This window comes from Pinus tabuliformis, chromosome 7, assembly GCF_031772625.1.
Source record: "Pinus tabuliformis cultivar Carrire ecotype Pingquan chromosome 7, CPIR1, whole genome shotgun sequence".
Taxonomy (NCBI): Eukaryota; Viridiplantae; Streptophyta; class Pinopsida; order Pinales; family Pinaceae; genus Pinus; species Pinus tabuliformis.
The window spans coordinates 1,051,064,899-1,051,136,987 of record NC_142293.1 but is presented as its reverse complement, the minus strand read 5'-3'; the positions used below and the strand labels follow the sequence as shown (position 1 = coordinate 1,051,136,987).

The 72,089-nt window shown below is 39.2% G+C and overlaps 1 pseudogene; it reads right to left on the bottom strand.

Moving 5' to 3' along the window:
- Positions 1–12,224: 12,224 nt before the first annotated feature.
- On the bottom strand, positions 12,225–47,997 carry LOC149251275 (uncharacterized; annotated as a pseudogene).
- Between the last annotated feature and the right edge of the window lie 24,092 nt (positions 47,998–72,089).

The window sequence follows — 72,089 nt, the reverse complement described above, 5'->3', positions numbered from 1 at the left end:
TCTCCATCTGTCTCTATCTTCGTGCTTGAAGATATTTTCAGTTTCCTAGAATAATTCTCATATTGTTATGAGATATTTTGTAACAATTTTTGTATAAATACTTCACAAATTGAAGTAATTAGTGTGGATTAAAATACATTTCTGTAGACATTTTATATTGAGCCAAGGAGCTATTATAGTCAAGAAATGACTGGTTTTGCTGGATATGAAATAAAGCTAAGGACATTTCACTGGATTCTTGTCCACAGTTGGAACAAATAAGTATTATCTCTTCATGTTTAAATATTGTTTTCTATTCATGTTATAAATTCATATGTCTCTCTTATAAAATCTGTAAAGTAAACAAGGAATGATATCTCATAATTAGCTTAAATGCTCTTTGTTTTAACTGTTTACTTGTTATATGTTTTCTACTAAACCATCTTGGCCTGGGAATTCTTAATTGCTCCCTTACTTCCGTAGTTTACCCCCCCCCCCCCCTTGGTCCATAGTAAAGGATTCTTCATTGCCCTTTGCCCTGGTTAGGACTACCCCATCCATTTGAACCTACAAATTTTCTTTTTGTTGTGCTAGCTTGCACTGAACTCTTACCTTAATGATTGATCAGATCCAGTTAAGCCACTCTTGTTTGAATCCACAACCCAATGGCCTGAATACTTACTATTCCCATCTGTTTTCTTAATTCCACCACCCAATCAAAACAAAACATCATGAGCACTAATAACTAGCATTAAATCTACCCAAAACAAAGTTAAATTATAAAGAGAGAGCCCTCTCTGGACTTAGGTTGGCTAGAACCTAAGTCTAAAAGATTAGGTTTGTGGTTACCTCGGACTATTCCTTCTTTGATAACTTATAGGGAAAACATATGAGTGATAACAAGGTCAGGGATATCTTAACCATTACTCTATATATGGCCTTGTGCATATATTCAGACTAACAATATATCAACATGATGATCAATCTAACTTAAGAATAGACTTGCAACACATTTAAATTTTTGTGGGTCCATGAATCATAACCAAGTACAAACATTATACAAAGTAACCAGTCTGAATTCTCATTTATATTAATCCAACAGAAATTTCATTACGTTATACATTCGACCTCAGCCACAGACAATTGCATGAAATACGCAGTTTATATAACATTGCAAATCACGACATACTTCAACTCTAGATCCTAGGCTACTGCTCTGGCCTTTAGGTCGGGTGCTCTAGTAGCTCGCATCCTCCTCACTGCTCGTCTTGTGACCAGAACTATTCAACCCCTCTCTCCTTTCTGCTTCCTCCTTTTGTATTCTCCTCTACTGTTTTCACTGTCAGTTCTACTCGACTATCTCTTTCCTCAGTTGCCTCTTGTCTGCCTTGTCTTCTCGGCTCCCCGTGATTTCTGCTGACACCTTGTCATGACTAGGGAAAATTTTAAGAACCCCCCTAAATTTATATGTATAATAAATGGGAAAATCCCCATGATACATAGGAAAAATGGAAGGTGATTTGATCAATAATACAATATGTATATATAAAAAAATTGGCGAATCTCTCACCAAATTATATTATCTTGTAAAATCATAGAAAATCTTTCACCGAACTATAAAATCTTGTAAGAACTTAGCGAGTCCTTCACTGAATAATAAAAATTTGTAAGTCTTAGTGATTCTTTTACTAAGTTATAAAAAATTGTGAAGTCTTGGCGAATTTTTGATAAAGTATAAAACCATATATTTTTGTTTGTTGTGGTTCCTTTTTCTATTTATATTTCCTGAAAATAAGTATATCTTTAACAAAAATTGCAAGTGGCCTCAACCTGCCTGCAGGAAACCATGTCTGTTGTCCACCTGTCTGCATCGAATGTTATCCAAAATTTAAAAAGAGTTTTCATTACCATCCAAGCTACATTAGCAACTTTATCTACTAAAAAATTCATATTAAAACAGTAAATGCTAACCATCATATTAACCAAATTCTACTTAAAGACCTGTTTCATTCATCTGATGAGTCCAGCGGGGCTGGGGCTTTCGCACTGGAGCCTGGGATTTCGCTTCTCTTCATATCCTGAATTCTCTGTTCAATCCTGTTTACCGTGAGGTTGTTTCGGTACAGTTGCATTTGGACATATTGGATCTCCCTTTGCAGATCCTTCATGCTTGGCTCAGCTGGTCTAGCATCCTCTAGTTCCTCTCTTTCCTTATAGCTTTTCATTGCTTGGTCCACAATCTTATAGGCCCTACAATCTCTACCTTAGGTTTTCAATCATGCTGCTATGATCCTCAAGTCTGACCACTGGTCGATACCTTACTGAACTATCATGTCTCTTGGAGGGTTGACTTGATCTCAAGGTAGGATGACCTATGCATCAATTTTGGTGTTTATTAAATTTGTTTTTAGGGTATGCCATATGAAAAAAAATCAATATCTAGTGAAGAAAACATCCTCATTGTATAAATAGGTCCATTAACCAATGAAACATATTAATTTTAGTCATAAATGTTTACTAATGAATAACATAACTCTTTGTTGGTAGTGGATATAAGTGACTAGCCCACAAATGTTGCCTCACTTCTTGTGTGAAAAATCAAATCTTCTTGTATTTTAGCTGTTGTTGCTTTCCACTTTCTTTTTCACCAAAAATCCAAACATGTTGGCCTCTCACTTGCAAGGTTTTGATCATGGCTAGCCCTTGCTTTTCCATAAATGACAACACCTCAACAATCTCCCCCCTTTGTCATTGATGGCAACATGCCTGTCATAATGCTCCCCATATATTTGTGCTTCTCTTCTCTCTTTCTCTCCCTTTAACATCAATGACACAAGGGGTGCTCCCCTGTCATCTACTCCCCCTGAGGTTGAACCTCCAATCCTTATTCATTTAAGTATTAGCATGCATAGTGGAATGTTTTTGTAAAAAATTATTGCTTCACTTTGGAAAAAGTATTTTGGTTTTATATGAGTTTCTTAATAGTTGTGGAGTATTATCAAGATCACTTTCTCTACAACCCGTGCTAGAATGTATTTTAAACTTTGCTAAAGAAGAGCACCTGAGAAATTTGTAGATGATGCCTTTTGTTGTTCTTTAATATTGTCGGTTGATCCTTTAGATAGAATGGATGAAACCTCTTTAGTTCTTCAAGGAAAAAACTCTCTGCAATATTTAAAAGCTCCTCATAACTCAGATTCTCACATTTTCTTTTCATAAATGCTTTGCAATAAGTAGAACTATTTCTCAAGCGTTATATTATCTTCCATGCCATGTTGTGACGTTTCTTCTCTGTGTTGCATCCATCCCTATGGTTGTCATTCATAAGATAAAGTGTCAAAAATAGAGACCAGCTGTAAATTGACCTATGACATTTTGTTTTGCCATTCATTTAGGGTGAAGCTTGAGTGGTGAGAAAATTATAGCATTGATTTTGTTTTATGAATTTATTTAGTCTTTTTTATCCCTCAATAATGTCTCATCCAAAACAAGGCTTGTGAAATTATCATTAAGAATAAGGTTTTCCTGGATTTCCATTTCCTAAGAATCTTTTGTGTCATTTTTTATGAGCTAATTATTTGTCTAGTCCACAAGAATGTACAAGTTCACATATTTTATCACATTTTGAGGTTCATGAGAGTGTAAGAATCAAATGCATATAGGTGATTGTTTATTACATAATCCACTGGTGATTCTAGTAGAAGACTTTGAATCTCATCAATTGCATACTGAACTAATTTAGAGAGCTGGTTGTATGTAATGAATTTGTGCCTTATTAAAGTCTAAAACAGACCATAGATTTTCTCTAGAAGCTTTCCTCATTCATTGTCATCTGAAAAAGATCAACCCTATATTAAATCATCTTCCAATGTGCATTGAATATTACTAACTTCATTTTGGATATTACAAGACAATTCAAAGTGTCTAGCCTCTGTTCCAACCTCTACATTAGGAGCCTCCAAAAGTTTTGAATCTTCTTCATCCATTCTCCATATGGGATTAGAAGAATTATATACACATTCTACAAAGTTTTCCAAGCAACCGTCTTGAGCATTTACATTAATGGTACAGTCAGAGACTCTACTAAAAGAAACTTGTTGTCCAAGCATATGTTCTTCCACTTTTCACCGTGCAAAGAACTTAGCAACAATTTGATAGCAGTTGGAGCATAAATAGTACTAATATTTTCAATCATGATCTTATGAGCTTCTTCCATGTTTTTTCTTTCCATACTACCCATCATTGAGCATATTCTAATTTACTGCAATGGGCACAAGACTTCCAGCGAACATGTCATTGCACAACTTCAGAGCCTTGATCATATTTCCATCCTTGCAGTATCCATAAATCATTATATTGCATGAAATAACATCTGGGATTAGACCCCTATTCCACATTTCATCAAACTGATCCTATGATTTCTTCGCCTTGCCCATTTTTCACAACCCATGAATTAACATATTATATGTTGAGATAGTAGGAAAATTACCCTTTTCTGCAATCTCATTCTTGAAGTGAAAAGCTTCAATAATGTTTCCTTTCTTACTATGTCCATTCATCAAAGGATTGTAAGTGAAATCTAAAACACTCAAGCTTTTATTCTTCATTTCTTGCATCAACTGCTTGACTTTATCCAATTTCCCACTTATAAGCATGTTGTATGTCACGTCATTATAAGTCAATCCACTTGCAGTCTGCTCCAACTAAGTAGTTTTTTCCTACAGCCTACCTTTTTGAAGCCACAAATAAATTTATTTCCCTTGTGGTCAGACTTGAGGATCATAGCAACATGATTGAAAAACTGAGGCAGAGATTGTAGAGCCTATATGATTGTGCGTAAAACCATGCACAAAACCATGCCCACCTTCAGTTTCCCATCTGTTGTCTCCATCTCAGTTTCTACATCACCCAATTGTGAAGCAATCAGACCATAGTGTGTCCAAGAAATAGGAGTTGCCCAGTAGTACCATCTCCACCATACAGGTATTTTCTATTTTCAAAAATCAACCAGAGAATTTACCTTGTTAGGATCACTCAATAGGGGGATTTCCAACTGCAGTCAACATTGCAATTCAAGTCATTACCGGAAGAAAAAATTGATGAAGGGATCAAGAGTTGAGAATATGGTCTTACAGGTCGAGGTATAATGAAACCACATAAGAGATTCCATGCAGATTAAAAGGTTGATGAAATGATTGCAGCAATATGGTAACTTGGAGTAAAGGCTACTGTCATCATTCCATAATATGTATAGTATAGAAAAGTGAAGAACATAATGAATAGGAACCATAAGAACTTGGGAGTTGTCCACTCGAATGAAATCATAGAATAGACCAAGATGGCATAGACTACGGACTGTATCAAAACATAGGGCACCTCAATTGCCACCGGTACAGATAACAAGGATGGTCATTCGATGAAATTGATCTTCATAACAAAACTATAATTGACTAGCTATTCACATTTAGATTACCTGTCCAAGGGCATAAGGAAGTGTTGAATACATTCCAACAGCTTTTTCTCTATAAAAGACAGTTCGCTCAACCTCGATAATTGGCTGGACACTCAATGAATTGCTAACACCCAGAAAAAGTACAACACAGTACATCGATCCCATAATATTCATTAGATCTTGTTGTTTTCCTCTGTAAAAGGACACTGAAGAATACTTAGACAACATTGAGCAGTTGAAGCAAAAGACGTTAAGAGAAACACAATTTACTCTACTTACAGAGAACAACAAAATAGTTTTCAAGGGAAGAAATAAAGACTACAAGTTCACTTGGAAGACATACGTCAGACTGATTTCTAAATATGCTAAGTGACTCTGTTGACTCAAATATGTAATAGACAATAAACTAATCAATGATAGAGAAAACAAAATGTCAAATTGAGGTCGGACCAGTTTTGCAAATAAGTCTATTATGCCTGTCAAGAGAGTGTCCAACCTCTTTGTTCCAAGGTCCCAAAATATGGTTCCAAATAGTAGGACAACCACTATAGTGAAGAAAAATTGCAAAACATTATAGTCTGGATTCCTCCAATATGACCAATGTTGCTTCCAAAGGCATGCTAGGCACTGAACTTTGAAGGATTGCTCATAATGTGTTGGAAAATTCAAATCCTGCAAGCCGGGAGTAGGGGTGCTTAGGTCTTTAATAAGAGCTTGATTCCATCTGAAAGCAAAACAACACATCAGTCAAAAAAGGTTTAAAAAAATTGCAGTCTATTCTTCGGGGCTACAAGTGAAAAAAAAATAGCAAAATCAGATATGCGCAATGAAAAAGATATTTCTCAAACAAGTTCCTACAATTACGTCTAGACATACTCATAAAGTGCTCATTTTATGTAGATTTCAACAAAGTCCACACCAAGCCTTTCCTCAACAACTATGGAACTCACTTATAGTGCCCATGTCACTGGATTGTATCCTTCTATAATTTGCGGTACTTCTGGAACGGCCTAACCAACCAAACAAGAATCAGACAAGATCACTATTTTCTACCATGGATTGATAATGGTAAGCACAACCATTTACTAAATAGCTTATAAAATACAATAAAAAAATCACCCTTACCTCAAAATACTCAATGAGTTTATGAGAATGACGACCCAAAGGACCTGTGTAGATGATTTGGCCACCCCTTTTCAGGAGCAAGAGTTGCAGTTCAAGAAACCAATAAAACTGAAGATTTAGCAATTATTGGTTCTGTGGAACACTGCTTTATTCTAGCCCTTTTCACCCCTTTCCTTTTGTTAAGCCAAGCAAAGAAACATAAAAAAATGTCGTTGGTTTCACATTGCATAGATTGATCATGAAAGTTTTTGAATTGATCTCATCAAAAGCTTCAAAGATATCAATGCTAGGTTGGTGGATGGTACAAACAACTGTTCGACCTGTATTGACTGTGTTGCGAACAGTACGCATAACTATTGCTGCAGCACGGGCATCTAGTCCGGAAGTTGGCTCATCCATGAAGATTATAGAAGGATTGGCAACTAGTTCTATTTTTATGGCTTCTCTTACTTTGCTCTGTAGAAATACCTGTCACTCCAGGCAGCCCTACAAGAGCATCTCTCAAAGGAGTGAGCTCCACAAGCTCCATGACTTCTTCAACAAAAATCTGCAGTTTATTGTAACAGCAAAAATCTGTGAGCACAAGCTGTTTGCATGATCTCATTAACAAGGGAATATTTCACTCGAGTACTGCGTGCAAAGGGGAAATCTAGACCAACCATTCTAGTTTTCTCATCATCCTCACAATTGAGCCATGCATAATATGCGAGTGATTCAAAGACTATGAAATTTGGAGAGTGGATGTCATTTTGTTCACAGTATCCTGAAATGCAAACAAGTGCTTCTTGCTTCTTCGGAATCCAGATATGCTTGTGGCTTTTAGGTCAACCTTGAAAAATAAAATATTTAGGCTTTCAACATGTCTGAGAAGGAGGCATCTAATACTACTATCACCTATAAAGAAGAGGAGGTAAAAATGGTGACATCCTACACTTACACTGGACTAGTATCCTCTAACCCATCCTTCAATGTAATCCCAACAACAAAATCAAGGTGGAGTAGAGGATACGAAGGATCAAAAACAATACAGAAAAAATGTTTCTAGGCCAACTTCCAAGATAGGTCATGTATCCAAGACCCACCTCTTGATGTTTAGGCTCTCAAACCACCAAAAAGCCTCCTCCCTAAAATTTTGTTCCAAGCCCTAGTTTTTTTCTCTAGCCTCAAAAGGACCAAATTTAAGGAGATAAATTTATCTTGGAAGTTGACCTGGAAACATTAGATGGGTAGTTGATAGCGAATGGGCGGAGATTTGTGAGTCTAGTCCCATTGCCCTTCCCAGATCACACACTGTTGAGTAACCTGAGGCCTTGGGTCGCTTACAAAACTTCAGGATTGCATGCTTAGGCATGGTTAAAGGAGTGGCTTCAAGAATGACAACACATAGTTTCCTTGGATATTAGCCTGAGGTACGGGAGTCTCAAGGTATGTATAGTGTCTGGACATATAAGATTAGCTATGTGCCCTGATTCCTACATTGGTTTAACTATCAGGTATTTTAGTGGCTAGTCTGTGCATCATTTTGTAATCCCCGGGAGTCATAACAAGGGATTTACTCTCCTGTTGTGAGTTGCTTAACACTCTGCCACATTAAACAGTATCTGGTAATCTTCTCAACCGTTTGGTTGTATGCCACCCCATTGTATGGATAAGTATTGATAGGACAGAACCTTTGTAGGCAACCTTAGTATGCACCCTACTGTCTAAAATGGGACCTATCATCCAACAATACAATACCCTTAGATGACATATCATCACAGTAAATAAATTGATTGCTTTCAGCGTGGATGGTACATGTGAGGTCATTGGTTCACTGCCCTGTTTTACCATAGAAGCATAAGGTAGCATTACAATATGCAGTCAGCAATGTCATAGTCTATTATTAGACTCATCGGAAGCTAATTCATGTGATGCTACTGGTGATTCTCACTAGGCATCATTGGTTACCCCATGAATTGCAAGTACAGGTTACATGGATAGTGGTACTCTTAGAGGTATTGAAATAAGGCTAAGCACCAGTATGCCACTTAACATCAATGTATTATATCCAACATTATTGGTAAAAGGCATTTGAGTCCTTAATTCAAGCCTAATGAAACAATAATGTGGCTTACGATTGACCTCACTATCTCATGCACAAAGATCACAAACCTACTATTTTTGTTGCACTTATCCCTAATTGTTTCATAATAGTTGGTATGAATAGACTAAATCTAGCATGGATACTACTAGTCAAACAACCATATTTGGTGCATGTACTAGATAATTTACTGTGAGGTAAATATAGCCATAAGACCTCTGATATAATAAAGGATTTTTCTATCAATATGCTCACAAAATATTTTCTGTGTTGGTAATTTTTTTTTAAAAGGGACTCATTATGTATATCTAGAATATAATACAATAGGATCTTCATGTCAATTGAGATCAGATCTTTAGATGAAGTAACCATTGAATGTGAGGAAGTCAATCCAATTATTATGATGAAAACTAGCTGACAAGATTTGCAAGATAATTATTAGTGTTTTGTTTCTTCAGATTGCATTGACTCACTTAGATGGCAGACTTATTGTAATGAAATCAAATCAACCACATTTGCAAAATCAGAAAAATAAATCAGTTCCTTCTCTCTTAAATGGCAAATTGTAAACCAAATTAGGTGGTATTCATTGTTATTGAATGGATGGGAAATAATTACATCTAGGCCTTAATCTCAATCCATTTAAAATTTCTTCCCTTGATAGTGTATTGTCTATAATCTCTTATTCTGGTTGATGAGTTGTAACAAGCTCAACGTTGAAAATTATTACCTCGTTACATCAGCCATATGCTTCTGTGTGCTCAAAACTTTGCCAGCGATGTCTATTTTTTTACCCATTTAACGTTAGTGTATATTTTCTATAATATACACATCAAGATGGTGTTAAGATAGTATTGTGTGTTAAATGCATTACTCATCATAGCATGGTGTCAAGATATATAATTAAGTGTTGTGTGTTGAATGTATTATTCATTTAAAAATAAAAATAAAAAAATTAGGGGTTGTTACAGATTCCATGGAAAGCACATTATAGTGATGAGTTGTTCTAAGATGAGTATGAGGTCTGGAAATACAACCCTATAAAGAGACCAGCAAAAGTTTTCCAAAGTCGGAATTTTGATGCTTGGATGTAAGATATATTCTACCAATTTTCTTACAATCTCGTTTGGGATCAATGGTTTTCTTTGGCAACATTCTTATAGACCTCAGCTAGAAGAAATGACTACTTAAATGCTTGGTTGAAAATCCTTGTATCAAAGTTGTGATCCACTCCTTAATCAGATCACAGGAATGTATCAAAGGATAATTATGATGGCTATTGAAGGAGCCATGTCACCTACAATTTCAGTGATGAAACTCACAATATGATATTCAATCATACAGAAATATTGATACGCCTTCTGATCTAGGAAATTCATCTTGATATTTCAAATGACAACATCATAATTTGGGTTATGGCTCAAAGAAATATAAGGTCAATGCTGAAAGTTGAAGTGTGAGATAACAAACTTGTGTTTTTCCTTGAAAATATTGCATTGTGTTCAGAAGCAGGATGTTGAAAAGCTCATGAAAGTATCATGCCATTTGTTGTCATGAATATTACATTGTTAAGTAAAGGACCTAGAAGATGCAGTGCATTTGGTTATTGCTGGTGTCAAGGGCATTTGAAGGATGGAACCTATTTTTGTTCAATCTTGAAAGTTAAGAATTTGAAATAAGGACAAAGATCATTGTCAAAGCACATTGTGATGGAGCAAGTTCACTGTTTGACATAACAAGCTTATAATGAAGAAAAAGGCTGAGTCCTCTTTCAAGTTTGGAGACAAAAGTACTCTCAAGAAAGATGAGTCATTTGCAAAACTAAATTATTACTAACTAATATGATAAAGGATGAGCTACTTGGATTGAAAAGGTCAAAATCAATGTTCAGCTAAAAATACAAAGTTGCAGGAATATCCTTACTAGTACTGTTGAAGCAGTAACCAAGTATGCTATGGGTCTATAATGTTTATCTCTTGATGAAGACATCTCATTGGAAGATCCATGATCTTGACTCATTCACTTAGTCTGATATCAAGATGAGATATCCTTTGATTGTTTTCTGAGGCATTAGGACTCTATGATTTTTTGGGCATTTAGTTATGAAAAGGAAAATTAACACATTACAAAGTTTGATTGGACTTGCAAGGGGTGTAAAATGTAACTAGGATTTGTCCTAGAAGGCTAGAAGTCTTGAATGTAAAAATCCTAGGGTTTGTAGATAAAACCCTAGATCTATATTAACGTTTTCATTGAAAGAAGAAACCCTAGCCTATGCAAGGAAGGAATGGCAGCATGTTGATGATGAGGACAAGGATGATAAAATTGCAAGATGGATGCAAGAAGGCTAAGATCAAGAGGGAGCTAACATTTCCTATGATCCTCAAAAGATAAGTAACTTATATCTCTCTTCCTTGATTATTGTTGTTAGCTAGCCTCTTGTCTTTGCTTCTCTTTGTTGGGTTATAATCATTCTTTCGTGACCTCTTGGTGAGGATTGCAGGTACATAGTGAAGGTTTCCAAGGCTCTCGCAACATATGGAAGAAGTGGAAGAACAAAGTAAAGCTTGTGACAAGAGGATATTCCTATAATTGGTGATGTGTTCATAGATATTATACTAGATGTGTTCTTGAGCTTAGAGGGAGGAGGAAAATCCACAAATATGAAGTATACCTTAATCGTGTCGAAGGGAAGTCAGTGGAGATTTCCAAATAGATCTACAAGATCTAGCATGTAGTAGATGGAAATGTTACTTCAAAATCTAGTAGGCTTTGGAGAGAGACATCCTACAAGACTAAAAGCTAGACTACATGCTAACAATGGGGTGGAGGCCTAATGTCACCTCAGCCAAAACCCCTGCTCTTTACGAACTTTCACTAATGGGAGGAGTCCCGGTACGAGGGAGATCACTTAAAATGGATATGCTAGGTATAAGGTACAAGGTGATCAAGCTACAACTCATTCAAGAGAGAGACTCAATAATGTTTCAGAGCTTCAAGGAAGCAAAACACTCTCTAAGAAAAGCCTTAGAAATCAAGGTTCAAGACCTAGGGTTTTGATGTTTTTCAATGGTGATAGGTGTTCACAAGGTCAAGAACAAAGAGAAAGGGTTCCTTGCAAAGATAATAAGTTATTCCAAGGCTCATGAAACCCTTAACAAAGTACTCAAGTTGAGGGAGAAGAAACTAGTGTTTCCTTCCTAGGGAAAATTTGAGTGGATACCCACCAAAATGATAGGTCATGTATCCAAGACCCACCTCTTGATGTTTAGGCTCCCAAACTACCAAAAATCCTCCTCCCTAAAATTTTGTTCCAAGCCCTATTTTTTCTCTAGCCTCAAAAGGACCAAATTTAGGGATATAAATTTATATTGGAAGTTGACTTGGAAACATTAGATGGGCTAAGATATTTGGGCTTAGATGGCATAAACATTAAACTCTCTAACCTCATAAAACACAGGAAGGGAAAAGCAGATTCAGAATATGTAATAGATACTGCCATCTCATATCAATAGTAGCCTAGAAGAGAGGAAAATTTCAGAGTTAAATGTGAAGAATATCAATAGATCAAATTGTTTTAGACAAATTTCAAAGCCTAAGCTAATTGAGAAATTGAAGTTCCAGTCTTCATTATCTAAGGAACTTGGGTCTGGGTTTTGTGGTAAAGTCCTCCGAACAAGTGGACTAGAGAAAATTGGGATAACAAATCGAATTTTAACTACCTGTGCAGTTTGGAGTGGAAAAGGCACCAAATTGGTGTCATTTCTTAGGAAATCCGAATGAGGCCTTCAACAGGGAGGGGCTAAGAAAACTAGTATTGATGTCCTTATTGTCACAGGTCCAACCATTGATGAAGTAGACCCACAGTATCCAGGTGCTAAAAAGGATGACCCAGGTTGAGGAATAGTTTGTGGCATCCATTATTGTTGCCTCTGCTGCTACTGCTGCCTATGCAAACCCCAAGATTTCATTGAATTAGACTAGGGTAACAAATTGTTAGAAGAAAATGTTGCAACCCACTCTGATACATTGGAAATTCCTAATGTAGGAATGTTGTTATCCCTTGGGATATCACCTTTAATCCATTCCTCTACACCTCTCTCAATTTCTTTAAAGGGGGTGGGCACTTGCTGAGATGTTATTCTATGTACAGTTCTATCATTTGCATCAGCTTTGTTTGCTACAATAACTTCCCTAGACAGTGCTAATGGAAATGGAAATGGCTCTTGCAGAGAGCTCCCAACACAATCACCAACAAGAAATCTATTAGTTACAATAACGTCCCTTGAGAGAGAGGAGGATGAAGGTGAATCATAAAGAGAGACCAATATATTCCTCTACAGAAAAATAGACACAATTAGGGGGAAAATCCTAGAACCAGATGATGGCAGAGTAGGATGATGCAACTGTTGCTGACAACGATGATTGTGACTAGAACTGAAGCTGGAACAACCTTGTGCGGGAAAATCATAAGAAATCCATTATGATGCTCCTCCAGCCCAGGGTTCATAATGTTGGTGTTCAACATAATGGATTCTACTCTCTCTCTCTTGGTGAGCATCTTTCTCTTGGATGTTGAGTGTTGTTGTTTCAGTTGTTGGACCAATTGTATCTTCTTAGACCTATGATGTGCAAATGCTTTGGAAATAGTGATTTTCTTTCTCATCATTACATTCTCCCTCTGTTGGTGTCTGTGAGAAAAACCCAAGTTGGTGTGCCACTACCATCCCACAAAACTAATAAAATTAGCATTTATAGATTAGACATACTAAACTATTTAGTAGCAAGGAAGAAAAACGTTTCTCAAACTTCACAGGATAAAACAAGCCCAAAACTATAATACCTATTATAAGAAAAATACACCTTAAACTATATGTAAAATAGTAAAATTTTAAGAAGCACTTACATTGTTTTAAACTTTACCAGGAAATCCTGGCAGTATTCTTCAACTATTCCTTTTGGTTATGTTCCTCTGATGCACCTGAATACCCAGCCAGGACTCGGCTAAGAGAACTAAGCAACTTGGCATACAATAATTTGGCTTTATCAATCTCATTTAAGAATTTGAATCTGTGATCAAGAGAAGGAAGTTGGTAACATCACTTTATCAACCACATCTCATCTGCTCCCAAAGTTTTCAATCGAAATACCTACTATGGTATTGCTTGGTAGTTAGGTATTGACGCAAAACTGGGTAGTAGGTAGTTTTCCATATCGATTGGTAGATGATTATTTTCATATCATCTTTCTTAGATCTCCCAAATGAGATCTCATGAAGATATTTCTTCTTTACTGCATGTCAGAGATTCTATCAATCCCTTTTATTCCATGCAAGATAACTTGTCTATCCTATAGATCTCCTTGCATTCATGAAGTCATTTCAAAGAAAAAATGATTAAAAATATCCAACTCACATTTTCTTTAAGTGACACAGAACTCACATTCTATGTCATTCAAATGTATACAAATATTCAACTAAATGTAACAGCCCTCCAAGACCAAGAATGATCCTCCAAATGAAAGAACACTTCTCCAAATGCAAGAACACCGAAGTCTGCAAGTAGAATAATGAAGATCTTCATGTCGGCTCGAAAATGAATTAAATTAAATAAATGAAAGTAACGTCGACTCAATAAAATAGTCACGATGGTTCATGAGTTTATGTCGGCTTTCATATATGGACATAACCACTATAAATACCCATCTAGGGTTAGCGAAAATAGATGAAGAAAAAATCTCGCATGCCTCTGAAATTTTGCATATAGGAGTAGAGTCACAGTAGGGTTTGACTACACCTCATTTGGGTTTTAGGTGCAGTCATGATCTCGAGTATATGGAGCAGGAAGGAGGAATCTTGGACAAGTCTGCAGCTCTGGGTGAGGACAAGATCTCGGCATATCTCTGAGACCCTTCACATGATTGTAAGGTGCAGTTCTTGGATCACTGTAATCTCGGATGGGACAACAATGACTTCGGGTGACACAGTAAGCTGTTATAGTGATTGTAAAGCCCTCACATATATCCCTGTAGTTTTTATCTAGGCATATATATGTGTTGTTAATCTAGGTTGTCATTGATGTCAATATAGCAGTGTTTGTGATGGCAAATTATTTGATACATGATTTCCCATTGATGCCCATTGATCATAATGCTCATAGTGATGAAAGTTTGATATATGATGATATGATGAGATGGAGGAACCAAGTGGATTGAACAGTACGAGTTCAATTGAACATCAAATGACGCAAGAGGTCAATTGAACAACAAATGATGTAGGAGGTCGATTGAACAACAATTGAACAACAAATGACGCGGAGGTCAATTGAACAAAAAATGACACAGGAGGTCAATTGAACAGCAAATGATGCAGGAGGTCGATTGAACAACAATTTAACATCAATTGAACAACAATTGACACAGGAGGTCAATTGATCAGCAATTGAATAGAAAATGACGTAGTAGATCCAGTAAAGCAACAGGAGCAAGAAGCCAAAGAGTAAAGAAGAAAACTATTGGAAGAGTGAAGAGAAATCATAGGAGCAACAACTATCGGAAGAGCGGGGGTAGGAAAGTATGGACTTCCTTGATCGTGGCTGAAGTCCCGCACTCAATCCTAGTCGTTGATCTCATAGTCAACCCTTAGATCATGATAAAATACGGGGGTTAAGGCCGTTTTTAATCCATGTGCCAGTCAAAGTCTCACAAACTGTCAATTGCGATAAGGCTGTGGACCCGACAAATTTATTAACAACTCTTTATTGAAATATCGCATCCACCGCATCACGAGTCTTGAAGCCTTGTTGTTACACTGAAATCCTCCAATTGGGATATGTAATACAGAGGAAGTAATAAACCATGGGAACCCTTTTGATAGTATATAATATCAGCAGAAATCATATCAACAGTTCTATTTTATGCCACGACTCAAAACCTCTGATTTCAATATGTAATACTGACCTGATAGTTCCATTACATACGCCTTAAGATGATATCACATCCGCCACATCGCCAGTCTCTTTAAAGCCTTGCCACATTGAAATCTGTCGATTGCGATATGTATGCGGACCCGCTACACCATTATAATACATCCTAAAGAAATATCGCATCTGTCGCAGATCGCAAGTTTTGAAGAAATGTTACGATGGTAAACTGCGATTGCGATAAGACTTGTGGACCCGACAGATCGCCAATTGCGATGGAGGTATGGAATTGACGGATCTATTGACAACTTTTTAATATTATATCGCATCCATTTCATCGACAGTATGAATGTCGGCCATGTTACATCGGTGATGTTAAGAGTTGCGATTGCAAGACCTCCGAAAGTTGCGATTGCGATTGATGATGTGGATGTGGGACCTCATTGGGTACGTTATCTCCTATGAAATCCTCCGTAAATAATGAGTCTATTGTACGAATATTAAAAATGGGCCTCTCTGATATAATTTTAATATGCAACATCTATTGTAATTCGACCTCTCTTCCAAATGAATGTGTCTTTTGAGTATTGGTGAACTCGAAGAGATAGAGGAAGCCGAAGATTGGGAAGTCGAAGGTTGAACGAGCGAAAAAGGAAGTCGAAGATCAAGCGAGTGAAGAAGGAAACCAAAAAGTCGAGTGAGTGCAGAGGAATCCAAAGATCAAGCGAGCGAAGAAGGAAGCCGAAAGGTCGAGTGAGCGCAGAGGAAGTCGAAGATCAAGCAAGCGAAGAAGGTCGAGTGAGTCCAGAGGAAGTCGAAGATCAAATGATCGAAGAAGGAATCCAAAGGGTCCAGTGGAAGAAGAAGGAAACCAAATGTCAAACATTCTGTTGACTGGGTTATTTATTGAAAACCTCGGACCTGTGTTTCGAAGTGATTTTTAGATAACAGTTCAAAAGGATGCTCTGCGGATCTAAGAAGATTATTTGAGTATGAACAAGGCAGGGTTGTTTTTTTAATTGAACGCACAATATGAAACTGCAATAGTCACTCCTCTGAAGAAGTCATTCTTGAAGCAATTACTCCTGAAGCCTCACTCCCAAAGAAGTTACTGTGATAGTAAGAACTGAAGGTCAAAACAAAGTTTTTTTTTTAAAGACATTGAGGCCTAGCATAGATATCTCGTTGATAAGTATCAGTAGATCTTGGAGACATTATTGGAGATCATGATGACTATTTGAAATCATCATGAGGTAACTTTGTAGACTGTATGTGGGAAATATGAAGAGTTGTGAAACTCCTTCATATGAAGACAGGTTGTCATTGATGAGGTAGCATGGAGACTATAGTGAAGTTGTAGATTGACAGAATTCAGTGAAGAAGATTTTGGGAACAGAGAATTACTACCAAATGTATCCAAACAATATATAGTAGAGGGTTGGAGCCCTTGGGGTTGGTGCCTCAGAATTGGAAGTATTGGTGTCCTTGGAGTTGGTGCTCCTAAATCCAAGGTTGGTGCCTTGACAAGACAGGGTTGGTGCCCTGGAGGTTGGAGCCTCACAAAAAGTCCAAGTTGGTGCTTGGAAACATGTTGGAGCCTTATATATATTGTATCTAATTTATTGTAAAGATTATATTAATAAAAGCATTTATTCCTATTGTTCATTTTGTGTTCTAAATATAAATGATTTAACTGGTAAAAATAACAATTGAAAAGGAATACTGATTCACCCCCCCTCTCAATATTTCCAACATGTATCTCGGTGATCTCACACTATTACAGTCTCCACATGATAAGGAGCAACAGTAATCATTGCAGTCTCGGCTTAAATGGAAAGTAAGATCTCAGTGCAGGAAAGAAAGTAATCACAATTTTGGTGAACCTAATTCATGGCAATCAATGCATATATGTGATGGAAAGAATCTCGGAATCCTTACTGTTTTCATATAGCCTCGGTCTCACTGTCTCGGCTTAAGAAGCATCACATTGATCCTATCGTTGCCCTCACTGTCTTGGCACTTTTTTCATAAAGTACATTCTCTACTACTCACAGTTAGCATGATGATGTTTCCAGCTAGGGTACAGTGATGATCCAAATATGGTGTAGCAGCAATGAAGCCCTTTGTGCTTTGATCAAGGATGAAAATCAAGGCCACGATAATGATCTCAATGAAAAAGCCGAGATCACATGTGTGGCAATCTCAAGATAAAATCATGGCACAGCAATGATGTCAACAATAATGAAGATTTGCGAGAGATTTTTCGGCGAAAATCACATGAGAAACCATTTGTCGACGCGTTTCGAACCAACCAGTGTGGTTCATCATCAGGACAAGTTGAAGAAACAGATCCAGCTAAGCATGTTAAATAGTCTGTGCAGAGACTCCAACGGCTAAATCGGCCAATGGCTAATTTTGACCTACGGACCCAAGTCAAATTAATAATCATTAATTTAATATTATTATTATTTTTAATATTAATACACAATTTTTTTTTAATGGTTAATTTTAAAAATTAATTAATTAATTTATTAATATATATATATATATATATATATATATATATATATATATATATATATATATATATATATGTATATATATATATATATATATATATTAAAGTTATGATATTAGGTTGTTAATAAATAAAATACTTATAGTGGCTAGATTAAGATAATACACTTATTTATTTAAATTATTTACTAAATATTGTTAATATAAAACATAAATATATATAATAATATGTTGTTAAGGACTTTTCGATGGTTATCTTAAAAAGTAATTTATTAATAATATATATATATATTAATTAAAATCATAAAGTTAAGGTTAAAATATAAATAATTTAAATGGTTAGTTAGAAAAGGTAATTTATTTAATTTAATTAAATTATTTATTATTATATATTAATAATATAAGTAATTTTTAGTTTAATTAAATTATTTATTAAATATAATTAATATTATATTAGTAATATAGTCTTGATATTAATATATTATTAATATTAGTAGTCAAAATATTGTTATTAATTAATATTATTATTATTATTTATGGAAATAAGTTAAATTAGGTCAAATATATAGATAAATAAAATACTTTTAATGGTTAGTTATAAAAAACTTTAATTTACTTTCATTTATTTAAATTATTTATAAATATATATATATATATATATATATATATATATATATATATATATATATATATATATATATATATATATATATATATATATATATATATATATATATATATATATATATATATATATTAAAGTTATAATATTCGGTTATCAAGATAAAAGATCTTAGTGAGGCAGAGGTGCAACAAGGATGATGATCCCAATAGCGATGAAGAAGAGGATCGATGTCTTGGTCTCGGAGAGGAAAATTTCAAGGGTCATGGTTTTGGTATTCGTTAATGGAATATCTATAAGAAGAATTTTGCGTGGGTTTTCCTCTCCAAGAGGGAGAGGTTTTGGCCTTGGCAGAAAGCCAAATATTTGTGTTCTTGTCTCTTTTGTTTTTGGTAGTAGTTTGATGAAGTAAACACACCCACTAATAATGGATGGAAAATTAAGTTAAGATAAATTGTATAAATGCTTCACAAATCGTTATCATAGTAAAGAAGAATCACCTTATTATGTTTGCCCTAGATTCTTCAACATGGTATCAACTTCCTTCATAGAGAATATGATCTTCTAAACTAATAATTACTTTCCAATGATTTCTTTAACCAAGTTCACTTATGTCACATACATCATTAAGTAATTATACATAGAAAATCTCAATAACAATGCAATAATGATATTAGGATCATAAAGAGAAATCCAAGCACAAACAAGACACAATTTTACACTGTGAAAACCCAAACTTAGGAAAAACCCTACAATATTTTCTTAGGAGAAATTGTTCTATTCAAGAAAAGTACAATTTGATTTTCCAGTCAAATTGACTACAGAATCCACACAAGCAAAGTTTGGCCGTACTGCTGTTACTAAGAATTTCGGTCAACATTAGTCAACAGGGCCGAAACTCGGCCTACTATAGTTGCCCAGAAACTCAGTCAATTGCCCAGGAAAATTGGTCAAACTTCCCCGACAGAGCTCAGTCAACTGCTTTAGAAATTCGGGCAAACAGTGCCTCAGAAATTTCGTTCAAAGAGTGGTCAACACTAGTCAAACTTCTTGCTTCTTCTCTCTCTCCTTCGCATGTGTGAACTAAAAACAAATGATTTTTGTGTGATCTGAATTGATGCCAAAAAAATGGAGGCCGAGTTTGTATTTATAGTGGTCATGAGGTGCCTAAGGGGCACATCTCCTTGTGCTGGACCGAATTTAAATTTTTTGGAGGCAAATTTGAATTAAATTTCTTCTTAATTTTTCTTTTAGGGTCACGACTTGAGTAGCTGGGAATACTGACCGCAACAACCCAAAAAAAATCAACATGGGCTATAATAAAATCTGGGAGAAAAGGCATAAAAAAGAGAGAGTTGAGAGAGTGTGGGTCCATTGCATGTAAGCTAAGACTGACTGACTGAAAGAGAGGAAGGTGCAAACAAAACGGTGGGAAGATCATATCTGTAGCCCAGTTAAGCCAAATAACAGATAGTGTGAGAAGGTAATATCCAAGGCCACCAATTCAAGAATGCTATGGTTGTCTGGGAGGTCGTGAAATCACCGAAAATTCAGAAGCCTAAGGGTAATTATTATAAGCATTGGTTTGCAGATTAATAACATGCCAGGGTTTTATTCCTATGAGGGTTTCTCTAGCTTAAAAAAATTATATGCATTGTGCGATGTTGTAAGTGTTGTTGCACATTTATCTGTCCATCTTTGCTTGGGTTACATAGAATAGAGAGATCCATATAAGCATGCATGCATGGGTATTTTCTTCCCATAGTAGTTCAATGAAATCCGTAGTGAGATACATTCTGACTCGTCCACTGGAATACAGATCATAAATTCATCCTTTGGTGAACATAGTTAACCTTAATAAAAGCACAATTTGATGTTAATACAATAGTTTGGACCAAGAAGAGAATAAAATGTTGGCAAACTTTAGAAAATTTAATGTTGGAAAACTAAGCTCTGCAAGGGAAAAGTTTAAGAGTTCAACTCAAACTTGGCAAAAACTCTGTCGCAAAATAATTAAAAATGATGTCATTTCCTTCAAGTTTTGGCATTTATTTTATACCCTAGCAAGTTTTTCCATCCACTCATGAGTTTCACTCATTAGGGAGAAAATAACCCATGAGTACTCATAAAATCAACTCACTTCTAGCAAGTTTGACTCATGGACAGAGAGTTAGACTCAGGATGGAGTTAATTTGGCTTGACAGCAAGCCCAAGTATGATTTGGCTTGGGAGTAGAATCAGTGATTTTGTTCACCTATTAAGAAAATCCCAAAAAATAAATAAATAAATAAAAATAAAAATAAATATATATATAAACAAAAATAAAAATAAATATATATATATATATATATCTATATATATATATATATATATATATATATATATATATATATATATATATATATATATATATATATATATGTCAATATAAGAAGTAATCTCAAAATTATATACAATTGTTCACCAACTGTGCATGAGTGTGTATCAAAAGTTGAGGCTTATATTTCATATACAAATTGGCTAAACATGTCAAACAAAATAACTTCAAGAAGTATGAACATAAAATAGCCCCTAGATGGGAAGAGTACATTATCCTTTACTATTGGCCTTCACACATTTGACTGTGTAGGCATTGGTTGCAAATTCAATTGACACTTTTAACGTTTCCAACTACATTTCTACACTTCCATTCCACTACATTTTTTGATAGCTTTTGCCTACACTTCCATTACACTACATTTTTTGATATCTTTTTCCAAAATTTCACTGCAGTTGAACCTTCAGCTTTTGGCCAAATCCCATGTGCTCTTTGCACATAGTAGGGAAAGTGAAAATACATGCATGGTATGAACATATGGTATTAGAGTGTGTGTGAGAGAGAGAGAGATCCAGAAAACAAATCAGGCAAGACAGGAGTTAAAGTATTACTAAACAGATTTCACAATCAATAGAGGTACAACAATTAGGATATGAGAATATAAACAAGTTAGTTACATGCCTAGGTGCTTATAAATGTCCAACTGCCTCAGTAACTTCCAGTGCCCTTAATTCAATGGGAAAATCAATTGTGATTATACACCTTATCTGTTCTAAATTCACAACAATTGCTCTCTCTCGTCCCAGAATAGTGGAAGGATATACAAATAATGGATCCAAAAGAAGGAGATCCCTAGCTGGCAAGTCACAACGCTTTATTATTGTTAATTTATCTACCTCCAAAACTTGAGAACTCCCATTTTTATCTATCCTTATCCATGACCGAATCCCCTGCCCTCTCTTTTTAACTCCCAAAAGGCCTAGTCCTTGAAACAGAGGCCTGCCAGGCATGGTTGATTGACAAGGAGCTTCACGCACCACAGAAACAGAAGGTCGAGGAGGAAGAAGGGGCTCTTTCAAATCTGCCATATAATACTGCTTTTCAGCTTCTGAGAATTTGTTTTCACAGGATCAAAGTCTCCAAACCTGTGTCTATAGTTATTGATAAGTGATATGTGCCTCTGCAAGCCTCCTTGAACAGAGATAAAGACAATTGACCAATGCTATTTTACCAGATCAAAAGATCACAACCATTTCCAAAATGTGTCCTTGTTTCATGAAAGTATATGTAGATTGTGACTTTGGGAAACAAATAAAAATCTTTGGCTCTTGAACTCTAAACAAGTAAATGTTCAAAGTGAACCTCCAGTTGGTTCCCAAACATTGTGAGCTTGAAGTGTAATGCTTGAAAGACGACGTCCCTTGATATTCAAAATAGAATTCAGAGTCATCTCAAAGAAAAATTTCACAGAAGTTTATCCTAAATTCCCAGTTTCAACTTTCAACCCCCCCATATGACAATCCCAGCTTGCTCGAAAGTTGATCTTCAGAATAAATAAAAGAACCTACGAAGATTCATCTATGGAAGAATCGATGAGTAGGAAGAGAAACTAGGGCTCCAAGATTTGAGTAGCGAAGGGGATGGATGTATGAAAGCCGATAAACTATTTTTGTGGTTCGTTCCCAATGGAATCGAGTAACTCGACATATATGTATATGTTAATGGTCCCAATATCTCCCAATCTGTCTGACTTTCCCACATCGACATCTAGTTCATCTTTCTCGGCTCCTCTCACCTCTGCAAGCACTTATTGTAACCCATCATCCACAATGGAAGGCGCTAACTGCTAACCCAATCTCTTGTCTACCATTGCAACCAAATATGACTTGCAAACCAGGAAATCGGTGCCATTGCAACCAAATACGACTTGCAAACTAGGAAATCGGGGCCATTGGGGCCATTGCAACCAAATACGACTTGCAAACTAGGAAATCGGGGCCATCAGGGCCATTGCAAGCAGATCCAACCTCCGAACTGGAAATCAGGGCGATTGCAATCAAATCCAATTTCTCCAAACTGGAAATCGCGGCGATTGCAATCAAATCCAACTTCGAAATGAGGCAAATAGGTTTTTTGGACTATTTATCTGCTTTATTTTTTAGGGCTAAAATATAATAATTATTTATTTTTTAAATAAATTTTGGGCTAACTATATAAAAGAGGTGTAATATAAAAAATTCGCCCTTCCAAAATATAAAACCCCTTAAATTTTGCCTTTGGGCTAAAATTCGCCCCTAAAATTTTCTATGGTCGTGACCCTCCCGCAATTCCCTGTTCCTGTTTCCCTTCCCAACTGTCTTATCTGCAAATTGACCATTGCTGCAACCACCTATTTTCTCTTCTTCGTATCTTCAAAATATTTCAAAATTCAAAACGAAGGCCCCAAAAAACATCTTAAATAGGAAATGTGCCAAGCACCAGTCTCAACTATGCCAAACTTCACTAAAAACTTTATTGTGGGATTTGATGCCTTAGGAAATGTAATTGGCGTTGTTTTAATGCAAGAAGAAAGACCCATTGTTACACAGTATTTTGTCACACCTCCTACACTTCCCTATGACATACACTGAAGTGCCCGAAACATGACCATCGTGTAGTGTACTCATCCAGATATGCAGCTCAGATCCTCCCTGAAACACTGATGGAAAAATGCCTTGAGCTTCCCTAGAAGGAAATGGCTCTAAAACCCTAATTTTGGCATCATCGCCCCCTCTGACATTGAAAACCGCGATGGTCGCAAGTTTCACTATATTAGCCCTGTGATGCCATCGCGCTTTTGGATTGGATACCAACGATGATCCCTAAAAGGAACTTTTCCCAAAGAGGACAAGAAGCTTCGCGATCTAGGGGCTTCCAGAACGACGAGCTGGAGGTTGTTCGGCATGGATGAGGTCAAGTTCTCTCAGCTTGGCCTTTCAGTCTTATCCCTATGAGCTACCTCCTTGAGATGAGGGCCTTCTCCTATCTTTGGAGAGATCCTAACTCCCTTTCCATGCCTATATATTCATCCTCTCCCATTCCCAAATGGTTTTTCTTTGGCTGTTTGCACCCTTATACTGAGATTGTGCCTACATGCTACTCATTTGGCTTGGAGGAGTGCTTGGAGAGCTTGAGCTTGGACTTGTACATTCACTCAAGGAGAGCTTATTGACATCAAGGCTTGTTTGTATGCTTCCTCCTTTATTCTATCAATATATACAATGACTGGTTCATTTTCCATAAATGTGTATGTTGATGCATCATTTATCTTAATGCTCCTTGATCTGTTAAGTAGGTTACTTTCGATTATGTTATTTGTACTTGTATGCTTTGTTGTGTCTTGATCTTTTATGCATGCATTTAAACACTATGAATAGTAGGATCAAGCTCGTGGCACAAGCGATTCAAGTTCCTTAACAAAGGAATATATTGTAGCATCATAATGAGGTAGGCCATCTTCCTCTTCTACTATTTCAATTGTAACTTAGGAAAGTGTCTAGTAGATTGTCACGTACGTTGCTAGTCCCACTCAATGGGCTAAAGGGACCATCTATGTCCGTAGAGAGGATTACCTAGACAGCAAAATGACGACTCCGCTGGGGAAGCTATAACCCTTTTCATCCCATCCTTCACCCTGATTCTATGATGAGTTTGACCAAACATCATTTTTTTGACTCTTTTGCTTCTTTGTAGCTATTTTCACTTACTAGTTATTGCTTAAGGACACTCAATCTTTTCTGGTCTTGAAGATTTTTTATTCTCCCTCATTTTTCTCGTCCATCACGGGTTTAGTCTTAACAGACGTGATTTCATCACTTATTTTGTAATTACAGTCGCGTTGATTACCCTTGCATCTCCCTTTTGCTTGTAACAGGCACGAGGATCACAAAGGATTAGAAAAATTAGGGTTTTTCTTGTTGTTCTCAATCTTTTTGCCCTCTATCAATGATTTTCCAGTGTGTCTACAATGTATTTGTCTTCGTTGTTATGCTTGTATGACTGCAAATGTCTCTTGATTTGGTAAATGTGCATTTGAAGCTTGATTGCTTTCTAGGTTTTCTAGGGCTTCTAGGTCACCCTCCACTCATTGTTTGGTTTACTTTTGTGAGGCTAATTGCTCCCATTCAAGAGTCTTCCTGCAATCAGGACATATTTTACAAGCTACTTTTGATTCATTTGGTGTGAAGTGGTTTTCATTAGTGTCAAGTCATGTTGATGCTTTGAAGATTGCTTTAGTTCTATTGTTAAGCATAGATTGCGAATTTTTTGCTTTGGTTGAACTGAAAGGAAGTACTTGTATTCATTCTTATGTTTCAGAAAGAAAAAGTGAAAGATTTTGTCATTTAAATATTTTTGAGATAATTCTTGTATTCGAAATCATAAAGTGAAAGAGATTTTCATTTTTATTGAGTTGATTGAATTTTCCTTTGCTCATTGGACAAGTTTGCATTATTTGAATCAAAGTGAAAGAAAAATCGTTATTACATCTTAGTGAAAGGAAAGTGATTTTTGTTTCTATAGGATTGCATCTTGGCATTGCATTTGTTAAATAATGAAAGATTAGATTTCGTTTATATATTGCATTGGAAATAATTGTGTTGATGCATTTTGCTTGCTTGATGCATTATTTGGCTGTCTCTCTTCCTTTGTTAGTTTAGCCTTCATCCAATGAAATGGTTTCATTTTCATCATTTAGTTTCATTTTAGCAACAGGTGACATCGTTGAGCCATCAAAATTGAAACTTAGTTGAAGATAAACTTAAAACTTATTTCAATTAACCTAAGGATCATTTGTTACTCAAAGCAAATATCTAGAGGTCTAGGCTAGATACGTGTTCTAATGTCTTTAAACATAGAAGTTGTTGTTAACTTCCTGCAGTGTATCCGGGGGGTGAAATCCCATCCCAGTATGGAAGTATGTAGAAGTTTCTCCAGTACTTTCGGGTATATCGGAGGCACTTCAGTATGATAAGTATATAGGGACGCTCTCATCAAATGGTTTTACATTAGACAATGCTAACACAGACTTGTACTCCCCATAATGTCGTGTATATATTGAGAGACCCCATTAGGTTTCTATCCTTTAACCACAGGTAACCGAGTCAGCTAGCTTGTAAACGTGAACATTCAGGGATATTGGACATCGTACGTTAAGTCCTTGGTTTCGGTTGGGGTTTATATTGTCGTTCACGGATACTTGCTAAACCCTCTTGCCTAGTTATTACCCATTTTGATTTATCTGTTGTTTCATGTCAATAAAATTAGCTGCCAACGATAACATGTTGAACCTATGCAAGTTCTTCTTGGCCCAATGTTGAGTAATTCCATGTAAATTTTAATTTTAATCAGCCCTTAATGAATCACCTTTTCTTCTTCTTCTCTTGAGATAAAGTCATCGTGGCTAAACCATTGAGTTCACCCCAAAGTTCCCCTTCATTGTCTGACATAGAAGGGTCTTCACAAGGAGTTCATTTGGAACTTCCTCAGTCACTTGAAGCTCAAGGCTTTGAACTTGGGATTGTCCCAAGCATCCAACCCCTTGCTTCTCTTCCACCACCTTCAGATTCTTTATCACCTCAAGGGTCTGATCCTGAAACCCCTGAGATTCCATAGAGGTCTGTCTTATATCCTCTAAATCTGTTATTTGATCCTGTTGTGATATCTCCTCAGCGTCCTTATAATCCTTACAATTGACCTGGTGTTCCTTTGGAGTTATCTCCTCGTACATCTTAGATTCCTCCTCGCCGGCTATTTCCACCCATGGATTCAGAAGGTGAGATTCCAACCTCTCCTCAAGGTCCTCCAGAATTTTCCGCTACTTACACTCCTCATGTTGATGAAGAGCAAGAATATGACTTTCCTCCAGAAGGATTTCCTTTTATGAGAAGAGTTTCGTCTGAGACACTTCCTGAAACTAGTGGGCATATGCTTCCATATGGTTATACAACCTTAGCTCAATTAGTTTCATGAACTCCCAGTGCTTCATATTTGTACCCAAATCCTATTTGGTCGTCAAATGTCATGCCTACTTCTCGTCCATTTATCCCAAATGTGACCTCTCAAATTCTTGTGCAAACTCTTATCACATCAGTTCCCATTCAACTGACGATTCCATCACAATATTTACATTCATTTCAACCTTCCATTATGGAACAACTGACTGTTTCGGTTCATGCATCCGTAAGTTCCTCAGTCCCTCCATCCAGTGGACAAAATGTACCACCACCTTATTCACAACCTGGGGCACAATATACAAATATTCCTCTTGTGTCAGGTGGAACCCATGTGAGTGGATCACAACCTCACATGGTTGGAGTCAATCAACCTTATCCTGGTGGTATTCCCAACCCTGTTGGTCCATATGGGTCAGGTAATGTCTAGTATCAACAACCTTAAGCGGCCCAGATACCACTTCAACAAGCTTATGTCCCATATGGTTCAGAATCATTGAAAAATCCACCCTATATTCCACAACTGAGACCTTAGCTACATCCTAGTCAATATGCTATTCCTGGTGAATATGGTCAAATTCCATTCAGAACTTACCAATACCCACAGGGTATCCCTCAAGGAATTGTCCAACAAGAGTTACAGCAGCAAGGGCAACCTTTGCAACAACAAGGGCAACCTTTGCAGCAATATCAACAGTCTTTGCAACAGCAAGAGCAGTTTATTCAACAACCCACTCAACCCTTGTATCTGCAAGGCCAACCTTTGCAGCAGTAAGGTCAACCTCTCCAATATTAAGGTCAACCCCTGTAGCAGCGAGGTCAACCCCTGCAGCAACAAGCTCAACTTGTATACCAACAAGGTCAAACCTTGTAAACACAAGCTCAACCCTTGCAGCAGCAGGGCCAATTACTTCACATCCAGGGTCTACATATGCAGTAGCCTTACAATCCATATGCCACATATAATGCTTATCAATGGTTTGTGGTAGGTCAATATCAACCCTACCGTGGACAAAATCTACCTTATGGTCAAGGTACCCCCAGTGGGGGCAGAACCAAGTCCCCTATGGTCAAAATCCTCCACTGTGGGAGAAGAATCCCTACCAACAAGGCTAGAACCCACAAGCTGGGCCTCCTTAAAGGCCTTATATGCCCTTTAATCCACAATTTCCATTTTTAGCTACGTTGGAACTGCCTGATGTCTCGCAGCTTACTAATGATCCTATTTTTCATTCGCCTTACTGGCCCTCAGTTCCTACTAAAATTTTGAGCGATTGCCCTAAGTTCGAAGGAAAATCTAAAGAGGAACCTCAAGCCCATGTGATGACATATCACTTATGGTGTTCTTCTAATTCTTATTTTGATGATTATATTCGTCTTCGCCTCTTTCAACAAACCTTCACACGTGCTGCCACAAAATGGTATATCGAGTTACCTCGGAGTACCTATGTCGACTTTAACTCTTTCGCTATAGCCTTCCTCACCCACTTCCAATTTTTAGTTTGTTATGAAACTGGTACTCATTTGGTCACATCTCTGAAGCAAGATACTACGACCCATATTTCTGATCGTATCCATGAATGGAGACATCAACGTCGCCTCATAAAATTCGAAATTCTTGATGAGTTGTTAATGGAATGGTTCACCAAATCATTCGTAAATAAAATTACTGCAGATATAGCAATGGGTGGATGTGTTACCGAAGATCAAGCTATCACTTGTGCCTAGTATTTAGACTTAGTCGTTTCCCAATATCGCACGCTATATGAAATGTTGCCTGATGCTTCGAGACCATCTTTAGATCCAGCACCTTAAAAGTCTCCTGATGTACCACCTGTTGATGGTATAATTGGATTAGTGTCTCAGAATTCCACCAAATCTTCTTCAAAGCAAAAATCTGCTTCAGATAATGGTTCTAATCATCCTTCGAAAAATTAGTCAAATCTTGGTAAAACCTCCGAGGTCCATGCCGTCCAGCCTATCATGGCAGATAAAGCCTCGAAAGGTAAGAAAAAGGGTAAAGGTAAAGAAAAATATGATACCCCAAAATAGGATCCTCCCAAGTCATCTGTTGATGATACCTCCAAACGAAAGCCGAAATATCCTTGCCTCATTTGTGAGGAAGACCATTATACCAAGGATTGTCCCTGACATGCTGAAGTTAGTAATTTGTTGAAAGGGACTCCAACTATTATGAAAAAACCATTTCCATCTCAAAAGACTCAATCGGTAGACCAACCACAATCCTCTGCCTCCTATGGTTCTCAAGTTTTCATGATGGAGGGTTCATTGCCCATCTTTGTCGCTCCTAGATCAAAAGATTATCAAGCCCCTCAAAAGCAGACGGTGGAGAAGGAAGCCACTGATGTACCTTCTACTTCTACTCCATCCATTTTTGTTCTACTCCATATTGAGCTACCTAATAATGAATCCGTTCCTTGACCCCCTCCCAAAGGTGTGCTTCAGAAATCATCCTATAATGCAAACGCTAGAGCTAGACAACATGACAATATAGTCAAAGTTTTAGCTCAAGCGCCTTCAGTGATGTCTACTTTGGAAGTCCTCTAGACATGTCCAACACAATGGAAATCATTATTGTTTGCTATAGGAGATGTTGATCCTGGTGATTCTAGTTTGATTACTTTCGATCTTGAAAATCATGTTCCTCGTCTAACTCATCATATTGCTTTTCTGATTCAAGTTATTATAAAAGGAAAGATGATCCATCAGACTATCATTAATGAAGGTGCTTCCACCTAAATCATGTTTGTTTCATGTTGGAAATCCATTGGCTCTCCACCCCTTAACCAATCTCTGAACACCTTGGAGGCCTTTGATGGCAGAGGATCCCATCTATATGGTATTCTCACAAATTTTCCTATCACTTTGGAAGGAAATACTATTGAGCTAGAAGTGGAAGTTGTAGACGTTGTTACACAACATTTTTTCATTGTCCCTGTACTCCCCGTTCCTTGATCCTAGAGGACCTCTACAGTGAACCCCACATGCTTTTCATTCATGAAGAAACTCCCATTATGTACCTCTTCATGAGAAGATCAATTCCCTTTTGCATCGTTTCCCCTGGAACTTCTATTTTACCCAGTTTACAAGACCCGTGCTAATGACCTTTGTCTCCCCCCCACCAATGTGCAGAGATTAGCACTATCCCTAGCACCGACCAGAGCGATTGAGCTGTGTTCCATTTGCGTCAGTACTGTTATGGAATTTTTTTTCAATTAAGAGCCGAAGCTTCCATCTCTAGAAGCTTCGTAATGAAAGTCTGGTAAATGGTTTGGCTGGATGGGGTCGAGGATGTCAGTTTGGGCTCCTTTCCCCTATAATGATGGAACTACCTCAAGGGAGAAGACCTTCTCCGATGAGGGGTGGATCCATCTCCCATCCATTTTTCTTATATAAACCTCCCTTCTTCCCAAGCACGAGCTAGTGTTGATGTGGGTGTGCTAGTGTTATTTTGGTTTGGAGTAAACAACAAGCTATTCATAGTTGTAGCTATCTAGTTGTGTGAGGGAGAAGTGTGATTTGGTTTGGAGTGAAGCCTAAAGGGAAGAGCCTTAAAGCTATTATTGATTAAGGCCATCATGGAATGTTAGCAGAAGTGTGTGGGAACCTGGTCTTGACAGAGGAGAACCGCAACGTCAAGACAATGGTTGTAATCTCTTCTTGATATCAATATATATGCAACTATCAATTGATTTCGCACATGTTTTGTCATCTTACATATTCATGGCTTAATGTTTCTTAACTTTTTAAGTAGGTTGAATTATAATTTGTATATTATCACAATTGTTGTTTGTTATTTTTTACTTGTTTCAGGTGCTTGAAGAAGGAAGCGAGAGATAGCTGGAGCGAGTAAGCAAGGACATCATCAAATGCAATAAGCGTACTAAGAGGTAGGCCCTCTTAATTGGTTCTAACCTAAGGAAATCTTCCATAGAATGTATCTATTGTGGCTATACCCATTATCGGGCTAGAGGAATTTGTTTGTTTCCGCTGGGGATCCAATCCTTTTTCTTGTCTTGGATTTCATGATTTCGTGAAAACTTTTCTAGTTCCACTTTTTCCCTTTGGTTATGTTTCTTTTCTCCTGCTTACTGGCCTGAGTTTGAAATTCATAGTAATAGATCTGGTCTCTATTTCAAAAAAAGATATTTTTTTCTTAGTTTCCTCGATCAGCACGCTTAATCCACTGAAAGTCACGCCGATCAACATGATATGCTAAGTAACAGTCGCGCCGATCAACATGATATGCTGAGGAATAGTTGCGTCGATCAGTGCGATATGCTAAGGAATAGTCACGTCGACCAGCCTCTTGCGCTTGTTGTCAGTTAGGCAGTCGTGTTGTTGCTTATAAGTGAAGATTAGGGTTCAACCCCAATCTTGGCTAGTGTGTTCTGCTCTTACGATTTTGACCTCGTAAGCCTTTCAGACCATTTTCTCCCTGACTAGAAAGCTGCTTTTCATATGGTTTTGTTTGCTTGTTGGCTTATCATCTTTCTACTTGATTCCATGAGTCATTGGGTGGTCAGCGACATTAGGGCATCTAGTTAGTTGTCCATTCAGCTATTTGTGAACTCAGTGAGTCAGGTTGTAGGTGTACTTACTCGTTGCATTTCATTTTTGGTCCTTTTACAACTTTGACCTCTATTACACAAGTTTGGAAAGTTTTCGTTTGCTTGTCTAAACGTTTCTTTTCCGGCATGGATCATGTTGCTTGTCTTGTTGTTGGTAAAGTCGGTGTTTCATTAGTTTGAATGAGTTTCTCTTTTCATGTTTTCATCTACTTGAAGAGCTTATAGTCTCGAAAAAAAATTCATTAAAGAGTTGTATGCCAAAAGTTTATTTCATTGTTTTCATGAAAAAATATGAGATTCTAGTCTATTACAGCATTGTGCTACAATAACTTGCATCACTAAAAGACTAGAATTGCATTGGAATTTGGAAAAGGAAAATAACTATTTTGCTTTTGAAAGGACTATTAGATATGTGCTTGTCAAGAAATTAGGAATTGGAATGCATTTTTCATTAGTTTATTTTTCAAAAAAGTAAGGTAGTGAAAGATCATTTCACTTTCAGTTGCTTGATTGTTTGCATTTGATTGAGTAGTTTCTACCCTCTCTAGTGTAGGCATTTCATCGAATTGAAAGGGTCTTGTCTCATTTAGTTGCATTTAAGGTTTTTCAAGTCGCATCGCTAAGACCTGAAAACTGAAACATAACTCAAGATAAACTTTAAAATGAATTCAATTAACCTAAGGCACATTTGACATTTAACGATCATATCTAGAAGGTCTAGGCTAGAGACGTGTTCCGACGTCTTTAAACCTAGCAGCTATCGTTAGCTTCGGCATTAAACAGTGCTAGTACAGATTTTTGCTCCCTGTACCATCGAGTATATAACAGGAGACCCCTCTAGGCTACAATCCTTTATCCTTAGGAAGCTGATTCGGCTGCCTTGCAAACGTGATACATTGAACACAGCATTCGGGGAGATTGTCTGCTCGTACTTCTCGGTTCGCCAGGAGGCATTCTGTAGTTCACGGTTGCCTAGTAATAATGTTTACTTAGATCATCCAGAGTAGTCATTTTATCTTTTTGACTCATTAAACTTAAAATATCGTTTGAGCACTTGTCCTTTCAAGCTCGCTTCCAATCGAAAGCAATAGAGTCATCTTTGTTTCTTTCTTGACTCTTAAAAAATGAAAGAGCACCAATATTTTATGCGTATTAATAATTGATTGCCCACAATCCGAAAACACCCTATTAGTCTTTTTGAGACCAAATCATGAGTTTCCCTTAAATATCATTTTAAAGCCTTGAAGTTAATTTTTCTATCGACTAAGACAAGGTCATCATGGCTGAACCATCTGGTTCACCTAGTTCCTCTTCCTCTCCTCCTTCTGAAATATTTTCTGAGGAGTCATTTCCTGAGTTACCAGAGTCACTCAAGGACGAAGGTGTTGAACTCGGAATTGTTCTGAGTATTCCACCTTTGTTATCTCATCCTCCGCCTACTTTCGATACTGGGTCATCTGTTATTCTTGGTCCAGAATCTTCAGACAATCCTGTTCAAAATCCTGAGGACTCGCCGACCACTGACGGTCAGCTAGGATTGGTTATCTATCCTCTGAATCCTCTGTTTGACCGTGTTGTGATATCACCGCAACGTCCTTATATTCCATACAACTAGTCGGGTGTTCCTTTGGAACTATCCGCTCGTACTTCTTCAGCCATTCGTTGTCGTTTGTTTCCAGACATGGAACCCAAAGGCAATGCTCCAGCCACCTCTTCGGAAGAGTCTGAAGTTTCTACTCCACACACTGTTGAGGGGGAAGAGCTGCCTTTTCCTCCCGAGGGTTTCCCCTATTCAGGGGGTATTCCCTCTAGTTTGCCACCCAACAATGTGTCTTTAGTGCAGTTGGTTTTAAGTACACATAGTGCCTCTTCACTTTATCATAACCTTGTTTGGGCATCAGGCGCCATGCCCACATCAGGTCCGTTCGTTGTGAACACAACTTCCCACCAAGCTATTACCTCAGTCCCGGTGCAATCCCAGTTTTACGTTGGGCACAACCAACAGTTTTGAAGAATGTCTCTGTTAGTTCTTCCATCCCTTTAGTCAGTGGTCAGGTTGTACCACCGCCTGGGGGCAAAACCTGAATGTTTCTATGGTATCAGGTGCCACCAACGTGAGTGGCTCACAAGCTCACATGCTTGGTATGAACCAACCTTCTTCTCGTATTATTCACAACCTTTTTGATCCCACTGGATCAAGCAATGTCCAGTACTAACAGGTTCAAAATCTCGTTGGTCCATCTAGATCAAGAAATGTTCAGTATCAGCAGCCCTATGGGGCTCAAGTCCAATACAAAACTCCTTATATTCCATACGGTTCTCAAGGAATGGTTAATCAACCTTGCACCTTCCAATCTGGGAAGTACATTCAGCGTGGCTATGGCCAGATTCAGTTCGGAAATTTTTGGGGCACTGTTCAAGTACCCTTACAACAGTAAGGACAACCTCTACAACAACAAGGGTAGCCTTTCTTACCGCAAGGAAAACCTTTGTTGCAGAAAGGGCTCTACGCGCAACCACAAGGGAAAATAATCCCACAGCAAGGTCAACTACAACAATTGTAAGGTCAACCCCTGCAATAGTTGCAGCAAACCATGCAGTATCAGATGCAATATGCTTCGCACACCTCCCAGCCCATGTCCTCGCAGGGCCAACCTCTGCAGCCTTAGGGACAAATTTTGCAACCAAAAGGTCAACCCTTGCAAAAGCAAAACCAACGAGGGCAGTAGCAACCCTTGTATACATATCAGCAGGGTCAACCCTTGCAAGGGCAGGGTCAAGGTCAAGTCTTGCAGCAGCAGGCTTAAAATCCTTATGTCCTAGGTCAACAGGTCCAGAATCCTACTAGCCAAGGGAATCAGGTACAGAATCCCTACGTCCAAGGGCAACAAGTGTATCAACCTTATGCCCAAGGACAACAAGTCCAAAATCCTCTTGTTCAGGGGCAACAGGTTAATCACTTGTATGTTCAAGGACAACAGGTCCAATATCCATATGTCCAAGGTCAACAAGCTCAACAGCTTTTTAACCCGTACGTTGCTTATCAGCAACCTATGGCCGAACAGTTCCAAGCTATTCAAGGTCAAAATCCACCCTATGATCAAGGTAATCCGCAATAGGGGCAACCTCAGATGCCATATGGCCAAAATCCCCCACTGTGGAGCCAAAACCCTTACCAGCAAGGATGGGCTCTTCCATTCGGACCTTCTTATCAACCCCCCATGCCTTTTAACACCCAATTGTCATTCTTGGCTACACTCGAGTTTCCAGATGTATCTCACCTTATGAATGATCCAATCCTTCATTTGCCATACTGGCCTCCAGTGTCATCCAAGATACCAAGCAATTGTCCAAAGTTCAATGGGAAAGCTAAAGAATATCCTCAGGCCCATATGATGACATATCACCTCCGGTGCTTGTTGAACTCATATGTTGATGATTCCATTCATCTTCGTCTTTTACAACGAACCCTCACTGGTGCTGTAACTAAGTGGTACATCGAGCTACCTCGAAGTAATTACCATGACTTTAACTCTTTAACCATGGCTTTCCTCACACATTTTTAGTTGTCGATTCGCTATGAAACTGGCACCTATTTTCTCACATTACTTACGCAAGATACTGCGACACACATCTTTGATCACATCCATGAATGGAGATGTAGATGTCGCCTAATCAAATTTGAAATTTTTCATCAGCTGCTCACATAATGGTTCACCAAATCATTCATGGCCCCAATTTCTCGTGGTATAGCTATGGGTGGATGTGTTACTGAAGAGAAAGCCATCGTTCGTGCCCAGTACTTGGATCTAGTTTAGTCTCAGTCTAGCACTCTATATGATTTATTACCCAATGCTTCGTGGCCATCATCCAATCCCGCAGCATCAAAGTCACAAGTTGTACCTCCCGTTGATGGATTTATTGGTTCAGTATCCCAGACCCCCACTAAATCTTCTTCCAAACAGAAGTTGGTCTCAAACGTTGTTCTGAGTAGTTCATCCCAGAATCCACCTGGCCCTGGTAAAACCTCAGAGGTCCACGTTGTCCATTTCACCGCAGCGGACAAATCCTCGAAAAGAAAGAAGAAAGGCAAAGGCAAGGGTAAATCTGATGCCCCAAAACAGGGTCCTCCCAAATCCTCTACTGGCGAATATTCGCAATGGATGCCTAAGTATCCTTGCCTCATTTCTGAGGAAGATCACTACACTAAGGATTGTCCGCGATGATCCGAAGTTAGTCACTTGCTCAAAGGGACCCCCGTTGTCCGCAAAGAGCCATTTTCATCTCAGCAAACCCAAATGGTAGACCAACCCCAATCTGCTTCCTCTACATCTCAAGTGTTCATGATGAGTACGCCTATAAATGTGTCTACTAGATTGAAATATTATCAAACTCCTGCTTCAACAGCTGGGAAAAAAAAAGAAGCCTCACTTTCTTCTTCTACCCCGCATTTTGGCCCTTTGCATATTGAGCGCCCTAACCCTGATTCTGCTATACTGTCTCCCTCTCGAGGTGTGCTGCGGAAATCCTCGTATAATCCCAACGCCCTAGCTGCTCAGCATTACAATATTGTTGAGGATTTGGCTCAGGTGTCGTAAGCCATGTCGGCTCTCAAGGTGCTGCAAAGTTTCCCATCGTAGCGGAAATCTTTGTTGTCAGCTATCGAGGGCATCGATCCCACTGATTCCAATTTGATAAGTTTTGATCTAAATAACCATGTTTCACGTCTCCCTCATAAGATTTCCTTTCTCATTAAGGTAATCATCAATGAGAAGACCATCCACCAGATTGTCATTGATGAAGGTGCTTCCACCTGCATCATGTCGACCACATGCTGGAAGGTTATTGGTTCTTCTACTTTGAACTAATCTCCGAACACTTTGGAAGCTTTCGATGGGCGTGATTCGTGACCCTTCGGTGTCTTACCTAACCTTGCCATCACTCTAGAAGGCAAGACAGTGCAAGTTGAGGTAGAAATTGTTGACACCAATCTCAATTATAATATTCTACTTGACCGAAGTTGGACCCATGCCATGCATGTCGTGGCCTCCTCTTTATTTCACGTGATTCATTTTCCCCAGCAAGGGAAGATTGTCACTATCGACTAGCTATCTTTCTTTACCTCTTCCTCCTCAGATGGTTCCATACGTCAAGCACATTGGTGCTCCCTATGAGAGTGTGGGGGTAGGTCTTTTCAAAGATTCTGCCTTAATGGGAATTTTTCCACTCCAACCTCCTCATGTTGCCTCTGTCAACATGATCTCGGTCAAATCTGATACTTGGGTCATACCTTCACCAAATCTTGTTGATACCTGGGGCAAGGTTATGCCACTTAGTCCCACCGAAGTCAATTTTGTGGAAATTGTTTTAGCTTCGAGTTATGAATCCTTTGATTATTTTATGTCGAAGACCTCTCTCGATACGTACTCTCAATCCCCATGGCTTGGCACTTTGGAATCACCTAATCCCTTAGACGAGACCTTCCTAGTTGATGAAGGTATCATGGAAGTCATGTCTCTTGGGGAACCACCTTGGATCAATACTCATCATCACTCCTCATTCCTACCTCATCCGGTGGTCATGTCTATCATTTTCGAAGAGTCCTCTTCTCCGTTTCCGCCACCGATCGTCACTCATGAAGTATGGTTGGAAGAAAATTTGGGTAATATTACCCAAACGATGCCGATTGGCATTTCTATCAAACCCGGTATCATTGAACACATTCATATTGGGGTATCTTGTTCTCCAGATGAGATCAAGACATATACTCATCTATTTCAGGAATTTCATGATGTGTTTGTGTGGTCCTATAAAGAAATTCCTGGCATTGATACTATCATTGTTGTGCACAAAATACCAACTTATCTGCACGCAAAGCCCATACACCAATGGCTTCACCCGGTGCACCCTAGGAAGGTCACTGCTATTAAGGGTGAAGTTGAAAAGCTTCTCAAAGCTGGGTTCATCTATCCCATCCCCCTTACAAACTAGGTGTCCAATATTGTCCCGGTGACTAAAAAACAGGGCACGATCTGCATTTGATTTGATTATCGAGATCTCAATCGTGCCTGTCCTAAAGATAACTATCCTACTCCCTTCATTGATCAAATCATTGATGAATGTGTTGGGAGTGAGATCTTTTCCTTCATGGACTATTTTTCTGGTCACAAGCAGATCAACATCGCACCAGCAGATCAAGAAAAGACAGCTTTTAACTGTCCGTGGGGTAAGTTCGCATACAAAAAGCTCCCTTTCTACCTCAAAAATGTTGGGGCTACGTTTCAGCAGGCAATGTCCTATGCATTTCATGATATTCGTAACATTGTCCATCCTTACTTGGATGACCTTCCTGCTCATTCTCGTAGGTGCCAAGATCACCCAGACCATCTTCGGTAGATTTTTTTGCGGTGTAGACACTATAACATCCGGTTAAACCCTCACAAATGTTTTTTCTGAGTAGAATCCAGACGACTCCTCGGCTTCATCGTTTCCAAGGATAGTATTTGCTTGGATCCGCTAAAAGTCGAGGCCATTGAAATTTACCCCCTCCATCTTCACTGCACCAAATCCAGAGCCTGCAAGGAGAGGCCAACTTTCTCTGTCGTTTCATACCCAATTATGTCGGGCTAGCCACAAGATTTACCCGGTTGCTAAACAAGGAACGCCCTTTGTATGGGACGAGATGACCCAAAAATCTTTTGATGATCTCAAGGTTGTCCTTGTAAATGCTCCTCTATTGCACCCGCTGAATTATTATCGAGATTACTCCCTTTACCTAGTCGTGGCCCTTAGCACCATTGCTATGGTCCTTGTCCAAGATGACGACGAAGGCAACAAACAAGTGATCTACTACCTTAGTCAGAATCTTCTCGACACTGAAACATGTTATGCACATGTCGAGAAGTTGGCTTTGGCTATCGTCCAAGTTGTTCAACGCTTTCGGCACTATATCCTTCTGCATACGACTAAAATGATTTCTGAATTCAACCTCATGACCTATATCCTGAGTCGCCAGTTGCTGGGGGGGAAATATTCTAAATGGATCGTCATCCTGCAAGAATTTGATTTGGTATTTACTATTGCCAAATCTAAGAAGTCACTCATTTTGTTCCCTTCCCTCTAAGTCTCTTCCTGTTGGTGCAGATGAACAGCTTCCAGATGAGACCCTCTTTCTGATTAGCACCCTTGATCCATGGTACAGTGATATCATCGTGTATCTCCAAACATCCACGTTTTGGTCCACGTTGACTAAAGATGATCACTGAAGGATTTGGCATCAATTCCAAACCTACCATATTATTGGTGATACTTTATACTGCGTCAGTGTCAATTCAGTTCTTCATCGATGCCTTACGATCGAGGAAGCTAAAAGAGTTCTCAATGATTGCCACTCTGGGGCATGTGGTGGTCATATGCCCAGCTATGCTACCACTCAAAAAATCCTTCGCGCTAGTTATTTCTAGCTGTCTATCTTCAAGCACTGCATTCTTGTTGTTCGCAAGTGCCACGAATGCCAAATTTACCAATGCTAGATGCGTGCCCCAGCTGCTCACCTACACCCCTTCATTACCTTTGGTCCTTTTTCCAAATGGGGTATCGATTATATGACATGTAACCCTCATTCGGTGGAGGGGCATGCCTATATTATCGTCATTATGGATTATTTCACCAAATGGGTTGAAGCAATGCCTACATACTCTGCAGACAGTAAGACGACAACTCAATTCCTTTTCAACCATGTTATTTCTAGGTTCGGCGTACCTCAAGCCATTGTCACCGACCATGGCTCCCATTTCCGAGATTACATGATGGCTGAGCTGACATCTGCATTGGGTTTGCACCATGATGGATTGACCCCATATTACCCTTAGGCCAACGGCCAAGTTGAAGCTGTGAACAAAGTCTTGGTCACAATGCTTCAGCGTACTATTGGGATGCACAAGTCAAATTGGCATCTCATGCTCTTTTCAGCTTTTTGCACCTACCGAACCTCAACCAAAGATGCAACTGGTTTCACATCATTCCAGCTGGTCTATGGTCTAGAAGCAACATTGCCGATCAAATGTGAGATTCCTTCACTCAAGTTAGTTGTTGAACTCCTCCTCGAAACGTCACATCAAGAGAAACGCCTCTTATATTTAGAACGACTAGATGAGACTCGCCATCTCGCCACCTTGGTCATCGAAGCACAAAACAAACGGGTCAAATCCCATTTCAACTAGTCAGTCTCTCCTCACACGTTCTCTAAGGGTGATTTTGTCTTACTATATGACCATGCTAATGATAAGCTGGGGCCAGGCAAGTTCAAACCCATGTGGCATGGGCCCTACATTGTGAAACTTGTTTTGCGGAAAGGAGCCTATAAGCTTATTGATTATGAAGGAAATCCTCTCGATAAGCCCCAAAACGGGCTTTACCTCAAGAAGCACTATGCTTAGGTCATCTTGCATGGCTACTTGTGTACATTAGTGTGTCATTCATTTTTGTGCAGTGTGGTCTTGCATATTAGTTTTAAAACAACTTTCATGTTTACTATGATTTTCTTGCTTTGCAGATGTCTGTGACTCCACACATTGGTTTCGCTGATGGTGCTTTTCGTAGTACCCGAAACCTATCATCCGGAGCATGGGTGTTTTATGACCCTAATGCTAAGTTGATTGACCTTCAAGGTATTTGTCTAGGTTGCACAACTAACGACATTAGTGAATACAGTGCGGTCATCGAATTGTTGTCAGAAGCCATTGTTCTTGACATTAGAGAGTTGGTTGTCAACCTGGATTCGCAGCTTGTCGTCCTTCAAATCAATGGGAAATATTCCATCAGAAACCCTCAAATATTGAGAATGTATCTCTGTATCTGTATATTGGAAAGACATTTTGATTACATTACATATCATCATATTCCTAGATGCATGAATACATTGACAAATGCATTAGCTAATCATGTGTTGGATAGACATTTACGAAACATGTGAAAAGATAAAACAAACCATTTGTACCATAGTAGACAAGAAAATACAACATATATATCTATGTGATAACATTTGATACATCAAAACCCCAAAAAATAATATGTGTGTCCAAAATAACATCAACGACTCGCAGGCCTCATATATTCGTGGCACGCAGGCCTCAAAAAATGTAATTCCTGGACCTAGGAACTAATCAACATGGTGATCATGGTAGCATGATACAGCTTGTGCAACATGAGTTAGAAATCGGCGGATCCGATCCGAGACTCCCACAGTGTGCCTCTGGTACTGACGTGGAATGTATCCTACCTGAGCATACTCAGGGATGCCACGAGTCAACCCCTCAAGGTTCCTCATGATCTCCTCCTCATTGTCACTCCCTTCCTGATAAGGGGCGACGACATCAATAGGGCGGGGGACGTCCCTGGCTATTGGGGACATCACAGCAGACCACTCTGGTCCAACATCTGCATTAATAAGAGAAATGTTATAAGCATATAGATACCAAAAGCAATTAAAAAAATCTAAAAATTAGAAAGTTGATTTTTTACCTTCATCGTCAAAATCCTCTCCATCTGGTAAGGGCATGTTCGTATCTCCATGAAAATCGATGCTGCTATATGGCTAGTCCTCCACGATGATCTTCTATCATTGTAGCCATGGAAAGAATGCAGGTTTGTATGACATGTGCTGACCCCCAGTGAACCTGGGCATCAAACGACTCCAGTGGGCCATCCGCGGATCGCGTGGCATAGGAGGATCTACCTCAGTCAGCTGATATTGGAATAGTGGTACCTGTTCCAAGAAGAAGGTCACAAGCACAGATCTGAAGCAAAATTTCTTCTGATTCCCCGCCTTAGTTTTGGACAGTTGGTGCTTTATGTTGGTCTTCATGGCCTTGACCCAGTTGAAGATCGTAGGATTTGTACATTCGATAGCATAAAGGAACTTCAACTTGTTGGTCTCATGTTCTACCTGAGACCCTGCCACTCTATTGATGGTCAACAAAAGAACTCTCAGTGTCAGATCCCAAACACTGGAAATCTCTATCTTCCCACTCTTGGATTTCAGGGCCTCAGGACAGTGTTCAGCAAGTAATGAAGATATGCTTACCCCAATCAATCGTGACCCATACAGGTTCCCTAGTTCCCCTCTTCAGGACAGTCCAGTGATGAAGTATATATCTCAAGTTTCCAACTCCAGCTCCTAGTCACCAATGACAAATATCTCCCGATTAATATCCCAAAGACTAATCAAGTACTGAAGAAACTCGGGCTGGGCCTGCATCCCTGGAGTGAGAAATAATTTGAGGAGCCTGCAAGCCCTCAAAGCTTCTAGGCAATTTGGGTCATTCATTGCCTGGGTGTCAACATCCTCATGTTCCCGTTCTTTCCAATCCACCATTTTCAGCGATTCTTTCTTGCAAAAGCCATTAATTTGAGTCAACAATCATGCTTGGCCCATAAAATTTGAATTTTAATGGTGATTTTTTGAGGAAATATGGTTTTTCCCTATTCACAGCGCCGACGCACCTATTTTAAAAATAGTTTCACAAACGACGCAACTGGATTTCGTTTTTGCAAAACCCCCTCAAAAAACTAAAAAAATGGTTAAAAATAGAAAATAAAGGACATGAAAATGGAGCTCATGGCTTTGGTGTTTACCTGGAACTGGCGGCTCGGTGATTGACCTCCCGGATCTCCCACAATTTGCTCCGGAAAAATTAGGGAAAAAGTGAGTAAAAAGTTTTTCACAGCAAGGTAAAATGGTAAACGGTAAAAATATATTTACTTTTCTCCTTTTTATTCATTTTTTCATGAAAATATCAGGTGTTTGTAAATATTTTAACCTATTTTGCCTCAAGAACTAGATAATAAACTTTACCTTTTTGCACAGCGATACGTGATCGATGTTCGACGATGATGACGATTCACGTTTCAGCTCTTTTTTCGACTCGTTAAGCTCATATGAAAGGATTTCCAAGTGTTTTTCCCTTTTGACTCGTAAAAGAAAATAAAATGGGGGGTATGCTTTCAAGCTCTTTTCCAACCCTTTAAAAGCGAAAAGATGGCCAAGCCCATGTCGTTTCGAACTCAATAACAGATGCGAAGCGTCATGTGCCTAGTATAAGTTTACCCCTTTTTCGGGCTGGGAGGCACTATTTACAAAAAAGGTACTCCTTGACTAAAATGGTCAAGCGGCTCTCTCAAGTATCATTTTCTACCTTTTCGGGCTTGAGAGACACAAATGTATGAAAAGGGACCATGTGGAGTTTTCTTTTCCGTGTCTTTTTCAAACTCTGTAAACATGAAAAAGATACTGAGTTACACCTTTGCCAAACTCGTTAAACTATTAAACGACATCGGATTTGTCACCATGATGAACATGAGCTTCTCTTTCCTAGGGCTCGTTAAACTTACTAGGTCGGATTAGTCCAAAGGATGAACTTACAGTGTAAGCATATGCTATCCCCTTCAAGATTGTGATTAAAAAATAATTGGGGTACCTGCCAGAAATGGTGGGGGGGAATTGGAAATCTATCAGTTGTGTCGGCAGCTCACTCTTGAACATGACATTTTTTTCTTCGTGTCAGGTTGGGATATCCTCCTTTGTACCGTTGACCTTCCTGGGTTTGGGTCATTCATTTTTCCTTCCATTTGATCTATGCCATGTCATCATGACTACCGATCCCATGGATCCAAAAGCTACCAAAGTTCCATTTGTGTCACTGATATGTTCAAGAGTTTTTCTTCTGCAGTTACACTTACCTTTATTTCTCTGTATCATCCAAAATCATTTTTCATCCTTTCGTCTTGTGTCAATGATGTGGGAAACATTATGGCCCTCCTTCGACATGATCATTTCCCGTCGACTTCAGATCATTATCTTGGATTTGACTGAGAGACTCCCTTCCAGTACCTTAGAGCTTGCATGCCCTAATGGCAAGTTCTTCACACTCGATTACAAGTTCACATCATTATCTTTTGATCGAGTGATTTCACAGGTGTTCAACTTCAATTCTTCTATTCACATTCCATGGATTGTGTTGATAGTACCTTGAGGACCATTGTCATTATTGGTGGTTTCTCTCGTGCTTGTTAACAGTTTACATCATTGACTGGTAATCAAGTGACTTTCTAGCATGTTCGATGTCAACACATCTATTCACATGTTAGAATTTGTACTTTGATCGGGTCGTGTTGGAGCGCAAGACCCTAGACTTAGATCACAAAAGTCTAGGTTGTGAAGTGATGTGACATGGTTATGTTGATATGCATGTCTCTTTCAGATGGATGGTTGCGACCATACCATGAGTTATCAGATGTGATCCTTCTCATTATTGGATGGTTGCGACCATACCTTGGTTTCATTATGATCCTCTTTGATGGATGGTTGCACCCATACCTGGATCCATTTACATGATCATTCTCTGGATGGTTGTGTCCATGCCATGATTCATGTATCATTTGATAGATTTTGCAGATATGTATATGAATATGTACTTTCTTGCAGGTTTTCCAATGACGGACTAATGCCCCCCGCACTGATTCATAAAGCATTTCATCCCTCACTCTAGCTTGGCCTTCATGCTTTAGGGGGCATCTGTTACACATCATTTTGTCACTGTCCCTATACTCCCCATTCCTTGATCCTGGAGTACCTCTATAGTGAACCATACATGCTTTTCCTTCATGAAGAAACTCCCATTATGTCCCTCTTCATGAGCAGATCAATTCCCTTTTGCACCATTTCCCCTGAAACTTCTTTTTTTCCCAGTTTACAAGACCGATGCTAATGACCTTTGTCTCCCCCGCACCAATGTGCAGAGATTAGCACTATCCCTAGTGCCGACTGGAGCGACTGAGCTGTGTTCCAGTCATGTCGGTCCTGTTATGGAATTTTTTTTAATTAAGAGCTGAAGCTTCCAGCTCTAGAAGCTTCATAACGAAAGTCTGGTAAATGGTTTGACCGGATGGGGTCGAGGATGTAAATTTGGCTCCTTTCCCCTATAATTATGGAACTACCTCAAGGGATAAGACCTTATCCTATGAGGGGTGGATCCATCTCCGATTCATTTTTCCTATATAAACCTCCCTTCTTCCCAAGCACGAGCTAGTGTTGATGTGGGTGTGCTAGTGTTATTTTGGTTTGGAGTAAACAAAAAGCTATTCATAGTTGTAGCTATCTAGTTGTGTGAGGGAGAAGTGTGATTTGGTTTGGAGTGAAGCCTATAGGGAAGAGCCTTAAAACTATTATTGATTGAGGTCATCATGGAATGCTAGTAGAAGTGTGTGGGAACCTGGTCTTGTTAGAGGAGAACCGCAACATCAAGACAATGGTTGTAATCTCTTCTTGATATCAATATATATGCATTTATCGATTGATTTCCTACATGTTTTTTCATCTTACATATTCATGTCTTAATGTTTCTTGACTTGTTAAGTAGGTTGAATTACAATTTGTCTATTATCACAGTTGTTGTTTACTTGTTTCAGGTGCTTGAAGAAGGAAGCGAGAGATAGTTGGAGTGAACAAGCAAGGACATCACTAAGAGGTAGGCCCTCTTAATTGGTTCTAACCTAAGGAAATCTTCCATAGAATGTATTTGTTGTGGCTAGACCCATTATCGGGCTAGAGGAATTTGTTTGTGTCCACACTTATAATTTTACTTCACCATAGATGTGAAACTCAATTACAACCTTCTTCTTGGGCGAAGTTGGACCCATGCCATGTTTTGTGTGGTTTCCTCTTTGTTCTGGGTCTCCGTTTTCCTCAAGAAGGAAAAATTGTCATTGTTGACCAATTGTCTTTTTTCTCTTCCGGTGCCTAGAACGGAAACATCCCATATGTCGGGAATACCGAAATTCCATATGAGAGTGTGGGGGTAGGTATTTTTAAAGATTCTAACTTAATGGGAACTTTTTTATCTCCCACCTTCGAATGTCGCCTCAATCAATATGATCTCTGTCTCTACAGATCCTTCGATTATTCCATCTCTGGATTAGATTGATTCGTTTGGTGATTCCATGTCGCTAACTCCGTTGGAACAAGCTTATCATGCAATTGTCTTGGCTTCAACAGTTGCTTTAGAAAGTCATGTTGTTTTTAGTATGAACCTGGATACTTATGCGCAATCTCCTTGGCTTGGTTCTTTGGATTCCCCAGATCCTTTGAATGAGACATTCCTCACCAACGAGAATATTATTGAGGTTATGTCTCTTGACGAAACTCCTTGGAATGATATTCATCATCGTTCTTCGTTTCTTCCAAGCCTGAGTGAGATTCCATCATGTCTTAAAGCTTTCATTTCTCATAACCCAATGCATCCACTTCAAACACCTGTTTTGGTGCACGAATTCTTTTATGAAGGTAATATGGGAAATATTACTGCAACCTTGCCTATTGACATTTCAGTTCACCCTGAAATTGTCCAACTCTTTCAACTGGCAGACCCTTTCCCCATCATGGGATTAATTTTTTCTTGCCTGCTTCCATGATATTTTTTCACCAAGTCTCTACCGTTTTCCCATTGTCGCAATGGGGGTTTCATCCTATGACTCGTAACCCTCACTCGCTCGGGGGGCATGGGGGCATAGCCTTTTATGAGTTTTACTTGGCCGATTCGATGCTTACACATCATGCCAATGGTGAAACCTCAGTTTTGTTCTCTGTTGATCGATTACACGAGTTTGAAAATGGGCTCAATCTGAAAAAGTATTATGTGTGAGTTCTGTGTAATTACTTTTGTACATTAGTTTTTGAATTCATTAGTGTGCGTTTTTCATTTCTTGGTGTGATTATTTGCTTTGTAGACATGTTGTTTTGCTTACCTTGTGTTCCACTCGGTTTGCAGATGTCGTCAAACCATTATGTTGGTTTTTCTAATGGCGCTTGTCGTAGCATGCAGAACTTGTCTTCCGCAGCTTGGGCACTCTTTGCGCCTGATGGCGAGTTAGTCGATTTACAAGGTATTTTCTTGGGACGGAGAACTAATCATATTGCCGAATACAGTGAAATCATTAAACTATTGTCAGAAGCAGTTTCTCTTGGCATTAGAAATTTAGTTGTTAAATTACATTCACAACTCGTTGTGCTACAATTGAATAATTATTATTCAGTAAGAAATCCACAAATTCTGCATATGTATCTACGTGTTCAATTACTGGAAAGAAATTTTGATTTTATCACATATACACATTCCACGTAATTTGAATACATTAACAGATGCATTAGAAAATTATGTTCTGGATGGAAATTTGCATAATTTGTAAAACTGATCATATCAGCATGACACATGAACACATAAGTAGAAAATAAAACATGCATATATATATATATATATATATATATATATATATATATATATATATATATATATATATATATATATATATATATATATATATATATATATATATATATATATATATATATATATATATATATATATATATATATATATATATATATATATATATCGCGTTTGTCAGAGTTTTTCATCAAAATATCAAAAAATAAAGTGTTCTAAGACACATGGCTTTCACAGCCTACAATAGTGCAAAAAGCAACTAGAAAGGCTATTTGCCTGCATGATACTCATGATAATCACTCGGACTAATAAATGATGTGGATTGGTAGACACTTCGACTATATGCCTCTAGTATTGCAGTGGAACGTCATCTATAGTTGCCTATTCTGGAATCCCACAGGTGATTACTTCCAGATTGTGTTCCATCTCCACCATGGGATTCACTCCTTCCTCATAGGGAGCATCTTCTACTTGACGTGCTACTCGTCGTGCTATTGGAGACATACCAGGAGGCCTTTCTGGCCCAACATCTGCACATTTATCACAAGTTAAATCTCAGATACACTTTCACAACAAAAAAAAAATCATAAAAAATCCAAAAACAAGTTTTCCCTACATCAGTCCATTGTTCACCTGGTGGTAGAGGTAGATCCGGATCCCATCTAAAAATTTTGCCTGCATAGGCATAGTCATCCACAACGATTAGTTGGTGACGCAACTAAATAAAAAACTGCGAAGGAAATGCATCTGTTGGCCCCCTCCTCCTCAAGGCGTGAGCTCACTCCATCTAACCAACCTCAGATCTTGTGGATGAGGATCTGGTACCTCCGTCCACTGATACCAAAATAGGGGCACTCGCTCCATAAAGAAAGTAAACAGAATCAAACTGAAGCCAAACTATTTCAAGTTTCCTCGCTTACCTTTGGTTAGTTGCCTCTTGATATTGGACAATAACCCACCACAGTAGTTGAATATTGTTGGAGTAAGGAATTCTACTGCATACTGGAATTGAGATTTTGAAGTCTCGTGTAAATCCTGCATACCGGATACATGAGCTATGGTGTATAGAATCATTCTCAAGGGAAGATTGTTGACTGTCGCTATCTTCACCTTCCCACCCATTGTCATTTTGGAACTCGAGCAATGTCTCCTAATTAGGGCACTTGTGCTCTCACCTCCAGGATGAGCTCCGAAGAGTTTAACTCTTTCCCCTCTTCTAGACAATCTAGTAATGAAGTAAATGTATATTTCTTCCAGATCCATTTCCTGGTCTCCAGTAATGAAGATTTCTTGATCAATATCCCATAAACTAATCAAGTAGTGCAATAGCTCGTTTTGGGCTCTGAATCCTATAGTTCGGAAGAATTTCAGCAGCCTAGAGTTCCTCAAAGCATTCAGACATTTTGGATCTTGGGTTGCCTGGTGGTCTTCTACCTCATGGCCTCTTTCCTTCCATTCAAGGACCATATGCCACAATCTCCCGTAAAACAACATTTAAATATAAATTCAATGCTTTTCCACGGATTACAACTCGGAAATTTTGCCCTAAGAGGGATATTTTTCTCCAACCATTTCACCTCGCAGTCATCGCGACTATTTTTATTAAACTGATTTCATCATGAGTGCCTTTTAGCTCAGGGGCGACCATCGCGATTCCGATGAGCAAACCCGCAAAGATTGTCCCCGCTATTAAAAATTAAAATCCTTCCCTCTTGCAAGAAAAAATTCGATGAAAACACACGAAAACCAATGAAATGCAAGAGAAAAAGTAGAGCTCTTACCTACATCTAACGGTTTGAGAAATGATGCCCTAGATCTCCCACACTTTTCACCGCAAAAATCGAAGAAAATGGGGTAAAAATGCACTCTCAAACTTACTCCAATGAAATGGTAAAATTGTTTTTACTTTTAGCCTATTTATAAGTTTTAAACTCATTTTTGCCAATATTTTATTATTTTTCTTGATATCAATGATGTGTGGTTATTTTTGTGCAGTTACAAGTACTTTTTGGTGGATACAATGATTATTCTTGACTGATTTCAATGAGTTTTATTTTATCTCTTTTTTGGACTCGTTAAAAAATAAACGAAAACGGAACCCCCCTTGAGTCATCTTTAAGATATTTTATGACTCTCCAAACATGAAAAGATCGTCGAGTACTTGTCTTTTCGACCTAGTTAAATTAAATGAATTGACGTCATCTCTGTATAAGTTTACCCCTTTTCGGGATGATATTGACTATTTACGAAAAAGATACACCTTGATCGACATGGTCAAGAGGTTCTCTCGAATATTGTTTTCTACCTTTTCGGGTTCGAGGGACAAATTACGAAAAGGGACATGTTGAAGTTTTCTTTTTCATCTCTTCTTCAAACTCTCTAAACATGAAAAATATACAGAGTTATTCTTTCCATTGGACTTGTTAAAAATTTTACGACGAAAGACTCATCACCATCATGAGATTGATTTTCTCCTTCCTAGGACTCGTAAACCTTACTAGGAGGGATTCATTCGAAACATGAACTTATATGGAAAGCATATGTTATCTTTAAGTTGGTAATCAAAAATAATTGGGTACTCGCTAGAAATAATGGGATAAAATGAAAGTGGAACATCCTTTATATAGGAAACATGTCGCTCTTGAACATGATACTCTTCTGCTTCTCGTGTCGGGTTTGGGATATAATCACCCAGTCACTTGTCCTCTAGGGTTTGGGTGATCCATTTTGCCTCTCATTTGACTATTCCATTTCATCATGACCCTTGGTCTTATGTTAAGTCAATTACCACACTTCGGAGTCGTGTCGCTGATGTTCAAGAGAAGTCCTATCTGCAGTTCATTACCTATACATTGCTTAACCCTTTGCTACAGTATTGGATCTTATTCATTTCATTCCACTTTATTCCTCATTTCGTGTTGATGATGGGGGACTCATCTAGGCCTTTCATCGACGAGTCACTTCCCGTCGACTTCAACTCATTATCCAGGAAGATCGCTTAGAGACTCCCTCTTAGTACCTTAGAGCTTGCATGCCTTAATGGAAAGTTCTTCGCATTTGGCAACATGTTTTCATCATCGGCCTTCGATCGGATGATTCCACGAGTGTTCTACTTCAACGTCCTTTTCACATTCATAGATTGTATTGTCATACCTTGAGATCCATTGTCATTACTGGTGGTTTCTCTCGTGCATGTTAACGGTACACATCATTGTCCAGTAATCAGGTGGTTTTCTAACATGTTTGACTTCGACACATTCATTTGCATGTTAGAAATCGTACTTTGATCGGGTTGGGATGGAGTGCAATACCCTGAGTCTTGTCTGATATGACTCAGGTTGCGTGGAGTTATGTATTTTTCATGATTTTACACATGTTTCTGCTATACGAATGGATGTGACCATACCATGGGACTTTACATTTATGGTGATCCTTCTATCTTGGATGGCTGCATCCATACCTTAGAGCTTAGATTTACAGATGATCCTTTTCATTTGGATGGTTACGCCCATACCATGAATCCTTTTGCATAGTCCTTATTATCTGCATGGATACGTCCATACCATGGATTCATGTTTTCAAATCAGATATGTATATGTATATGCAACCTTGATTTGCAGGTCTCATGACAGTGTTTTTTCTTGTCCTTGCAAAAGCTCATAAAGCATCTCACCCATTACTCCCTGTTATTCCTTCATGCTTTTGGGGGCATCTGTTACACATTATTTTATCACACCTCCCGCACTTCCCAGTGACATACTCCAAACTGCCCGAAACATGACCATCATGCAGTGTACTCATCTAGATATGCAACTCAGATCCTCCCTAAAACACTGATGGAAAAATTCCTTGAGCTTCCCCTCAAGGAAATGGCTCTAAAGCCCTAATTTTTGCATCACCGCCCCCCTGACATTGAAAACCGTGATGGTCACTAGTTGCACTATACTAGCCTCGCGTTGCCATCGCACTTTTATCTTGGATACCAGCGATGATCCCTAAAAGGCAATTTTCCCAAAGAGGACAAGAAGGTTCGTGATCTAGAGGCTTCCAGAACGAGGAGCTGGACATTTTTCAGCGTGGATGAGGTCGAGTTCTCTCAACTTGACCTTCTAGTCTTATCCCTATGAGCTACCTCCTTGAGATGAGGGACTTATCCTATCTTTGGAGAGATCCTAACTCCATTTCCCTACCTATATATTCATCCTCTCCCATTCCCAAATGGTTGGTCTTTGGCTATTTTCACCCTTATGCTGAGATTGTGCCTACATGCTACTCATTTGGCTTGGAGAAGGGGTGCTTCGAGAGCTTGAGCTTGGACTTGGACATTCACTCAAGGAGATATTATTGACATCAAGGATTGGTTGTATGCTTCCTCCTTTATTCTATCAATATATACAACGACTAGTTCATTTTCCATAAATGTGTATGTTGATGTATCATTTATCTTAATGCTCCTTGATCTATTAAGTAGGTTACTTTTGATTATGCTATTTGTACTTGTATGCTTTGTTGTGTCTTGATCTTTTGTGCAGGCATTTAAACACTATGAGCAATAGGATCGAGCCTGTGGCACAAGCCATTCGACGTCTTCAACAAGGGAGGATATTATAGCATCAGAACGAGGTAGGCCATCTTCCTCTTCTACTATATCGATTGTTACTTAGGAAAGTGTCTAGTATATTGTCACGTAGGTTGCTAGTCCCACTCATTGGGCTAGAGGGATCGTCTCTGTCCTCTGAGAGGATTTCTTGGACAACACCCATTTCTTTCAAAAGTTGTCCAATCAAAGGAAAGTATTTACACAAAGCTATTCATGAGAAGGAAATGTTGGCAATACTACATGCACTTAAGAAATGGCGACCTTACCTAATGGGAAGACACTTCAAGGTAAAAACGGATCATGATAGTCTTAAATACTTTTTAGAACAAAGATTATCTTCAGAAGAGCAGCAAAAATGGGTCACAAAGATGTTGGTTTATGATTTTGAAATCATCTACAAAAAAGGGAAGAAAAATGTTGTTGAATATGCACTTTCAAGAAAGGATGAGGATGTGGAAGCATTTCTTTATGCAATTTCTATTATCCAACCAGATTGGATAAATGAAGCAAGGGATGAATGGAAGAATGACGTAGAAGTGTGGGCACTCGTTCAAAAGTTACAGCAAGATCCCATTACATATGATACATTTAGCTGGAAAAGTGATTCGTTATGGTACAAAGAGCGCTTATGCCTCTGTAAGAATTCCCAACTCAAAAATAATATTATTCTGAATTGCACACCTCTCCCTTAGGAGGGCACTCAGGATTTTTAAAAACTTACCACATGGTTAAGAAGGATTTTTTTTGGATGGCCTTAAATATGATATTCAAAAGTTTGTGGTGGAACGTTTGGTTTTCCAACAAAATAAAGTTGAGACAATTAAGACCCCGGGTCTGTTACAACCTTTATCCATTCCAAGTCAACATTGGGAGGAGGTTTCAATGGATTTTATCACAGGTTTACCCAAGTCCAAAGGAAAGAGTTTCATCATGGTGGTAGTTGATAAACTTACCAAGTATGCACAATTTTGTCCATTATATCATCCATTGAAATCTAGTACAGTTGCTACTGCATGTATAGAAACAATTCAAAAGCTACATGGAAACCCAAAGATTATTGTAAGCGACAGAGATCCCATTTTCACTGGAAATTTTTGGACATAATTATGTTCTTATCTGGGTACTCAGTTAGCTCATAGCTCAATTGGTCATCCTCAATCTAATGGGAAAACTGAGATAGTGGACAAATGTTTGGAAGGATATATTCGTTGCTTTGTATATAATAAACAGACACAATGGGTCAAGTGGTTGCCTCTAGTTGAATGGTGGTATAACACTTCCTTCCATATTGCAGCAAAAATGACCCCATTTATGGCACTTTATGGATATCATCCACCATCCATCACTTCAACTTTAAAAGAAAATACTAAGGTTTAAGAAGTGGAAGATCACATCGAGCATCAACAACAAGTTCTCCAACTCTTAAAGGATAACCTCACTTTGGCATAGAATAGAATGAAACAACCGGCATATCAACATCACAGTGAAATAAGTTTTGATGTAGGTGGCTCGGTATTTCTATGACTACAACCATACAAAAAATGTCCCTCAAGCAAGCTAAGAAGGATAATAAATTATCACCAAAGTATTATGGTCCGTACAAGGTGTTATAAAATATTGGTACTATGGCATACAAATTGGAGCTTCCTACATCTTCCTGAGTGCACCCAGTTTTCCATGTTTCATGCTTAAATAAGGTTATAGGTGACAAGATCCCAATTCAAACAATATTTACAAAACTTGACGAGGAAGGAAAAATCATATTGGAACTTGAAGCAGTCACAGAAACAAGAAATCAATAGGTACGAAATCAATCAATTTGAAAGTATCTCATCAAGTGGAAGAACTTACCCGCTGAAGATTCCAAATGGGAGGATGAGAATTTTATACAGAAGCATCCAAAACTACTCAAGCATTAAGGACAACACTTTTTTTAAGGAGATGGGCATATTAGGTCCCTATAATACAAGTGTATTTCTTATTATTATTGTCATTGTAGCCCCTTATTGTTATTGTTGTTCCCATGTTATCCCCGTATTATTATTATTCTACCCCATAGAATCCCACTATTGTTATTGTTGTGCCCTTACACTATTATTTTTATGTCGGCTATGATTATATTGTGATCCCTTGGACTCCTATATATATAAAGGAGGTTTTGTCATTTGAATCATCCAAGAATTGTTCATTTGTGTAATGTAAAGGAGGTTTCCCCCTCGAAGAGGCTCATTTTGAAGTCATTGATCTCTCTTTTCTTATATTTTGTGAGCTGGTTGCATAACATAATTCATGTTAATTATAGGTTTTAGAAAGGCATAGTCACCAAATGTTAGGAGTATCCATTAACAATGGGCATTATTTTTTGTAATTAAGTAATGAAAATACTTGCCTAACAATACTTTTCAGCTGAGCATTCCTAGACATAAACAAAAACATTTGTTTTAGGGTAGTATCCCAATCCCAACATATTCCAAGAAGGATCAATAGGAATAAAATCACCATTAAATGCAATCAATGTTGGTGGTACAGTCCCTAAATGCAAGAGAGTCAGATTGGAATTTAGATTTTGCAAAAATACCATGTACATGCTTAGTGAATTGTTAACTCGTAGATCTAGATATAAAATACCAATGGCAATCCAAAATTATAAGCTGAGCTTGATCAAAGATTTGAACAAACAAGGATAACATTCAAATTACTTATTTAAGCCAATAATAATAGATTCTGCAAAATTACCATGTGCATGCTTGGCGAATTGTTAACTTGTAGATCTAGATATAAAATACCAATGGTAATCCAAAAATTTTAAGCTAAGCTTGATCAAAGATTTTGTAGATTTTTACGGTAGATTCAACAACTTATGTGATATGCTAAAACACAAGACAAGAATCTACTCTACTCTTCAATGGAAACCAAAATTGATTGATGAAAACAATAAGCAGAAAAGGAAGAATATCAATTGCACATAACACAATATTTCTCTTGGGAAAGAAACTGATAAAAACCTTGACTATATATATTGCACTAACCATAATATCTGAGAAGAAAATTCAATGCTTGTTCAACTCAAACAATTCCTACACTAGTATAATCTAACTCTTCGCCTCACAAACCAGCTCATGCCAACACTTATCCAATTCTGCTACCTGCCAAGGCCCTACTTCCTTGTGCAATTCCTAAGAGAATTAGCTCGTATTTAATTGGGAAATCCTCACTCTGTAATTGTGAAATCCATCCATAGGCCCTCAACTAATTTCATGCACCATATGTACAACTCGGAAAATTATACAATTGATAGTACAATGTCCATGAACTCTAATCTCAACTGGGTCTTCCTCTGAACTTACTTGCATGAGTTATTTATGAGTGAATCTTCAGTTAAATGGTGTGGTACTGAGGATGAATTGGTTCCCATCCCCACTACTATACCCCCTTCTAGTTCCTCCAATAGGTAGAATTAGTTTAACTGGCTATAACTCAATTAGACTGAGTTAATTAATTAAAAGAACTCAACCTGGGCCCCTAAAATTTAAGGATCACTCTACATGACTCTAGATAGACTTCCAAATCGAATTTCCTAAGCCAACTAAGTGAATTTAACTTAGTTAACTATTACAAGATGTTATGAGAATAGAATTTCGATTTAATTCTCAATTTAATTCAAGGACAAATTAATTTGGAATTTCTTGTTGTTATTTTCAACACTCCCTCTCAACAAGAAAGGGATTATCTGCTACCCCAATCGTGCCTCTGTGAAACTTGAATTTGCATCTTGACAAGGCCTTTTTCAAAATATTTTCATCTTGATCCTCTGTGGGAATTTACTCCAACAACATAATTCTCCTCTACACACAATCTCGAAGATGATGATACTGGATATCAATATGCTTGTACCAATCATGAAAAACTAGATTCTCAGAGAGTTTGATACAACTCTGATTGTCACAGTAAATCACATTTGGATCCATCTGTTGACCAAACAAATCAACAATAATATTCCTCATCCAGATATCCTCACAAGCTACTTGACTAGCAGCCATGTACTCTGCTTCTACTGAACTGAGTGCAACTGATCTTTGTTTCCCATTGTACCAAGAAATAGTTGCACCAAGAAACAACTGGTGACCCAATATTGACGATCCCACTTGATGTGCTCTTCCTATCGGATGGACTCCCCACACAATATGCATCAATGAATCCTTGAAGCTTCACTCCCTCTGTCTGTTTGTACCAAAGACCATACCAAGTAGTGTCTCTAAGGTATCTCACCACCTTTTTGGCTCCCTTCCAATACAGCTTGGTCGGCTTAACCATCGCTTGAATAAGTTATTTAAATGCATAACACATGTCTGATCGCGTGTTCACCAAATACATGAGTGAACCCACAAGTTTCCTATAAATAGTAGCCTCCACTACTTCACCAGAAGTAGCATCCTCCTTCCTCCAGTTACCTACTAGAGGAGTATCCATGGGTTTACTGCTCTCCATGTGGAACCTTTTGAGTATCTCATTGGCATACTTTCCCTGAGAGGCAAAAATTTCCTCATCACCCTTGCCATACTTTCATACCTAGAAAGTTGTGCATGAGCCGTAATTCCTTCATTTCAAACTCTCTTGTAAGATCCTCTTTGCAAGACTTGATCAGCTTATCATCACCTGTCATAATCAAATTGTCGACATATAAAACAATAATCAACAATTTACCTTCAAACACAATATGGTAAAGTTTCGCATTTGCTTCACTTTTGGTGAAGCCCAACCCGATGAAATAACTATCGATCCTGGTGTACCAAGCGCAAGGTGCTTATTTCAGTCCACACAACACTCGTTTTAGTCAGCACATATGCGAATCTCTGTTGAAGGTCTCAAATCCTTCAAGCTTCTCAATATACAATTCTTCCCCAATCATGTTGTTGAGGAATGTTGTATTGACATCCATCTAATGGATCTTCCATCCCATCTGCACTGGCAGTGCTAGAATGGATATGATTGATAAGTACCTTTCTACAGGAGCAAAAGTCTCATTGTAATCAATCCCCTCCACCTGAGAAAAGCCTTTGGCCACAAACCTAGCCTTTTGTTTCTCCAAACTACCATTCGTTGCTTACTTTACCTTGTAAATCCATCTGGAACTCACCACTCACTTGTCCACAGGTCTTGGGACCACATCCTAAACATTGTTCCTCACAATGGAGTCATACTCCTCAACCATGGCATCAACCCAAACTGGTTGCTACATTGCTTCCTCAAAATAGGATGGCTCAGTCTCTACACATCAACTCATCAGAGCCATGTAGCCAGTGTACCTCTCCGGTGACCTCCTCTACCTGCATTGTGATGTGGGTGTTCCCACATTCTCTCTAGCATCATGTAATAACATGTTAGCCTGTCTGGTGTGTTTTGTCCCATGTCTAGAAGATCCTACATGAGTGGGTGTCTCCACCCCCTGATCCTATGCATGTGGTTTCTCCACATCATCCTAAGGTTCCTCCTTTGGATCTAGAAGCTCCTCAACCGCATGTAGCTGAAGCTCCCTCTCAAGGGAACATCTCATGGCCTTCGCTTCATCAAATTTTACATCTGTGCAAATAATTGTCATCTTGTTGGTTCGCAGGTACACCTGATAGTTGTGAGGAGTATCAGTGTACCCCACAAATATCCCCAACTTAGATATTGGCTCAAGCGTTTTTTGTGCATCTTTCATTACATGGTAGAGATTGATGAACCAAAAACCCTGAAGTGTCCCACATCTAGTTTCTTCCCTGAAAAAGCCTCTTCCGATGTACTCATCCCAAGAATTTGATTAGGGCTTATGTTATGAAAATAAATAGTTTTGTTGCATGCTTCATCGCAGAAGTGTAGTGGTAGGCCCTCGTCATGCAACATCGCCCGTGTCCATGATGTAAACTATTAACAAGCATGAGAGAAACCACCAATAATGACGATGGCCCTCAAGGTACTATCAACACAATCCATGAGATGTGAATACAGGAACTGAAGTCGAACATCCGTGAAATCACTCGATCGAAATCCAATGATGTGAACTTGTCGTCGAGTGCGAATAACTTTCCATTAGGGCATGCAAGCTCTAAGGTACTGGAAGGGAGTCTCTCGGTCAACTTCCTGGATAATGAGTTGAAGTCGACGAAAAGCGACTGTGTCGAAGGAGGGCCATAATGAATCCCACATCATCGACACAAGACGAGAGGATGAAAAATTATTTTGGATGATACAGAGAATCATAGGTAAGTTTAACTGCAGAAGGGAAACTCTTGAACATATCGGCGACACAAACTAGAAGTCTAGCAAATTTTGGATCCATAGGATTGGTGGTCATGATGACATGGCAGAGATCAAATGGAAGGCAAAAATGAATGGCCCAAACCCAGGAAGGTCAATGATACAAAGGAGGATATCCCAACCTGACATGAAGCAAAGAGTGTCATGTTCAAGAGTGAGCTGCCGACATGACTGATGAATTTCCAAATTTTACCCCACCATTTCTGGCAAGAACCCCAATTATTTTTTTATTGCAAGCTTGAAGGGGATAGCATATGCCTGCACTATAAGTTCATCCTTCAGACGAATCCAACCTAGTAAGTTTGATGAGCCCTAGGAAGGAGAAGCTCGTGTTCGTCATGATGACGAATCCGATGTCATTTAATAGTTTAACGAGTCCGACAAAGTTGTAACTCGGTATCTTTTTCATGTTTAGAGAGTTTGAAAAACACACGTAAAAGAAAAATCCACATGGTCCCTTTTCGTACATTTATGTCTCTCGAGCCCGAAAAGGTAGAAAACAATACTTGAGAGAACCGCTTGACCATTTTAGTCAAGGAGTTCCTTTTTTGTAAATAGTGCCTCCCAGCTCGAAAAAGGGGTAAACGTATATTGGGCGCATGACATTTCGCATCCATTAACGAGTTCGAAATGACAAGGGCTCAGCCATCTTTTCGTTTTTAAAGGGTCAGAAAAGAGTTGAAAGCGAACCCCCCATTTTTATTCTCTTTAACGAGGCAAAAAGGTAAAAATGCTCTGCGATATTTTCATATGAGTTTAACGAGTTGAGAAAAGCACTGAAATATGACTCATTGCCATCATTGAACATCCATCACCTGTCGCTGCACAAGTCAGGAAAAGTGTATTATCGAGTCCTTGAGGCAAAATAAGTGAAAAATATTTACAAAACCTGATATTTTCATGAAAAATGAATAAAAAGGGAAAAAGTAAATATATTTTTACCATTTACCATTTTACCTTTGCAGTGAAGACTTTTTACCCACTTTTACCCTAGTTTTTCTTAAGCAGATTGCAGGGCATCCAGGAGGTCAATCGACAAACCGTCAGTTCTAGGTAACAGTCGAAGCCCCGAGTTCCATTTTCATGCTATTAATTTCTATTTTTAGCCATTTTTGTTCGGATTTTTAGGGAGGTTTTTCAAAAAAATAAAAAATAAATAAAATAAATAAATAAATAAAAAATAAAAATAAATAATAATAATAATAATAAATAAATAAATAAAATATATATAAATAAAATATAATATATATATATATATATATATATATATATAATTAAAAAAATAAAAATAAAATAAATAAATAAATAAATAAAAATAAAAACATTCGCCCTCGGCCAGCGTGATTTCCGGGCACGGACCGCGTCAACCGAGGGTGATTTGCACACCTGGCTGCGATGACCGGTACAATTGTTTCTAAAACAGGCACGTTGGCATTGTGAAAGGGGCAAAATCAATTTTCCTCAAGAACTGACCATTGAAATTTGGATTTTATGTACCAAAATTGATCACTAACTTAAATAAATGGCTTTTGCAGGAGAGAAATTGTTGAAAATGGTGGATTGGAAGGAAAGAGAACACGAAGATGTGGACACCCAGGCAATGAATGATCCAAATTTCCTGGAGGCTTTGAGGGCTTGCGGGCTCCTCAAAATTTTCCTTACACCAGGGATGCGGGCCCAGCAATTCAAGCCCAGCCTGAATTGCTTCGATACTTGATAAGCCTTTGGGACATCAATCGTGAGATTTTTGTCATTGGGGACCAAGAGCTGGAGTTGAGAACTTCAAACATCTACTTCATCATTGGGTTGTCCCACAGAGGTGAGCTAGTGAACTTGTATGGGTCACGTCCGATTGGGGCAAGCATATCTTCCCTGCTTGCCGAGCATTGTCATGTGGCCATGAAATCCAAAAGTGGGAAGATTGAGATTTCTAGTGTGCGGGATTTGACACTGAGGGTGATTCTGTTGACCATCAACAGAGTGGCGGGGTCCCAGGTGGAACATGAGACTAACAAGTCGAAGTTCCTTTACTTTATTGACTGCATAGCTCCTATGATCTTCAACTAGGCAGAGGCCATGAAGATGAACATCAAGTGCCAGATGTCCAAGGCCAAGGTGGGAAATCTGAAGCAATTTGGCTTCGGATCAGTACTTGTTACCTTTTTCCTGGAACGAGTGCCATTGTTCTAGTATCAGTTGACTAAGGTTGATCCTCTCCTACCACGCGATCTGAGGATGGCCCACAGGATACATTTGATTCCCAGGATCACTAGGGGTCAACAGATGTCCTTCCGACCAGCATTCTTTTCATGGCTACGACGACAGAAAATTGTCGTGGAGGATTGGTCGTACAGCAGCACTGATTTTCGTGGAGACCTGGATATGCCCTTGCCAGATGGGGAGGACTTTGAAGACGAAGGTAAAAACCAATTTTTTGGTTTTGATGTTTTTAAATCGTTTATTTTTTATATAAGCATGCTTATAACATTTCACTTGTGTATGCAGATGTTGGACCTGAGCGGTCAGCCGAGATGTCCTTGATAACCAAGTGCTACCCTCGTCCTACTGATGTTTTCTCCCCTTATCAGGAAGGGAGCGATAACAAGGAGGATATTGCGATGAACCTCGAGGGGTTCACTCATGGTATCCCGGAGTATGCTTGGATAGGAGACATGCCTCGATGGTACTAGAGGCACACAGTGGGAGTCTCAAATCAGATCCACCGATTGTTGAGTCGTGTCGTACGAGTTGTATCATGCTATCATGACCACCATGCTAAGTAGTTCATATGTCCAGTCCTTACATATTTTTTGAGGCCTGTGTGCCATAGACGTTCGAGGCCTGCGAGTCGTCGATGTTATTATGGACATACATATTATTTTTTGGGGTTTTGATGTATCAAACATTCACACACACACACACACACATATGTTGTATTTTCCTGTTTATTATGGTACAAATGGTTTGTCTCATCTTTTACATGTTTCGCAAATGTCTATCCAACACGTAATTAGTTAATGCATTTGTTAATGTATTCATGCATCTAGGAATATGATGATATGTAATATAATCAAAATGTCTTTCCAACAGATGGATACAAAGATACATTCGTAAAATTTGAGGGTTCTTGACAGAATATTTCCCGTTGAGTTGAACAACAAGCTGTGAATCCGGGTTGACAGCCAATTCTCTGATACCCCGAGCGATGGCTTATGATAACAGTTCAATTGACCGCATTGTACTCAGCAATGTTGTTGGTTGTATGACCTAGGCAGATACCCTGAAGATCAATCAACTCACCATTAGGTTTATACATAGACCATGCGACAGATGATAGGTTCTGGGTACTACAGCAAGCACCATCGGCGAAACCAACATGAGGAGACGCAGACATCTGCAAAGAGAGAAAAAATAGTAAACAGGAGGTTTGTTTGAAAACTTATCACACAAAACCATGTTGTACAGAAATGAATCACACACTAGTGTACATAAGTAACCATGCAAGATGACCTAAGCATAGTACTTTTTGAGGTAAATCCTGTTGTGGGGCTTATCGAGAGGATTTCCTTCATAATCAATAAGTTCATAGGCTCCTTTCTACAAAACGCGTTTTACAATATAGGGCTGATGCCACATAGGTTTGAACTTTCCTGCGCCTAGCTTATTGTTAGCTTGGTTGTATAGCAGGACCAAGTTACCCTCAAAGAAAGCGCGAGGGGAGACTAACTGGTCAAAATGGGTTTTGACCCATTTATTTTGTGCTTTGATGACCATGGCAGTGAGATGGCGAGTCTCATCTAGTCGTTCTAAATATACGAGGTGTTCCTCTTGAGGTGATGTTTCAAGGAGGAGTTCAACAGCTAACTTAAGTGAAGGAATCTCGCATTCGATTGGTAATGTTGCTTCCATACCGTAGACTAGATGGAATGGTGTGAAACCAGTGGCATCTTTGGTTGAAGTTCGATAGGTCCATAGAGTTGAAAAAAGCATGAGATGCGAATTTGACTTGTGCATCTCAATAGTACGCTGAAGCATGGTGACCAAAACTTTATTCACGGCTTCAACTTGGCCATATGCCTGAGGGTAATATGGGGTCGAGCCATCGTGGCACAAGCCCAATGCAGATGTTAGTTCTGCCATCATGTAATCTCTAAAATGGGAGCCATGATCTATGACAATGGCTTGGGGTATGCCGAACTTGGAAATAACATGGTTAAAAAGGAATTGAGCTACCATCTTACCATCTGCAGAATATGTAGGCATCACTTCAACCCATTTGGTGAAGTAATCTACAGCAACGATAATGTAGCCATGCCCCCAGGCCAAACGAGGGTTACATGTCATATAATTGATGCCCCATTTGGCAAAGGGACCAATGGTAATGACGGGGTGTAGGTGAGCAGATGGAGCGCGCATCTTGCATTGGTAGATTTGGCATTCGTGACACTTACAGATAGCAAGAATGCAGTCTTTGAAGATGGATGGCCAGAAATAACCAGGGCGAAGGATTTTCTGAGCTGTAGAATAGCCAGACATATGACCACCACATGCCCTGGAGTGGCAATCATTGAGTGATCTTTCAGCTTCCTCAATCGTGAGGCATCGACGAAGAACAGAATCAACACCGACATGGTATAAAGTATCACCAATAATGTGGTAGGGTTGAGAATGATGTTGAATCCTTCGATGATCATCTTTGGTAAACACTGAAAGAAACGTGGAGGTTTAGAGATACACGTTGATATCACCATACCATGGATCAAGGGTGCTAATCAGGAAAAGGATCTCATCTGGGAGTTGTTCATCTGCACCAGCAGGGAGAGATTTGGAGGGAAGGGAACAAATCAATTCAGTGAAAACAAGTGACTTCTTAGATTTGGCCGTAGTGAAGACCAAATCGAATTCTTGCAGGATAACGATCCATTTAGAATACTTGCCCCCATAAACTGACGAGTCAGGATGTAGGTCATAGGGTTGCATTCAGAAATCACTGTAGTCATTCGTAAGAGAATATAATGCCGAAAACGTTGAACAGCCTGGACGACGACAAAAGCCAACTTCTCGACATGTGCATAACGCGTTTTGGTGTCGAGGAGATTCTGACTCAGGTAGTAGATCATGTGTTCACCGCCTTCGTCGTCGTCTTGAACCAACACCATAGCTATGGTGCTAGGGGCTGCGACTAGGTAAAGGAAGTAATCTCAATAATATTCCAGTGGATGCAATAGAGGAGAATTTTATGAGGATAGCCTTAATATCATCAAAATATTTTTGGGCTATCTCGTCCCATGAAAAGGGTGTTCCTTGTTTGAGCAACCCGGTAAATCCTGTAGCTAGCCTGACATAGTTGGGTATAAAATGACAAAGAAAATTGGCCTTTCCCTAGAGGCTCTGGAGTTGGTGCAGCGAAGATGGAGGGGGTAAGTTTACAATGGCCTTGACTTTTAGTGGATCCAGGTGAATCCCGTCCTTGGAAATGATGAAGTTGAGGAGTCATCCTAATTCCACGCAGAAAACACATTTGTATGGATTTAACCGGATGTTATAGTGTCTGCAGCGTAGAAAAATATGTTGAAGGTGGTTTGGGTGATTTCGTCACTTATGAGAATGGGCAGGAAGGTCATCCAAGTAAGGTTGGACAATGTTACGAATATCATGAAATGCATAGGATGTTTCCCTTTGAAATGTGGGCCTGACATTTTTGAGGCCGAAAGGGAGATAATTGTATGTGAACGTACCCCATGGGCAAATAAAGGTTGTCTTCTCTTGGTAGGCCAGTGCGATATTGATCTAGTTGTAACCAGAAAAGCCGTCCATAAAGGAAAATATCTTGCTTCTTGCACATTCATCAATGATTTTATTAATGAAGGGAGTAGGATAGTTGTCTTTAGGACAGGCACGATTAAGATCTCAATAACCCACGCAAATGCGGATCGTGCCTTGTTTTTTAGTCACCGGTGTTATCACTCAGGTTGTCCCTTTTGACTCCCAAAGGGATACGGCCGAGGTAACCACAAACCAATCTTTGGACTGCAGGTCCTAGCCTACCTGCAGTCAGAGAGGGCTCTCTCTTTAGGATTTAGCTTTGTTTAAGGGATGATTTTAGGCTAGATATGATGCACATGGGTTTTGTTTGAGTTTGGTGGGATGGTTGATCTATTCAAGCAGAGTTGGCATACAAAGTGTAAGAAGTTCAAACCATTGGGCATGGAGTCAATGAATGTGAACTGAAGGGTGCGTTTTCCTTGGCAGAAGAGGGGAATATGGAGCAGGATAGCTACGCATGGCACAATGATTAAATGTTGGAACAAGGATGAAATGGAGGTTAGGGGATGAGAGGCAATTAAGGATCTCTCATCCAGCCAAAGAGGGAAAGTGGATGAAGACTATATAGGAGCAATGAAGGATTCCTAAACAGCATTCAGAAATGAGAAATAGCTTAAACATGATCAATTAAGTATGCATATTTATCACTAATTCGGAGGAAAACATAGAAAAGTTACAAGAATTGAGCACAGAGGGCATGAAAACCATTTCTGAACTATTCCTTCTTCCTGCAACTTAGATTATGATATATAGATAATAAAAATACATATAAGCTGACAACAAAGGGAGGAAAGACTTATTGGACCGTGAGCAAGCACGAGAATTCCATATCAAGCTCTTCAGCCATTGAAAGCACAACCAGCTAGTTCAGATGCAAATATTCCAGCCATCTTTGATTACAGAAGTTCTTAAGCTTATAGCGCAAGTCTGGAATGAGAAATACAACCAACCAACCCTTTACACTATCCAGAGGGTGGTATAAATAGAGAAAATATCTAAAAATATGTACAAACAGCAGATCTGAGGGCAGATCTGGAGAAATGAATGATTGTAACCTAACATTTATTGGAATGAACGAAAAAATATCTATCTAACAGCTGCACAGGGACAGCAGCCTCAAGAATGAATTAATATGGTCCTTTGGAGCTCTGCGCTGGTAATTTGCCATAACTGCGCCTTGGGAACTTGCAGCGCTGCCCTCAGGTGTCTTTATACACTATTCTGGCAATAACTGGGCTTCAAACACTTGAATTGTCTCTTTAGGCGGTTCTGCTACTGCAAAGTGGCTTTAATGCTGGATTTAATGCTCATAACTGTGATTTGGCGGGCTTTGATGGCTCTGAGCTGCTTTATTGACTTTGATGGGGGCCTCTTTAATGTTCTACTGCTTCGGGCTGCTGATATTTTGATCTGATACTCTTTGTCGCTTCCTCTGATACACTTTGACACTGAATCAGGCCACTTTCTCTCTCTGTTACTCTTTAACTGTCTAATCGCCCCTTTATCTGCCAATTTAATGCAAGAATAACTGCTGCAAATGCTTCCGTGGCCTTTGGGATGCTATCGGCGCTTGGCCGATCAAAAATGATGCTTAAATCTTCAAAAAATGCTGCGAAACGGAGGAGAAATGCACGCTAATAGATTGCTGAGGCAAAACCATGCATTTGGATGTATTATGGGCATGAAGCGATTCCAAAATAGCCAAGGAAATCATCGTTCCTTTGCAGTTGTGGCGGGCGGGAGCGTTGTATAAACAAAACTTTAACAAATGCCCCTTTCCTTATAACGCACGAATGCTTAGAAAACATGAATTTTCATTGAAAATTGGCACTGCCGCAACCTTGTGAATTCTATTAAATCATGGCCGTTGGATCGCGAGAAGGCAGATCCAACGACTGGCGCTAAATCGGCGATCGGCGGATCCCAAACCATAATGCCTCCAATGAGCGATGAACCCCGTAGACCCGAAATGCATTATAGGCTCTTTCTTTATGGAGATCGGGTCCGGCCCATCGGCGAGCCCAACTCGGCGGATTTTAATAAAAATGATAAGCGGACCCGAAACCCATTCAAACTGCATTTATATACCATTTCGGCTCCGGCCCGTTGGGAGCCTTCTTTTCGCTGCACTAGGGGCCCTTACGGACCCGAAAACTTTATAAGTCGCGCCTTATTATTATTTCGGCTCCGGCCAGTCAGAGCAATATATGGGGCGATGTGATCAAAAACAGGCCGTTGATCTGAGGGCCCAAATGGACGGCGGAGATTAAGTCGGCATTTCGCTATCGGCGGGGTCATGGGGTTGCCACATAGAAAAGCTGAAACCCATCGGACCCGAAATGCCTTTATGCCGCGCTATATTACTTTTCGGCTCCGCCCAGTCGGAGCCATATATAGGAATGAAGCGATAAAACATTAGCCATTGATCTGGGGCCCAAATGGATGGCTGAGATTTGGTCGGCGTTTCGCTGTCGGAGCAAGCTGGGGGCGGGACATTATATACATATGACTGCCGATGCGATATCGCAATCGACGATCGGCGGACCATTTGTCGGGCTTATATACATTGTTTGCAACCATGTGATACGCCGATCGGCGAAATCGCAATCGGCCTTTATTGATCGGACTCCCATATATGCATTGCGTTAACACATGACTCCCCTCCCGACTGCGATATCGCAGCGGCGAGGGTCCAAATAGAACTCTTTTGCAATCGGAGCAAGGCCCAAGGTAAGTGATGTGGGCTTTTATGATCGGAGGCAGAATTTTTGATGTTTTGAAGGGATTTCAAGGCATCGGAAGGGGTCCGAAAGCCCAAAAAGGGATTTTTCATGCCTTGGAAGGATTCCAAAGGCACCTGGGGGGATTTTTATGTGTTTTGAGAGGGGTTTAATGGCCAAAAAAGGGGTTTATGCCTTAAAAAGGTAAAACAAGGCCAAAAGGATGATTTTTGTACATATGAAGGGAAACTATGCAAAGGAATGAGTCCTTATGCATTTGGGAGATGGTTAGAGGAGGGTAGTGTGGGTTCTTGCTGAGTTTTTGATAAACTTAGCAATTCCCGAGGATGTATATGGTTATCTTTCAACCAGGGGGAGGGGATAAGTATATAGGGGAGTAATATACATAGTTTTAGTAAGGGAAGGGGAAATAGATAGGGAGCTACATAGTAAAGTTAATAGTTAATATGACAATGATGAGAAAAAGCGCGAAGTATGATGTCTTAGGCTATCAAATGGGGGAAAATGACTGATAGAAGAAGTGTGAACATTCCTTGAGTGAAGCAGATCTTCACCAAGGCAAATGATATGGAGAATGATGAAACTAAGAAGTATCAAGCAGATCTCGACCTCTTTTAGGGGAAGTTAGTGAGGGATTTGGGAAAAGAGGAAGAAGGGGAAGTTAGACATGCCTCGCTTGAAGTCCTCCAACTGAAAAACTGCCTCAAACCAAAAATGAATTGCTTACCAAAAATTGGAACACAGCAGTGGCATTTAGACTAGCACACTTTCATGGACAGTTCTTTGGCCATCTGTAGCAAATATGGAGCATTGCAGCATGCATTGTACGACATATTTGGCATGTAAAAATGTCGATCATGAAAGATGATTAACCTGCTGCAGCAGGAGGCTAACAGTGGCTCCACTTGGGGATGGCTTTTCCTTGTGAAAAGCCAAGAACAGCAGGTCAGACTGCCTTGATCTTTTGTAGTTTTTGTGCTCTGCAAAATTCCCTTGGCTGGCTGCCTTATTGATCCTACCAACCTACCTACCCTAACCAGCACTTACTTTGCTGTTAGGTGAAGTGAAATAACCAATGCAGCCATTTAAGCAAAATAGACATCAGTGAGCCTTGCTGCTTGTGCTTGCCGGTGAGAAAAACTGAGATCTTGCAATCTGATGTGGCTTTGTTAATCTCTGAGAAGATCAGGAAGCTACTGACCTCCTTTGCTGTGTTTAAACACTGTACAAAACTGTCCTGCAACATATATATACAATTGCTAGGCTGAAATAAAGAACTGTACAAAGTTTCAGGATCGCTACCATGCCTTGGAGTCGGGAGATCATCAACAACTCGATACTGAGCCTTGCAGCCTGCTAATGGAGAAAAGCGCTGATATCTTTCATCCTTCTACCTGCCAGTAGATGGGTCATTCAAAACTTGCAAAGGTGCTTGCAATTTATTACAATCTAGCTCGAATAGGACTTGACTGATTTGTGCATGCTGCTCCTCTTCTTCTTCTTCGAATAACTCAGATGGCTGAAAACAAAGAGGCAGGGGATCCACTTGGATCATTTGATCATATGCTGTTGCTTCTAAGTCTTCCTCAATCTGATATTCGATGGCTCTTTGGGGCTACAAAACTAGAGGCAATACCTTTGGAACAATATTTTGATTAACCTCCAGGCGGTCAATAGCAACACAAGGTGACACTTGATCATACACAACATGATAATTATCCCTGATAAATTGAAAAGACTCAAAACAAAATGGTAAAGTTCCTTCGCTGAAATCAAAATTTTCTGCGCTTTCCTCCTTTACTTCATAGTTGAACTGGGCAAGCTGATCATTACATTCAAGCTGCTGAGCCTGAACTTCGCTTCCTGCCAAAATAGGATCTGATTCCTCTGCAAAGCTGATTTGGTCGTTAGGCTCATAATCATCATCATACAGATCATATTTGGGCAGACAGTTGAAAGAAGAGAAGCTATTATATTCACACAGTATATCAGGAGACTGCTCCTTCACATATGGCTCTATGAATATGTCATCTGATTTGTGGTAGGTTTGTTCGTGAATGTCACTACTTTCCTCATGCACAACAGATGTGTTCTTGTGCTCTAAGCATTCAACTTTCATTGTGATCAGCTGCATCATTTCCTCTGTCCTTTGTAACACACTATGAAGTCTTTCTTCTTGCTCTGCCTTGCGTTGTTCTTCCCTCCTCTTTAGATTTGCCTCCACGTCCACGGCTACGTCCTGCATCTGTTTCAAAGTGGACAGGCATCTTTCTCTCAAACGAAATTCCATTTCCGTATCAAAAGCTCTTGGATATTGCAATAGAACCAGATCAGGGGGAGGCCTAATATTCAATGGCATAGAGAGATAGACTTGATTGAATCGATCAGAAAATTGCTGAACCGACTAATTTGGAAGCCTTTTTAACTCATCATAGTCTTGAATGAGTGAGAGGAAACTAAATTTGATCATCCATCTATCAAGGAAGAGCTTGGAACACTGTTGAAGATTTGAGATGCTGGCCTCAGGCAATGCTTTAAACCAAGTCCTAACTTCGCCTTGCAAAGAAAGGGCAAACAGTCTAAGACTAACATCTTCATCTTCCACTTCGAATATATTAAGATAATCTTCAAAATCCTGGATATGTTTCTGGGCAGTAATACCATTCTCTCCATCAAATCTAGGGAGATACTCAGGATGATTTGCAGGCAGAGGATTGAGCACGGGAGGCAAAATGAGAGGCTTATATCTATCAGGAACTTTACGAGACACAGGAGTATATACAGGAACTATAAGACTGGGCTCTATTTTTGGTTCCTCCTTGGCTGTATGATGATCTTCAACAACATTTGAAGACTGCTGCTCTAATGTGCAAGGAGGCTTTTCAACAAAATTTTCCAAAGGAAAAACATAAAAATATGATATAGAATCGTCTTTAAAATACAATATACACAGCAAAACTTTATGGAGAAAAAACATGACCTCTTAGATAGTAATCCAGGTCAAAAGCCTGATCTGCTCATATATCTCTTTTGGGTTCATTTCTCCAGTGGAGTCTATATTATGAGGATGATGTGGAGTCGCCAGGTGGATGAATTAACCTTGAAGTTCCTGATCTCTGTCCACCGTCACAGATCAGAGCTAAACATGAGAAGCTCTGAAGAAAAGGAACACTTTCTCCAGAAAGCAAGGAAAATTGGTCAAAATTGGGGGTTTACAGTAATAAACCAATGATTCAGCTCCCCAGCAGAGTCGCCATTATGTTATCACTCAAGTTGTCCCTTTTGACTCCTAAAGGGATACGGCCGAGGTAACCACAAACCAATCTTTGGACTGCAGGTCCTAGCCTACCTGCAGTCAGAGAGGGCTCTCTCTTTAGGATTTAGCTTTGTTTAAGGGATGATTTTAGGCTAGATATGATGCACATGGGTTTTGTTTGAGTTTTGTGGGATGGTTGATCTATTCAAGCAGAGTTGGCATACAAAGTGTAAGAAGTTCAAACCATTGGGCATGGAGTCAATGAATGTGAACTGAAGGGTGCGTTTTCCTTGGCAGAAGAGGGGAATATGGAGCAGGATAGCTACGCATGGCACAATGATTAAATGCTGGAACAAGGATGAAATGGAGGTTAGGGGATGAGAGGCAATTAAGGATCTCTCATCCAGCCAAAGAGGGAAAGTGGATGAAGACTATATAGGAGCAATGAAGGATTCCTAAACAGCATTCAGAAATGAGAAATAGCTTAAACATGATCAATTAAGTATGCATATTTATCACTAATTCAGAGGAAAACATAGAAAAGTTACAAGAATTGAGCACAGAGGGCATGAAAACCATTTCTGAACTATTCCTTCTTCCTGCAACTTAGATTATGATATATAGATGATACAAATACATATAAGCTGACAACAGAGGGAGGAAAGACTTATTGGACCATGAGCAAGCACGAGAATTCCATATCAAGCTCTTCAGCCATTGAAAGCACAACCAGCCAGTTCAGATGCAAATATTCCAGCCATCTTTGATTACATAAGTTCTTAAGCTTATAGCGCAAGTCTGGAATGAGAAATACAACCAACCAACCCTTTACACTATCCAGAGGGTGGTATAAATAGAGAAAATATCTAAAAATATGTACAAACAGCAGATCTGAGGGCAGATCTGGAGAAATGAATGATTGTAACCTAACATTTATTGGAATGAATGAAAAAATATCTATCTAACAGCTGCGCAGGGACAGCAGCCTCAAGAATGAATTAATATGGTCCTTTGGAGCTCTGCACTGGCAATTTGCCATAACTGCGCCTTGGGAACTTGCAGCGCTGCCCTCAGGTGTCTTTATACACTGTTCTGGCAATAACTGGGCTTCAAACACTTGAATTGCCTCTTTAGGCGGTTCTGCTACTGCAAAGTGGCTTTAATGCTGGCTTTAATGCTCATAACTGTGATTTGGCGGGCTTTGATGGCTCTGAGCTGCTTTATTGACTTTGATGGGGGCCTCTTTAATGTTCTGCTGCTTCGGGCTGCTGATATTTTGATTTGATACTCTTTGTCGCTTCCTCTGATACACTTTGACACTGAATCAGGCAACTTTCTCTCTCTGATACTCTTTAGCTGTCTAATCGCCCCTTTATCTACCAATTTAATGCAAGAATAACTGCTGCAAATGCTTCCATGGCCTTTGGGATGCTATCGGCGCTTGGCCGATCAAAAATGATGCTTAAATCTTCCAAAAATGCTGCGAAATGGAGGAGAAATGCATGCTAATAGATTGCTGAGGCAAAACCATGCGTTTGGATGTATTATGGGCATGAAGCGATTTCAAAATAGCCAAGGAAAGCATCGTTCCTTTGCAGTTGTGGCGGGCAGGAGCGTTGTATAAACAAAACTTTAACAAATGCCTCTTTCCTTATAACGCGTGAATGCTTAGAAAACATGAATTTTCATTGAAAATTGGCACTGCCGCAACCTTGTGAATTCTATTAAATTATGGTCGTTGGATCGCGAGAAGGCAGATCCAACGATTGGCGCTAAATCGGTGATCGGCGGATCGGCGGATCCCAAACCATAATGCCTCCGATGAGCGATGAACCCCGCGGACCCGAAATGCATTATAGGCTCTTTCTTTATGGAGATCGGGTCCGGCCCATCGGCGAGCCCAACTCGGCGGATTTTAATAAAAATGATAAGCGGACCCGAAACCCATTCAAACTGCATTTATATACCATTTTGGCTCTGACCCGTCGGGAGCCTTCTTTTCGCTGCACTAGGGGCCCTTACGGACCCGAAAACTTTATAAGCCACGCCTTATTATTATTTCGGCTCCGGCAGTCGGAGCAATATATGGGGCGATGCGATCAAAAACGGGTCGTTGATCTGAGGGCCCAAATGGACAGCGGAGATTAAGTCGGAATTTCGCTATCAGCGGGGTCATGGGGTTGCCACATAGAAACGCCGAAACCCATCGGACCCGAAATCCTTTATAAGCCGCGCTTTATATCTTTTCGGCTCCGCCCAGTCGGAGCCATATATAGGAATGAAGCGATAAAACATTAGCCATTGATCTGGGGCCCAAATGGATGGCTGAGATTTGGTCGGCGTTTCGCTGTCGGAGCAAGCTGGGGGCGGGACATTATATACATATGACTGCCGATGCGATATCGCAATCGGCGATCGGCGGACCATTTGTCGGGCTTATATACATTGTTTGCAACCATGCGATACGCCGATCGGCGAAATCGCAATCGGC